The 65,454-nt window shown below is 41.4% G+C and overlaps 1 protein-coding gene across 2 annotated transcripts; it reads right to left on the reverse strand.

Moving 5' to 3' along the window:
- Window positions 1-22,081: 22,081 nt before the first annotated feature.
- On the reverse strand, window positions 22,082-56,148 carry SEPSECS (Sep (O-phosphoserine) tRNA:Sec (selenocysteine) tRNA synthase). 2 transcript variants are annotated; one of them, XM_081123071.1, is made up of 11 exons: window positions 55,886-56,148; window positions 55,007-55,161; window positions 52,801-52,919; window positions 52,088-52,246; window positions 49,362-49,515; window positions 45,315-45,417; window positions 40,777-40,906; window positions 40,559-40,650; window positions 29,399-29,492; window positions 27,622-27,712; window positions 22,082-26,250 (listed from the first exon to the last, which is right to left on the reverse strand). In XM_081123071.1, the coding sequence occupies exons 1-11, from the start codon at window positions 55,997-55,999 to the stop codon at window positions 25,947-25,949; spliced, it is 1,515 nt and encodes a 504-aa protein (XP_080979197.1). In that variant the 5' UTR covers window positions 56,000-56,148; the 3' UTR covers window positions 22,082-25,946. The 2 variants fall into 2 exon arrangements, with proteins under 2 accessions (XP_080979197.1, XP_080979196.1); XM_081123070.1 differs by having other exon boundaries at window positions 52,801-52,942; window positions 55,886-56,081.
- Between the last annotated feature and the right edge of the window lie 9,306 nt (window positions 56,149-65,454).

Consider the following 65,454-nt stretch of genomic DNA (forward strand, 5'->3'; position numbering starts at 1 on the left):
CGTGAGCAACTCTCCTGGTTTGCCCAGGACTGAGGAGTTTCCTGGGACACAGGACTCTCGGTGCTGAAACCTGGAAGCCCTAGACAAGCAGGACAAGTTAGTCACCTTATTCTCACCTTAGACTCTGTCCCTGACCTCACCAAAGTCACACTGGGAACCTTCCCCAGCCTCACCACCCGGCCCTGGAATAGCGTGCACTTCAAGCCCTTCAGTTTGGAGTTCTTGCCTGAAGTGGAGATCGGCAATGTTTCCAAACCAACTGTAAACACTGTCCATTTGCTGAGTGCTTTACAGTTTGCAAAATGTTCTCACATACTTCAACATGTTTAGCCTTTAGAGCAATTTCAATGCTAAGGAAATTAAAAGATAGCAGTATTAGCAATGCTTTAGGCTGTAAGGGACAGAAAACATAACTAGAGTGGCTTAAGCAAAAAGATTGTATGTTTTCCCAAAACAAGGAGTCCAGAGGAAGGCAGCTACTGGGTTTGATTCAGCAGCACAAGGATGTCAAGATGGTTGTCTGCTACTCTCCTGGTATTACCTTGTGGTTGTAACATGGCTGCCACAGCTCCGGGCATCTAACTGTACTCTAGGCAGGAAGAAGGGGAAAAGAGCAACACCAGCAGAATTCTGCTTATGTTTCTTTGGCCAGAACAGTGTCACATGGCCTCTCCCAGCTGCATGGCCATTAGAGAAATTAAGTATTTAGCTTTCTAGCCTCTATAGTAGAGAAAAGTAGGGGATAAAAGGTTTGGGAATGGTGTTGAATGAGTCACGTACAGTACCTGCCACAATAAAAAAAAGGGGGGGGGGCATTTACTAGAGGCTAGAATGACAGGATATCACTGCCCAGTGGTTCCCTAACTTGCACATCAGAATCACCTGAAGATCTTTTGAAATGATGATGCCAGGCCCTCCCCTGGACCACTTCAATCAACACCTCAGGGCATCTATCCTAGCATTTATCTTTAAAAGCTCCCCAGTAGGTTAAGGTGTGAGCTACTCTGTCCAATATGGTAGCCCTAAGTGGTTATTGCCATTGAAATTGAAATTAATTAAAATTAAATAAAATAAAAAATTTAGTTTCTCTGTCACACTGGCCACATTTCAATTAGTCAGTGGCCACCTGGGGCAGTGGCTCTGGTGTGGGACAGCACAGACATGGAACACTCCTTCATTGCTAGGTACTGATTGGATGGCGCTGTTCCAGAGGCACCTGAGAGAGAGAGAGCTTGTTCAGAACTGCAAGCACCTCACGTCTGGCCCGATTTCAGTGGGGCGAGTCAGATGGGCCTGAGCTGGAGGAGATATAGATGAATGGTTAGGGGCGCAAACCGTGGAGTCAGCCCAGGTTTGAATCGCAGATCCCCCACTTACTGAGGACAAGTTACCTATCTTCCCTTTCTCCATGTGTAAGACAGGGCCGGTAATAGGATACCATCCCCTGGGGTTGCAGTGAGAACCCAGACCCATTCAAGTAATGTACTCAGAACAATGCCCTGGCACATGCTGCCTACTGTGTGTCAGCTGTCCATGCTATCCAGGCCTGACAGGTGGCCAAAGCCCCAGGGGAGCCCTCACGGGACACATCTGCTCTACTATCCCTCAGTCCACCTATGACTGTACCTAGGGTCCCTGGCTGGGGCCCTGATGCCGGTGTTCCCATCCACTCCTTGTTCTGAGTCTGATCTGCTGTGCTCAGCGGCTGGCCCACCGCGTGGCCCCTGACTGTAGGGTGAGGGAGAGAATGAATGAATGAATGAATGAATGCGCAAACGCTAACGTATTCCCGTGTTCATTCACTGAGTACAAGTAGGCCCACTGACTTGTAACTTGGTTCTAGACGCAGGGGCTGCAGAAGGTGTGGGGAGAGGAGAGGCATGCTGTGTGCTCCTGGACAGGTCCCTGGACCTCTCTGAGCATGTGGCACCTGATCTATAGACTCAGGAACTAGAGCCACTGCAGACTACAGCTTCTGAAGGGCATGAAATCTCTGAAACAGGGTTTTCCCTCTTTGGGGAAAATTACAGCTCCCTAACTAGGTTGGCTGTCCACTGGCCTTCCTCCAGGGTTTCTGATCTCCCCAAGGTGAAATGAGATTCCCTTCCCAGCTCCCGGGGCTGCCACCCCAGGTCCCCTCCATCTGTCCAGGCTGTGTTAACAGGAATGGGATCCTGGGTTTGGAAGATGTCATTTACTGCACCAGAAATGAATAAGATGCCCCCTCCCTGACACAGGAGGGTTCTCAGAAAGTGGGGGGCACAGCCCCTCAAACAGCCCACCTCCCAGGGAAGGAAGGGCATTTGCAGATGCAACAACCTTGAGCCTCCGCACATCTGCTCCTGGGGTGTGCATTGCACAGCGCGGCAGACACGATGGGTCCCAGTCATTAACTGGCTGTCAGGTTCTTCAGATGATGGAGCTAAAAATAGCGCGCTATAGATAGAACTTCTCCCACGCAGGCAGGCGCAGGCTGCAAATGGAAGTGGGGAGAAGGCTGTGCCGCTCTCTCTCCCCTAAAGGGAGGTTCGTGCCCATCTCCAGGCCCCCGCCGCTCGCTCGGGCCAGGTCCTGTTCCTCCAGCAGCATCCCTCCTTCCTGACCCGCAGATGTGCCCAAATGTTCCAAATTGGCACTCAGTGGGGGGTTGATTTATATGCCGCACCCTGGATAAAAGTGATAAGGCCCCAAACACTCCAAGGAGACTCCGCAGATGAAACCCTGCGCTGGCTCGCTCAGGAGGCTAGCTATTTATAGAATCCAAATATCAGCATTTTCCACCCATTTACACAAAGCAATTTCAGCCTTTTCAGATGAGAAAAGAGCAGCCCGGGCCGTCATTCATTCCAGTGCTGGAATCACATTTGGGGCCAGGAAGCCCTGATTTTATAGGAAACCTCAAGGCAGGCTGGGATTAAAGATCAATGGCGACATAAAATGTAGGCTGTCATATTTTCGCTGCGAACATGTCCTGGTAATAAAAAATGTTGCTTTAGTAAATAAACTCGGGGAGATGCATTGCTGGCTGCTGTTTATCCCCCAGGCCTCACTCTCAGCACTTGGAGCAAAGGACTGAGAGGAAAGGGAAGCACAGCCATACGTGAGAGTCCACAGCTGAGCCGCCAGCTGCCCACGAGCCCCTGACAGTCTCACCTTCAGAGCCAGCGCTGCTGTGCTGGGTATTTCTCTGCAGAGATGCTCACTTTACTGCATCTCTAAGAAAAGTGTGAAATGCATTTCCAAATAATGACAGACTGGCAACGGAGCAGGCTGGCTAGCAGAGCTAAGGGACAGATAGACTTGAGGTCAAGTAGTAGGGCCCCTGCCACCCCCTAGCTGTGTGAATCTAGGAGGTTACCTAATCTGGCTAAAGCTCTGTTTCTGCACTTTTAAATGGGGGCATGTTTGTGTCTGTCTCTCTCTCTCTCTTTCTTTTTCTCTCTCTCTGGGCAAAGTTCCTGTGCATTCGGACCATCTTCTCCAAATGAATCTGGCATTTCTGACTCCATGCCCTGATTGGGCCAAACCAAGCAGAGTAGGGAGCTGGCAGAGGGCTGCCTTTTTTCCAGGTCCCATCTCCTCATTCGTTGCTCCCTTCCCAGCTCACCTTTCTCCTAGACCAGCGGTTCTCAAAATTCAGTGAGTCATCAAAATCTCCAGGACAGCTCATTAAACCCCAGAGTGCTGAGGACCGCCTCCAGAGTTTGCAATTCAGGACGGGGCTCGGGCCTGAGAAGTCACATCCCCGACAAGTTCCCAGATGACGCCAAGGGATGCTGATCGGGGGCCACACTTTGAGAACCAATGGTCTAGAAAAACTGACAGGAAAAGTAAGGGCCTGGGGAGTTCTGATGTCACTCATCACATCTTGTAGAGTCTCAGAGCGTAAGTTCTTTAGGTCTTGCTGAGCCTGGAATTTGAAACACACAAATAAATACATAATTACAAATTGAGATGAGTGCTATGTAGGAAAACTCAATGTATATTAAGAGAGCCTACAGGGCACCTTGTTCAGGATCCAGGGCTGCTCTGAGGACGCAGCAGAAGCTGACAATGTAGAGGATTCTCAGGTCTTTTGAGTGAGAACACAGAATTAGCTGGACAGGGGTCAGCACACAGCACTGCAGGAAAGGGGCCCGCCCAAGCCTCCCAGCCGCACTGCCAAGGGGAGGCAGGGAGAGCAAGGGAGAGGCTATAGTGAGCAGGAGCTTCCAAACCGAAGCAGCCCCTACCACCTGTGGTCCGGGTAAGACTCACTGAGAAGAGGTCAGAGCCCAGGCGCAGGCCTTTCTTCTCACATCCATCCCTGCCCCTTGCCCCTCCCCACAGCCCTCCCGCCTGCCCAGCACCCTCACGTCCTGCTGCGGGGTGCCCTGCCTTCCTCCACTGGTGTCTTCCTTGCGCGTTTTTTCGGCTGTGGATTGCTGCGTGGTAAACCCCAACATTTAGCTCTCGTGATTCCGTGCGTTGGTTGGTTGGTTCTTTAGCTGGACTCACCTGGGCTCCCTGATGCACTCATACTCAGCTGGCGGGTGGGCTGGGCAGCGGGCTGTCTGGTTTGGGTGTCACTCTCCATGTGGTCTTCCCTCACAGGTTCTTTGTCCCATGGTGGTCTCGGGGCAGTTCCAAGAAGATGAGGTGGGAGCCACAAGGCCTCCTGAGGCCTGGGCTCTAGAGTATGCCTGTTGTGGCTTCTGCCACATTCACTGGTTGAAGGAAACTGGAAGGCAGGGGAGAGGGAGAAGGAGCTTGTTCCTTCCAATTTTCTTCCTGTTCCATCTGCGTAGCTTCGGCAAGAGCCTGCAACCGGGCGGCCGCAGCTTGGTCCAGTCTTTTCTACCCTTCCAGATGTAGCCCGGATGCCAGTTCTGCAGAGCTCCCCCTCCATGCTAATTTCCAATAACTCCCACCTCTTCCTACTCCCCTTAGTTCTACCTATTTTATACCTGAGTGTTCCTTTTTTGCCTTTTCAATACCCTGTTCAATTTCCTGTATTAAACAATCTCTGTTAAAAGTAGCTGATGTCCTTTCTGCTTTGCTGACTAAGCCCTGAGTCACACTATGTCCATCAGCTAAAATATGCTCTGCTGCAAGTGTCAGACACCCTGCTATTTAACGTTGGATTAAACCATAAGGACATTTATGGTTTCCTCAAGAAAAAGTCTGGAGGTTGATAGTCTGAGGCCTGACTTAGCTTCTCAATAATGTTGCAAAGACTTGGGTTCTAGTCTCCTACTCTGTCATCTGTGGGGAGTTGTCTTTCCATCTTCTCTGACTTCTCCTGAGCCTCATCCCACCTCCTCTGCTTGGAAAGGGTTTTTTTCAGTTTTATGTGAGAGCCAGTGGCATGTGCCTCCTGCTCCTTTCCCAGGTGTGTGACACATCGATGGGAAGGGGAGGCATTTTACTGTGTTCTATGTTTATTCCCTCATCTCCAGCAGCCAGCACCATGCTTGGCACATAGCAGGCACTTATACTGAATATTTGTTGAACTAATAATTATTATTATTATATTATATATACATACATTATGTTGTATATATGCAATATTATATTTTGCACATAATATGTGTTATGTATATTATACTAGTTATAGTAAATTAGCCTACTCTATTCCAGGCACAGTTCTATGCTCTTTGCATATTAACTCATTCCATCTTCCCAACAGCCCTGATGGTTGTCCAAGGGCATGCAGTTTGTAGAAGAAAAAGCTAGAGATCTAGCGCTGGAGACTGGGTCTTTTAAAGTGCATTCTAAGGACAGGGTATTTGCCAGTTGAGCTCAGTAAATCCAGGAGGACTTCTTGAAGGTGGGGGTAGATTCCGTGGCATTTAAAGGACAGGAAGAATGTTTTCTCGGCAGGAGCAAGAAGGGGTAGGAAGTTCACAGGCAAAGCCGTTGGCCCTGTTTCTGTTCCTCACTCATCTGGCCTTAAGTCAGCGAACTTGAAAGAGCAACTGCTTTATTTGGTTCCAGGGAAAGATGGCCCCCAGCGAACATTATGCTGATACGCTGACTGTACCAGCCATCACGGCGCCCCGGTCTCGGCATATCAGACCTTTCGTAAGAGTTCACGGTCAGTTATCAAGGTGCATTACTCTGCGCGTCGGCATTCAGTGAATTGCAGAAGCGCCATCCACTGTAGCTAACGGGCTCCTTCTCCGTCTGCATAATTCTCAACGCTGTCAGTCGGCGTGACATGTGTGCACCGGGCCTCTCACTGCCATCTGGCAGCCTCTCTGAAAGCACAGCTCCCCCTGCACCCCCCACCCCTTCCTCCAGCAGGAGTTGGGTCGCGAGCCAAGACTGTCGGGAAAGCGCGATCGGGACGTATGGACGCCCCGGCGATGACAGCCATGATTTAGCTGCGTCAATTGCTTTCTGACATTTCCATAGCTCTTCCTGGCTTTACCTCTGCAGCCGGCCAGTGGAGAGCTGCAGGAGGCAACAAGCAGAAATTGAATTTTCCACAGTATGCTCATTTGAGAGGCTCATTCCTCAGTTCTACAGGCAGCTACCTGGGAAGGTTCCAGCAGCTGTTACTGCCCCCATGCTCTGCCCTGGCCAACTCCCCTGGGGAGACCTGCCCCTGCCCCTACCCAGGAAGGGAATCGTGGCTCTGGGGACAGAGGGGTAAGAGTGTGCTCTTCCCTCAGGCCATAGAAGAGGTAGACAGAGCCCCCCGCTCCCCTGAGTATCCTGAGAAAGCCCAAGAGAATTTCCCGGCTTGTTGACAACACAGCCACACCGAGGCTCCCAGGGTGTCATGGTGAGAGGTTGTGGGGAGACACATTAGCACCTGCACGTGGCCAGTCCTCTAAATCCCTCAGACAAAGGATGCTCACCCACCGTGAGGTTACACAAGAACCAGGGAGGGGGGCAGAGCTCCTCCACCATCTGCTGACCCCAGGGCAATGGGCTGACATGGGGGTGCAAGTGACATGGGAGCCACAGAAGCTGGTGATGTGCTTTTATGTAACTCCCAAATCTTCTTCCTCGGACTATTCCACTCTGACACCTGTGAGGTGGGTGTCACCTCGAGTGATGGCTCCTGAGCTTGGGTGCATAAAGGAATTTTCTGGTAGCTGTGTCAAGACCTGCGCAGCCTCTAGGGGTTCTGCCTCCATAGCTTTGAGATGAACTCGGGGAAATGCATTTTGAACAAGCACTCTGCAGGCTCCTCTTATAGGTGGCTCTCCGCTGTAGTTTAAGACGTGTGGTTGCCACACACACAGTCCCTTCCTTCCACACTGAAGCTCTCCTCCAAGGCGACGGCAAGGATGCCAACTCTGGGATGTCCCCTGAGTCCTCCTGTCCACCCCTAGACCTCCTGGCTTCTCCCAGGACACATCCTCTGCGATCCACCACGTGGGACAACCCTCACTTTCCTGCCTCTCTCCCTCCCACAGCATTGCTTGTTTCCCCCCCAAGGTAGGTGCCCCCCCCACACCAAGTCACACGCTGCCATATTCCTCTTCCTGTCCGACGGTGCCCAGCATGCTGATGAGCTTTATACATATTCTTGAGCAACGACACTGCATGTATAGTAACACTAACCTCGCTCCAGACCCTCGGCCAGCTATTAGTGAGGAGAAGCAATAAGATAGACAAATCATTTTAACCTAAAATGATAAATGGTGCTTAAAGTATAAAGCATTGAGCCCATTAAATTGGGAAAGGTTAAAAAAAGTGAAACCCCAGCTTTGGCAGAGGTTAGGAGGAGCTCTGACAATGAGTATGGCACCGTCTAGGGGCAATCTGGCAATATGTGACTAAAATAAAATGTCTCTTCCCTTTGATCTTAAAATTCTAGTTCTGGGATCTTTCCCTGAGGAGAACAGCATGAAGATACAAAAGTGTTTGCTCAGGTCATTCCCCAAACACCAGCTAAGAACCTGGTCTGCACAGGACTGGGAGCTAGGGACTGGGCATTGTGACTCCGAGGGGCAGGAGGGTGTCAGAGTGTGGAAGGTCCCAGGAGAATCACCTCGGAGGGGCCTCTTGGAGCAAAAGGCGGCAGCAACCTAAACCCGCATCCATGTGGATGGTGGAGACTACGTATTGATACAGCCATGCCACACAATCCTAAGCAGTCATTTTAAATGTTTCTGTGACATTGTTGAATAAAAAATGCAAATTGGGAAATGGAAAAAGTCTCACTCTGTTGAGTGACACACAGGTGTCAACATGAGTGTATACGTGAGAAAGGCCTGGAAGACGCCACTGTCCAAAGTCAGGATGTTCCGGGAGCTGCTTCTGGTCGGTGGAGTTGCACAGCCTTCTTTCTCCCGTCTGTATTTACACTTCCTATGAGAGCATGTACACAAATGCAAATATTATCTCTGTAAACAGAATGAAGGAATGCATGAAGAAAAAGCGAAATGGCATCAAAGTTCAACCAGGGAACTAACTACTAACTGCCTGGGACGGCAAAACCGTCTTTGCAGAAGGCCTGGCACTCCCTCACACTGCCCTGGGAGGGCCGGAGCTCCTGGAGGGCAGGGACAGGGGCTGGCGCTTGGTAGGCGCCCCTGGCAGCTTATGCATCTGCATGGTTGCTGCCCTCCTGACACTCACCTCGGGGAGACTCACGGTCCCCTCTAATCTGACAACCACTGGGCTCCGTGACCTCCCTGCGCCTCTTCCAACTCAGAAGTTCTAAGAGGCTGCAGCGGCCATCAGACAAGTGAAAGCCACCCCGGCCCCACATCAGGCTGGCAGCGGGCCCGCTGGCCCTGGCCCTGGCTTGTCGTTTCTTATCTACCGAGGCTCCGTCGCACTGGCCACGGATGAGGCACAGCTGAGGCAGTTAAACGCCCCCAGCCACCGTGTGTGCTGTCAGCAGTGTGCGTCCCCTGCCCAAGACCCCCTTTCCCCCAAAATACCCTTCCAAGCTCGACTCACGGCTAATAAACCCACACCCGGACTGATCTCACAGCTGTTCTGCAGACATGGTGCCAGCCCCTCATCCGAGCCAAGCTGTTTGACTTGCAGTAAATCGGGGTGATTTTTCATCTGGGGCTTGTCGTTGGTTTCCGAAACTGTTCTCATTAAGCGAAAGCTTTTTTTTTAAAAGATTTTATTTTGTTTAGAGCAGTTTGAGGTATACGATAAAACTGAGAGGAAGGCACAGAGATTTCCCACATACCCTCTACCCCCACATGCAGAGCCCCCCGCATTAGCAGCCTCACTCACCGGACTGGTACATGTTCACCAAGGATAAACCTACGTTGACACATGGTCACCTGAAGTCCCTTGTTTACCTTAGGGCTCACTCTTGGTGTTGTACACTCGGTGGCTTTGGACAAATGTATAATGACATGTATCCATCATCATAATATCATCTAGGCACTTTCACTGCCATAATAACCCTCTGTGCTCTGCCTACTCATGTCCCCCAGCCCGCCCCAGCACCCACAGATCTCTTCACTGTCTCCATCGTGTCAGAAAAGGCTTTTAGCAGACACAGTAACACATCCTGGCGGCATCATGAGTCTGGCGTGGTGGTAGGTTTTCTCCTACCACCAGACATATTGGCAAAAGAGGCCCCCTCTACCTGCTGACATAGTTTGGTTCTTCGTGGCCACATGATTTGCTCATGAGGCAGAAAAGGGGATGACAGTGAACAGTCCCCTCCCCGCCACTCCACCCTGGCTTCCTTTCATCAAATTGAACCACAGCTTCAGACAGCGTGCCCCAGATGTAAGAAGGAGACTGGAAATTAAACACCAGTTGATCAACTCAGTACTAGGCAGTTGGGGAAAGAGGAGAAGGGTAGTTATTTGGAACAGAGTATCTGACAGTCCATGAGGGCAAGAGCTGCTGACACTTTAAGGCCAGCACTGGCACAAGCCCTAGAGCCAGAAGCCACAGTGGTGGTGATAAGTGGTGGGAGAAGTAACAATTACAATGACAAACATTGTGGAGAGGTTGGCCCTTTACCAGTGTGCTTCCAGGTATAGTCCCATTAACCTCAGTTGAAGTTGAAAAGGTTTTTCCTTAGATGCATGGTGCCTAAGGGCCATGTAGGATCCATCCATTTTTATTCATACATGTATTCACAAACACAGAGCTCTTACTTTTTTCTAGGTACTCTGCTAGGTAATTGTACTAGCCAGGGTTCTCCAGAGAAAGAGAACTGATACGATGTATGTATATAAAGGGAGAGATTTATTGTAAGGAATTCACTAATGTGATTAGGGAGGCTGACAAGTCCAAAATCTGAACGGTGGGCCAGCAGGCTGCAGACCCAGGAAGAGTTAATGTTGCAGGTCAAGCCTGAAAGCTGTCTGCTGGCAGAATTCCCTCTTGCTCAGGGGAGGCAAGTTTTTTGTTCTATTCAGGTCTTCAACTGATTGGATGAGGCCCACCTACCCTGTAAAGGACAATCTGCTTTACTCAGTATCACCTGATTTGAATGTTAATCTCATCCAAAAACACCTCAGAAAAACATCCAGAATAATATTTGACCAAATATCTGGGCACCACGTCCTAGGCAAATTGACACAGCAAATTAACTATGATAACAATGCAGGGACTGGGGGAATAAACCTGGCCCTCAAGAAGATCACAGGCTAGTGGTAGAAACCATAGTGTGGATCAGAATAGTAGCGCAACCTAGGAAGTGATGAGTGCAATCCAACAGGCAAATAGTGCTGGGAATCTGGATGCATTTCTCTTGGCCTTGGGGAGGAGGTGACGGCGCAAGGGTCTCGTGAAAGGCTTTCTGGAGGAGAAGAATTTGAAGTGGGATCTTGAAAGATCAATAGAACTTGGATGGGTGCAGATAAAGGCGGAAAAGCATGACACTAGGCAGATGGAAGAGCATGAGCAAAGAGAGAGAGATTAGAATCTGTTCAGGGAGCAGCCAGGACTGTATTGTAGCTGTGTAAAGAATTAGCAAGCAGCCCGGCCGGGCGTGGCTCAGCGGTTGAGCGCTGACCTAGGATCCAGGAGGTCGGAGTTCGATTCCCGGTCAGGGCACATGCCCAGTTGCGGGCTCGATCCCCAGTCAAGGGCGTGCAGGAGGCAGACGATTAGTGACTCTCTGATCGTTGATGTTTCTATCTCTCTCCCTCTCCTTTCCTCTCTCTGAAATCAATAAAGATATATTTAAAAAAAAAGAAAAAAAAGAATTAGCAAGCAATACACCAACCAACAGAGTAGACAAGGGGCATGGTACCCTGGTTCTTTCTTGCCCTATTCCACCTTTCAGCTTGCTGTAGTCTGACTTATTTCTATGCAGTTACAGTTGACGCTGAGTGAGGCAGGTTGCAGGAGGCAGGCATCTACTGTGTTTGCCCAGCGTTGGCTAAACCCCATCCATGGTTTCTCTCGGGGAAACCCCTCCCTCTCCAGTTCCAGCCCATGCTCTCCAGTTTGCTCTCCACCACTGACTCCGGTGGACCATGTGACCCAGTCGTGAGCCAACCAGAGCCTCACACTCTCACTGGTAGAGTCAAGGATGGATGTGTGACACCACAGGGGCCAATTACACCCTGTGAGCTGGATTTTCACTTTTTCACTCTAGCCTTCAACATGAGAGGTGCTAGAAGGAGAGCTAATGTCCCCGTGGAGTCTGAGACTGAAACCCACACATCCCTGGGCAGAGCAGAGGAAGGAGAAAGGATGGGGCCTGGTACCTTCAAACACAGCCCACGGAACACCGAGGAGGCTGCACTGAGACAGAATTCCAGCCCAAGATCCACAAGCACCTGGTGACCATTGCAACCCTGAGGATAGCAACAACCACAACCATTTACCGGGCGCTCACTGTGAGTCCGGCACTCACATATTTTGTCTCTCCTAGTCCTTTCCACCTGCAAAGGTAGCTTCAATTTTCCTCCACTTTACAGCTGAGAAACAACCTCAAAGACATGAAGAAGCTTCTTCGAGGACCCCCTCAAGGGGCAGCAGTAAAATCAAGCTTTGAATCCAGATCTCCCTGATGTTGAACCCCAAGCTCTCGCTACCCCAGTGGTTCAGAAACACCTGGGAAGATGCTAAGAAGCTAGAGATTTGGGTCACTTGGTCTGGAGTGGGACCCAGCATTGATTTTTTTTTTTAATTTAAAATATATCTTTATTGATTTCAGAGAGAGGAAGGGAGAGGGAGAGAGAAACATCGATGATGAGAGTCCTCTTTGATCAGCTGCCTCCTGCAGGCCCCCGACTGGGGATGGAGCCCACAGCCCTGCATGTGCCCTGATAGGGAATCAAACCGCTGTCTCCTGGATCCCAGGTCAATGCTCAACGGCTGAGCCACGCCTGGCTGGCAGCATTGATATTTTTTAAAGCTCCCCTGACACTCCTAATGGGTAGGCAGGATGGAGAGCCAGAGATCGTGTAGAACACAGTGCTTATTTCTCTCAGGCGGCGTCAGCCACTGGCACAAAACCATGTGAGTCCACACTCCGGGCAGCTCAGGGCAACCCTAACTTTGACTAGACCCCGCATTTGGATTACTCGGTCCAGCCCGCCCCTGGCTGACAGAGCTGCCGTCTGATCCAGAGGGGGGTGGGCTAGGTGCAAAGAGGAGAAGGCTCCCCTTTCCATTTGGCCTGTCATTTTTAGAAGACAAGGTTTCTGGTACTGGGAAGTAACCAAATGCAGCTGCAGTCGGAGACTCGGGGGGGGGGACGGTGGCTCCTGGCTTGTCACCGCCGTGATCCACGTTCTGGTCACTCCGTGCAAGCACACGCGTCCCTCCCGGTGCTGTGCAGGGACCGGGTGTACCAGCTGGTCCCGCCGCACACGGGGCACAGTGCAGTGGGGCCAGGGACCGGCTGAGACAGGGCCGGAGCCAGCAGCCGCGTCTGGTTTTTTCATCTGTTTTTTTAGCAGTTGGAGCAATGGGGGATAGGGGGGATCGGGTACTTGCTTTCCGAGGTTGGCCAAATCATTCAGAAGTTCCCTTCTGAACATTCTTCCTTGTTTTAAAGAAAAATGCCTGGACTGCAATTTTGTTTTTATGGCCTCTCCCTTGAGATCAGCTTTTATTTCAAAAATAAAACCCCAGCACAAAGAGTAGGGAAGCTTGTGAACCTTTGAGGATGGCTGGAGAGCGCAGACTTTTGTTAAAATGCTTCCACAGCTCCAGTATATCAGGAAAACACCTCTTTGCTTGTTCTGAAAAATCTCGTTTCCTTCTGACCTTGTGACTCGCTCGTGTCTAGCACAGCGCCTGGCACGTAGTTGGTAATAAGCAAAAAATATATATATATATATATTTGAAAGAACAACAGCAGAAAAGGATGCCTGTTGACCAAGTGGCTTCCTTTTCCATGGGCCAGATTCTGCAGGGACTTCAGTATTAATGAACCGTGAAATGAGCACCAAACTGTTTGAATTTTGATGAAACATTTCACCATTGGGAGAAAATATAAGAATAAATGCAAATAAAAAACTGTCCTACATTTGTTGTTGGTTTTAAGGTGCTTCTACAAAAAATAAACCCAAAACCTTTAACACTATATTCAGAGGTCTGGAGACCGGGGCCAGAATAATAGTTCCCGTGCAGGGAAGGCTGCTGTCTGTCTCTAAAAGGCAACAGAGAGATGTTTGGGCCCAGGACTCCGCTCTTAACACCTTCCCCTCCAACAGGCCGGTATTCAACATTCTTTGGCTACAACCGATGAATATGGCACAGACTTACATGTGCTATATAGCCAGACTGTGTTTCTCCCTCTTGTCCAACAGGCTATTGGGAGTGTCTCTGATAAATATCTTGAAAGGTCAAGGTCCACCAGGTCTTTAGCATTTTCCAAGTTTATATTAACCCATCACCAAAAGACATGACATGGGTTTGGCATGAATTGTTCGTAGTGGACCCATGATAGTCCTGGGTGGTCACTCCTTTCTTCTACATGTGTGCCCAGACTGTCTAATAATTCTGTAAGGGATCATCATGACCAGCCTCCTGTACACAAACACATTGATATTTCTGCAGCAAAATGGAGGAATGATTATACAAAGTAGGATCAATGAAGACTAGAAAGAGCCTTGCACAGCTTGTCAAGTCAGATTGTTTTAAACTTTTAGGTTTCAGAGGTTTGGGGTTTTGGGACAACGATAGCAGAGCCCAGCTCTGTAATGGAGCAAAGTCAGGCTGAGATTGAATCTCTGCTCATGCCTCCCATTTCTAAGCAGGGAAATGCTCAGGGCAAAGGGCCCTTCCTCTGCCATTGTGTTGTAAGGTCACAGCCAGGAGGAGTTTGGAGAGGGGTTTCCCAAGAAACTGTTGGGGACAAAGCGTTTGTTCAATGTATAAAAAGTGCTTTGTTCTCAGTCAAAGCAAGTGGAAGAATGAGAGGCAAGAGGGAAGACTTCTTACTGAAAATCAAACCCTTCCTTTAGCTCCAGATTCCTCCCCACCTTTCCCCCTAATAAACCACATTTTCCATTGTTCCCCTTTTCTGGGAAATAGTTCTCCAGTCATCTTCCCAGCTGCCCAGAGCCTAGCTGTCCCAAGCTGCAGATGGCCTGGGCAGTGTCTGGGTGGAACAGCCATGGGCGCCCAGGGCACCTCCTGAGACCCTTCCTATGTTTACTGATCCATGAACCATCCCTTGACACTTCTTGGAGCCATGTGTACCATCCTAATTGCTATGTCACTGTCACCCAGAGGAATATCTGGCACATGGTGGGGACTTGCATCAGTGTAGATTGGATTTGGCTGTATGCAACACATGAACTCATGACAACAGTGGTTTAAAAAGTAGCAGTGTTTCTGCCTCTCGTAAAAAATGTTTGGAGGTGTGCAGCCCAGGAAAGTTTCGTGGAGCTGCCGTCAGAGACCCGAACTATTTCTAGCACCTCCACCGCAATACGCATGTCCACCTCATGGTCCAAGATAGATGCTTGAGCTCCAGCCATCATATCTGAATCCAGCATTAGGAACAAAGAAGCACAAAAATATGTATTGCTTCTCTTTAAGGAAACTTTCTAGCAATCCCACACAATAACTCTACTCCCATCTCATTGGCCTGACCTTACTAGGTGGCTACACCTAACTCCAAGGCAAGCCGGGAAATTTAATCCATTGAAAGGGGGCCATTATTCCATTAAAGTTGGGGAGAAACTGGCCTTCTCTGGCCAGTGCTCAGTAAATCTTTGTTAGACAGATAAACGGTCCAACAGCCGCAGTCCTTTTCAACCGTGCCCTGGGGAGTCCCACTGACCTGAAGGCCAGTGGACCTGTAATCTGTGCCAGCCCTGCCTGTACTAGGCTGTGACTGCTGCTGAGTGAGTGGGAGTCTGAAGGTAGGAGGCTGGCTCAGGGAAGCAGAGCAGCCACAGTTCAGTCCCTGGCTTCCCCCCTCCATCCCATACAGAAGGCCCCCACATCACTGCCAGAGCTGTCCCTGCGCCCGGAAGGGTGACTGACCAACAGTAAGGCTGTCTGACAGAGCGGGGACGGCCAAGGACAGAGATGCACTTCACCCCAGGATGTCATCTGCTTCATCAGTGATGGTCCACCTCATCCACCACCTCAGGATGCGAAATGTCACCTTGCAGCCATGGTCAGTGGGAGTGTCAGCAGTCCTCTGGGCAGGTGCAGAGTCCAGCTGACGAATGGGGAACTTCAGGCCAGAGAGGCAGACACCCCAACCGGCCTCTTGGGTCCCAAGGGCCCTGCTCTCTCCTCTGGACCAAATCCCTGCCCCCACCCCCAACCCCCACCCCCGGCTCAAAGGTGTAGAATCATCCAAGAAGGTTGGTCTATAGAGGGTTCCAAAAACAGGTGCCAAGTCACAAGCTTCTGCTTCTGAAAGGGGAGAGCAGGGAGCCAGATTTGGGCAAATCTAGGCCAGGCTCATACATGCTAAGTGGACAGATCAGGACTTTTTCCTGAATTTAGTTCCTCAGCAGCCTTCTGTGCTCACAGGCAGCTCCCACCTGCCTCCAGCCCAGCCTCCTCTGGTGATGCCAGAGCCCACAGACCGTGACCCCAGGCCTGGGCTGAACCCTCTGGGTGGCAGGAGGGGAGTTTCCAAAGTCCACAGTCTCTTAGTCCTCAGGTATAAAAGGTGCATTTCTGGCTAATAGACAACCTTCTGCCCCCCCTTCCCCCCCCCCCAATTAAACCCAACACTGGTCTCTTCAGAACCTGAGCTTGGAGGGAGTTCTTCACATGCTCTGGAATTGTGCTCCCAACATGCTAAACACTAGACAACCATTACCCTATTCATCTTCTCCTCGGTCCTACGAGGTAGAGACTATTATCCCCATTTTACAGATGAGGAAACTAAGGCCAGCAAGTGGACACCCCTTATCCTGAGTTCCTGTGAGCTGGCCAAACATGCAGCCTGTTTTCATTTTGTTTGGGCCTTTCAGTCACTGACAAGTTATAATTTTTTAAAGACTTATCTTTGGTTTGAAAAAAAACCAAAACGTAATCCTGTCCCATAGGTATGTCTAGATTTCCCTTCAACACACAATTTTTCATTAGCACCAGGTGCAGAAAAGGCTGAGGTTGTTTTAAAGGGATCAGAGTCTCCTTTCTGTGTGTTTTATGAGGACACACCATTCGCCAAACTTAGCAATCATCAAATCATGACACCTCCCAGCTACTGAGGGCCAACTGGATAACAAACATTATGCCAGACGCTGTGCAGACATTGCATTCCCTCCTCGAGCCCCTGAAGGAAGAAATCGCCATTACTCTCCTGTCTTTCAGACACTGAGGCTCACCTAGGTAACCTGCCCCAAGTTACACACTTAATAAATGGCAACCAGCTCTAAAAGAGGGTCAGCACATAACAGCCTATGAGCAAGATCCAACCAGCCTCCTGTTTTTGGAGGGCCCATGAACTAAGAATAGTTTTTACACTTTTAAATGATTGGGGGGGGAAACATCAAAAGGAAACGAACAGTTCACAACTCATGAAAGTTACATGAAATTCAAATGTCAGTGTCCATAAATAACGTGTTATTGGAACACAGCCACGTCCATTCATCTACATACTGTCTGTGGCTGCTTTCGAGTAGCTGCAAAAGAGGCCGAATGGTCTGCAAAGCCTAAAATATTTACTACCTGGCCCTTTACCAAAAAATAAATAAAATAAAACAAAAAAATAAGCTTACCCATCCCTGCCCCAAAGTGTAGGATCTTAATACTTATTCCAAAGTTTCCAAGAAAGCTCCAAGGCCGGCATCAGAGCCCTGAGCGCCTGGGTTTCTGATCCTTCCCCTGGAATGGGGCCAGATAAGCCATCTAAATCACCCAACTTCTCTGAGGCTTAACTGCAAAGTAGGAATCATCATCACGCCCTGCCTGGCTCCAAAGACTGTCAGCAGATGAAAACGAGATAATGTATGTGAAAGCATTTTGTAATCCGGAAAGCACTCTATAGAAACGGGAAGGATTACTGCATGGCTGGATTCAGAGAAAGAAGGCTGGGATAAGGGAAACGAGCCAACTGGGGCAGGGGGCAGTTCTGCCTTGCTTTTCCATGATTCATTAATAAAACAGACCAAACCTGCTAGACATGGCCTTTGTCGTAAGCCCCAGGCCCCCCCCCCCCCGCTCATGTAGCAGTTTCTTTGGCCCTGAAGACTAGAATCACCCCTTAAGTATTCAAACTTGGGGCCAGGACCACTGTCCCAGAGAAATGGCTCACAGCCTTCCCAGGCTTGGCCTACTTCCCAAGGTGTGGTCCCTGCAACACCACCTGTGTCCCTGGGGAACCTTAAGGTGCTAGGAGGACTTCCCTTCCCCAGACATGCCCAGATTCATTTCTATCTTCATTCGGAACTTGTTAAAACAAATATGTCTGGAATAGGCTGACATTAAACCCTATTGGTTATTTCTATAGTGTGAACAAGTTAGTTGTCCATTTGTTCAACAAATATAGGGTGTCACACTTTGAATAATTATAAAGGCAGTGTTTCTCAAAATACATTTCATTTTCAAAATCGAGCTCTCAGCTGTTACGGTGTGTACACATTTTTCTGGGACACCCTGTAGTTACTAAAGTCCTCCGGTGTGCTGAGGAAAATGTAAGTAGATCAATGGTTCCTCAAAAGGAGGCAATCCGAGGGACAGGCAGGGGAGGCAGGGGGGTGCCATCGAATCTGGTGCCATCCCAACTGTGTAGAACCAACCCCATTTCTCAAGGTGTCTAAAAAAGTGAAAGATGCAGAGCAAGGCGCAGGGAGTCCCAGGAGGTGTGGTTAGGTTTGGAATAGTTTTGCAACAGGGAGCGTCAAGGGTGTGAGGCGCATCTTGAGTGTGAAGGGGTATCTGGAACTGCTGGCTGGTTCCTCTGGGCAGGGTCCACTGCCACAGTAACTCTCCCTCCCCCCTTACTGGAGACCTGCTGCCCTGGGGGCTCTCAACACAAAAGTCAATCTGGAATCTGACAGCAGCGCTGCTCTCCTAGGCCCCTGCCCCGCCCAAGTCCCCCCCGCTGGCACCGTGCAGGCCTGACACTCAGCCGATCTTTGAAAAGTGAGACAAACAAAACTGTGTGCAGAATTGGATGTTTATTTCCACCATCTGCGTGGCAATACAAGTTCATGTTATAATGGCATCCGCTCTCCATCAGTATTAGGGAACCATTTAAACATCCACAGCCATTTACTGATTATAAACACACACTAAAAAAAAAGGCGGCAAGTGGCATGTGGCCCCGCACCTGCTGCCTTTGTGTGCATCAGTCAATTTCATGCCTAGGAAACGCTGGGCTCCATGGGGATGGCTATAGAAGCAGTTTGGTTGGTTGTGGGGTTTTCTTTTTTTTTCCTGGGGAACAGCATAAACCAAGTTGGCTCAAAAATACACTTAATGCAAATAGATGGGAATAAATGGAAAATAGACAATGATCATAAAGTCAGACAAAAAATGCTGAATTTCCTAATGTGAAAAGGTCCATTTACTTATAATTAGTAGATGAAAACTGGAGTATTTTTATCGGCCTTCAAGAAAAATTAGCAGGGGTTGCTGTGCAAAAGGTTCCTATCTCCCACCCCTGACCCCTCAACACCGCACCCCACCCCACCCCAACCCCCTGGAAGGTTTGAGTCACTGGCAATGACAAATAGGGGATAAATTGGATGCAGTGAGAGCAGGCATGGGAAGCTGAAGGAACAATGAGAAATGGATGCATCTTACAGGGAAACAAAGAAAGTTTACCTAAAAGGTGTGAAATGTTTTCTGGACCAACTTTTTACCTTGCCAGGGGTTTCTCAACCTGCTTCAGATCAGCCCTTGCCTTGTCATTGGTCCATTGGTGGCTCCAGGCTCTAATCTGAAATTAGCCATGTGACTTTGGGTAGTCATTTTCAGAGCCACCAGTTTCCTTACTGGAGACAGCTTCAAAGGGGGAGTTCCATTAGACCAAGTATCCTAGGAGCTCTGGATGGCACATTTCCAGTTCACTTCTCCAAGGAGAGGTTTGTTTTTGCTTTGTGTGTTTTTTTCTGACAGCATTCTAACTATAAGTACTTTCTGCCTCTATGACCAAATGTTTTGGAGGGGGGAGTGTGGAATAACACTCAGCTTTTTAATAAGTCAAAAGGATGGAAAGTACACCATAGGGAATATAGTCAATAATATTGTAATAACTGTGTATGGTGACAGATGGTTACTAGACTTCTCGTGATGATTACTTCTTAAGGTATATAAATGTCTAATGTTGTACACCTGAAACTGATATAATATTGTATGTCGACTCTAACTTAAAATTTTTTAAAGCTAAAAAAAAGAGAACAAAGGTTTATGGGGGAGTAAGGCCCTATAAAAAGGGGGTAAGCAGGCTGGGGCAGGGGGAGCCATCAGTCTGTGATGCAGACCCCACAAAGTTCAGCCAGCCCCCAGGGGAGCCCTGAAGCAAAGATTGCCTGTTAGAGGAGTCGCATGGGGTGGAGAGAGCCAGGCCCCTATAGCACCACCTTGCTCTGAAACCAAAGAACTTGACTGTGGCTCAAACACCGAGTTTTGAGCCAACCTTGAAGGAGCTAACAGCAGGGAGGCTGTCAGCTAAGCACACTCCCCGCAGCGGGTAGCAGGTCTTTTCTAGAAGGAAGAGCAGAGCCACATGGAATAGAATATTTAGAGCTCTGTTCTAAAAGCAATGGAAACCACTGAATAGTTTCAGACAAGATGGGATTTCACAGTTACGTGAATATTTAATAATGCCTATTGAACATTCACACAACAAAGAGTCGAGTGTCGGTCATGTGCCAGGTGTCTAGATGCCTGGGACGTGAGTGGACAGAACTAAGATCCTGCTCTGGTGAAGCGTATGCTCTACAGAAGAGAGAGACAAACAATAGGACACAGAAATACGTGAATTACACAAGGTGCTGGACTTTTGCTCCTCAGTGTGGTCCATAGGCCAACAGTATCACACAGGGGTTTGCTAGAAATGCTGGCCTCACTCCAGACCTACTCAACTCAAATCTGCATTTTACTAAGAACCCCACGTGATTCTTATGCACAGTAGAATTGAGGACAATGTTAAAGTGGGGGAGATAACTACAGTATTTAAAAGTATAGTCTTAGCAGACCTCGTTGAAAAGGGAAACTTGGATTAAAAACATGAAGGAGGTGAGGGAGCCAGCCAAGCATCTGGGTTGAGACATTTGCAGGCAGAGGGAACAGCTGCAGTCAAGGCTCTAAGGCAGAGAAGTGCCTGCAGCGTTTGAAAGCAAGGTGGGGATTGGGAGCTACTGCAGTAACCCAGACAAGAAACATTGGTAGTTCAGACCTGGTTGGTGGCAGAGCGGGAGCTGAGCAGTGGTTTGATTCTGGATAAGTTTTTAAGGTATATCCAACATGATTTCTTGATGGATTGATGTAGAATGTGAAGGAGAAGTTGAGGATGAGTCCAAGGTTTTTGGCCTAAGCAGATGATAGAACAGAAGTATGATAAACTCAAATGGGGAAGGCTGTGGGTGGAACAGGTTTTTAGGGGGGAGACCAAGGGATCGTGTAGAAGTTGAGATGTCTACTAAGACATCCAGGAATGATCAGGCAGTTTCACACAAGTGTGGAATTCAGGACGGAGGTCTGCTCAATGTAAGTTTGGGAGCCATGATCAGTCGTTCCACTGTAGTCATCTAAAAACAGGGCTAAATATAATGAACTACTGCCATGCTTGCAGATCTGATTACACCAAAAACTTTGGTCAGATAATGCAACCGATGTGGAAGTCATTGAGGCACAAACCTTTTCTGTACATCCCTCCTGGGCTGCGGCCTGACATTTCAGGTACATAAAATAGTTAATGCACTTTAAATATGGTTTTCTTTAGAATATTCTCAAATATAAATGCAAAACAAAAGGTAACTCATAGAAACCAAAATTGAAAAACTGAAAATAAAAAAAGATGGTCATCTAAAACCAACTTTAATTTCCATTGGAGAATAGACAAAACTCATTGATGACTCCCTCTCAAAAAAATTCTCCTGAAAGTTCTACTAAACTAGACAGTGACTATATTTTGATTAAAATCTAGCACCCCTTGGTACAGTACAGCTGTGTGCAGAGCATTATAGCAGTTATTAACAGTAAGTGCTATGTTTCAGGCACTGAGTTAATCATTTTACACATACTATCATCTCATTTAGTCCTCAATCCTATAAGGCTGTACCAATTTCACTTACAATGAGACCAAGATTCAGAGAGATGAAGTGTGTGAGCTCACACGGTTATACTAAGCACCAGTGCAGAAATCTAACTCCAAATGCAATGAGAACTACCTGCAAAATTCAAATAGCACAATTTAGAAATAATATCTGCTGAAGATTTTAATCTACTTTATTTTCAAATAAAAGACAAAGTGGTTTTTTTAAGAAAAGATTAACTTCTAAGCATCCAACCTTCTAGTTAATAGATCCTTTACGAAAAGTCTGCTGGAATGTCATCTCCTTACTCTTTAAAAAAAGAAACTTTACCATACCCCACCCCCCATGACTCATGATTTTCATTACAAGTATGACTTTTCTTGTTGATAATCTAGACAAGGTGATAGTGACTGAATAAAAAATGGACAAGTGATTTTGTGTTAGTTATCTGTACTTGTAGGTTTTATCTGTAGAAATTAGGTAAAATAATATAATGTACTGTCAATGATTTATTAAAAATTTATTTCATGTAATAAATTATATAATTCCTTTTTATCTTTACACTGTCTACAGCAAAAAATATTTTTGGAAACATCTTTCTCTTTGGGTAAAACAAATAGGTCAGCTGGCTGATGTCGGCTTCAATTCTAATGGCTAAAACCCCCCACAATTATACAGTTAAACATAGCGTTTCTTCACATTTGCCTAAAAGTTCAAGTTGATACCACTTGATGAAAACATTACAGTATAAACACTTTCATCTTGCCCAAGGCCTTAGACTGAACTGTAGAATACTAGGTGAGAAATCATAAAGGCATATTTGTTAAGTCTTGAACGCATCATCTCACATGTGTCTAGACGGTAACGGCCAAAAGCAGCATGAAAGTAATACAGGAAAAGGCACAGAAGGATGCGGGGGGGAATCTCAGTCCTGTACGTTATGAGTGGCCAAAAAGACATATAATCAACACAATGTGTCAGGCAAGGGAAAAACAGCTTACAGGAGGGCTTTAGGGTTTTTTTTACTGTTAACAGCAAATTCAATTGTTCTTATCAGATTATTCAGAGGGTATCACATTTCTGAAATGACCAAACTTCTGTGTACATAAACTGAATTAATTTTTAGTTACAAAATAAGGTTGGCCTCATGAAATGCACAAGATAACAAAACCACTTAAGGGTTTGGCAGAAATCAGTACATCTTAGCAAGTGGGAGAAGAAAATCCAACTTTTAAATGCACCAAATGGATGTGTATTCAAAAAAATTTCTCTGAGTGTAACATGAATGAGACTCATTAGCGTTTGTTGGTGTTGTCAATTGTTGGCTAGCTTCCTCCATGAAAAAACACAAGACTTTAACTCTTACAATGAGCTACTACTTCAATATTAGAGTAACATCACTGGTTTAAAAAATTACCTTTAATTTAAATTTTGCCGAAACCTATCTAACGCATATAGTCTAAAATAAAAGCACATCTTATAGCTTAGGCCTCATTAAAGTTCTCATTATGGGGTGGTTAAAGCAAAAGAGCCACAGAAGAGTCTTGTGTTGGGGCAAAATATGGAAAAATCTTAATTTATATTTAAATTTACCATTCTGTATATCAAACGCCTATTGGTTGAACAAAACTGTATTCAATAATTCATATTCTATAATTTCACTCAACTAATACACCAAGCTAACTAGAAAGATTTATGGTTGAACAGAGTTCCTAAGGCTGGTATCACATATCATTCCCTGACAGAGTGAGAATTCATCAGCTGGGAACATAAGAGCCAAATTGAGAGTTGGGTTTAAAATACCTTTCCCTTCTGCGTGTATAAGGAACACATTGTGTACTGACCTAAAGAATATTTTGTTATTCAATTTTCTTTTCTGGGCAGACTATTACAGCCCAATAACTTTAAAAACCAAACTCCAAAATTCTACCTTACAGCCTGAGAAGAGCAGCTGGATCATAAGGACAGAAGAGGTCATCTTAATCAATAACTGGGACATGTACCATCCTTTGCCCCTCTGCCACAGTTCTAGGGTAACTAAGGCCAACTGTCAGGGTCACCAATCAGTACCAGCAACTTAAAATAAACAATTGTCTGTACACACTTTTTTATACTTACATGCGGAAAGGGGAGAGAGCAACACAGAAAACAACCTTGGGGTGGGGCAAAGGGAAGCCAGTATAAACAGAACCTACAACATCCCTTCAAAAACTCTTAGGAATTCTATGATCTCAAGGTCATACTTAAACCAGCAGGAATAGAACTGGAATTCCAAAACCCCTGAAAAGAAAGTGCTAATAATAAAAACTATGGCTGATTTTATGCACCAGGAATGAAATGTTATAGCATATCTATCATTCATATGTGGGTTCATGTAATTTATCTTCAATTAGAATGATTATCTATTCAGCAGCTGAAGCCCAAGAACTGCTGATACACTGCAGATGAGACATTTGCTAGTCTCTCGGCTTTGGCCTTTCTTTAATGATGATCACACAATACAGGTCACTGGATCTATAAACCAGTTCTGGCTTACATGGAGAGCAAGTGCGCTGCCAGCATTTACACTGGCAATGCCACTTCATTCCCTTTCATAGACTCTAGGGGTTCTGTGGAGACTATTCAGCTTTATTGGTTCTACAATTCAGTCCCAAATTCACATAGAAAACATTACACAACTTTTTAATCCAGGATTTACTCCTTTAAAATGACTTATTAAAGCTATTTTTAAAAAACAGCTATTAAAATATTTGAACTCCAAAGATATAATAATTTAAGAGCAACTTTTATATTTATAATTAAGTACTTTATCTCAACAGTCTTGACTTCCAAGGCTGTTAAGCCAGTGTCTAAAGTATTCTAACTTACACATTAGTGGGAGTGGATCTGTCTGAGCTCGTGTTTAACAGTTCACACTGCTAAATCAATAGAGAGAAAAAATACAACCCAGAAACCAATGCAGCCTTCTCTACTGTAGTGTTTTCAAAAGTATGTTCACAATGGATGTCTGTAAGTCTTCAGATAATGAAACGTTCAAACTGGTTTCAAAGGAACTCTTACAGCCTTTGACATGCCAATAGGCAGGTCTGCAAAGTCCCTGAATTATCTGTCCACAGGATCTTTTATTCCCATGAGCACCTCTTAGGAACAACACTCCACGGAGCAGGTCTTGAGAAACACAGCTTCACCATTTGGTATATTCAGAAGCTTCACTAACTCCTCAGACTATGAGACATCAGCCTATTTCTTAAAATTAACAACAAAAATGACTGTTACAGCCAACAGGTCTGGAATTTCAGAATCAGAAAATGAGCATGTGGGCAGGGAGGGGGGAATACACCTCTTTAGCATACTACATCATTTTCACCTCCCTAGCAAAATATGTTCAAAATACCCACGGTTAACCACTCTTGCTGATGGCTGTGCACAACACCTGAGCAAACTAACCAATACATGAAGGCTGCTTAAAGCAAAAACAGTGGAATAAAGTTTTCACTTGCCCAACTGGAAAGATGCACAAGGCCATATAAAACAATTTATAATTACATATTTAGGACTGGTAACCCTGGTTATTACCTAGGAAGGAGTCCGTACCACATAGAGAGATTAACACTATAGAGCTATCTTCTCTGAAGCACTGCTAAGTAATTGAAGTTGTTGTGGAAACCTATTCGCTTGAGTTCATTTACCTTGGAGCAGTGTTTCAACCTCAGCACTACTGAGATTTAAGGCTGGATAATTCTTTGTTTGGGGAAGTTGTCTTGTCTACTGTAGGATGTTAGAAGTCAATACCATCCCACCAGTCATAACAATCAAAAATGTACCAGATGTTGCTTAGATAGAAGCAAATCATCCCCAGTTGAAAGCCACTGATGTTGGGAGAAAATGAAAGCTCTCCCCTGCTTCCCTGGGGAATGTCCATTTTACAGGCACTGTGACTTGCACACATCAACAAACACCTAGTAATTAGTAGCATTAGAAATCTTTCTAAATTCTGTGTGATCAGAAACATAAGTCATTTGTAAATGGTAGAGAAGGGTTGGGAAAAAGCAGTCTAACATTTCAAAGAGTATGGTGGTAATTTTACTGTCCTTCTATTAGTAAGAATTATCTGAATCATAATGCTTAATTGACAAATATTCTCACAATTAGAAAAATGCTAATTGTGTATTATAACCTGTTAAGGATCATAATGATTGAGGCTGTGTAAGAAGAAAAAATGTTAACAATCATAAATGGCTAAATCAGGCCATATTCTATTCCCTGACCACACATTGTCCATGACATTCTCAATTCAAAAGTCTCAAGTCCTCTCTTTAAACTTGTACTGTTGCCTCATCATTTCTTTCAAATTATCAAGAAGAAAGCCTTCACATGTCATGAAGAAGAATCCTGATATGTGTCAAGAATTACATTCTCTAGTTTTAAGCCCATTTCTTCAGTATCCACATCTTCAGTGTTGTCATCGTCAGCTCCAGATACATTGTTCTCTCTATTTTGTTCTTTTCTTACTGTCTTTAAACACTTGTCCAGTCTCTTTATGAACAAGTCCACATCCTGTATCTTCATTCCGATGGCTGATGCAGCATTGAGGTAAGCACAAGGGTAATCATTTGTATGTGACATGAAGCCTCGGAAAGTGTAGCCACTCACAGTTTGCACAGACCCAAGAGGCACAACTCTAAAATGGAAAAAATTTACCAATTTAGTATGTCTGGTGATATCAGAATATATCACCCATAAACAAAAGGTATCTGCATTACTAAGCCTTACATCTACTTATTAAAAAGTTTATAAAAGACCATAACTCAGGGTCTATGAAAAAAGACTGTCAGCCTTTAAGTAAAAAGTATACAATACACTCAATTTTACATGGAAAAGTGATTACCATTTAATTTTCTTCTATTAAAGAGGTACAAACTTTAGGAATTGCAAACACCTGTACATCTTCTTCAAAGAGGTCAAAAGAAAATTATTTGGTTTTGTACCAAAAATGGACTCTGACTTCACATATATGAACCTGAATGGCATGGTGAAACTAGTAAGTCAAAACCACTGATTAATTGCCATGTGTCACCTCAAATAATCAACAAACTAAAATTACACCCATCTGATCAGTGCTATGCAATAAGGGTTTTAAAGCCAGGATGCAAGAGAAATTATGTAACTGCTTATAAGGGATGTTGGTCAGCAATCAGTAATATTCATCAATGGCACATGCATTTTTTCAGCTTCATTTCACTGGCATACTTGATATAAGCAGATTTCTAGGTGTCCTTTTTTATTTTCAAAGAAGACAATTAAGATCAACTTAAACATAAAGAGAGATAGTAGCAACACTAAAAGCAAGGCCAAGAAAACCATTCTAGAAGTGTCAAACTATGCTGTTATACACAAACAGTTCATCAAGGTAAAAGCTGAATTCATCTAAGATTTTTTCTTTTAGAAAGTTGTCCTTTGATGTGAAATCTCTAACCTCTGGTAGAGAAAAAATAATAGAAGAATGTAAACAGGAATACTTAGAACAAGATACTTCTTTTCAAGTCATTTTTCTCTGCCATCATCAAATTAAAAAATAAAATTAATTTTTAAACCATGTACATAAAAGACCAAAAAGTACATTTTCAAAGGTGGTACTTAAACAAGAATTGCATAACCTTTTCAGTTTAGGAAATGGGCTTTTCCTTAAAAAACACTTTTGCTTAAATTTAATAATGAAGATATCATTTCTAACACCATTAAGTGCATCACTGAAGATTATCTAACAAGGAAATAAAGATAAACATTTGTACAGAGAGGTAATGAACTTTTGTTTCTGTATATCTATTAAAACAAACAAGACTCATAGCTTTTTGTGGCTATTTCAAGTGTAGGCAGCCCACAGTGGGCATATAACAGATTTGAAGACTCTACTTCATCACCATTTACTCCACAATGAATTCTCAGGGGTAGTTCAGCATATACTTAGGGGTCTATTGTTAAAGAAGGTACTTTATTAGCCAAATAGCTTTAAAAAGCCAAAGAAATCCAAGCCTCTTTTAAACATACATACCTGGCTCCAGAAACCTGTCTGGTAAAAAGCATCGAGCCAAGCTGAGTGACAGCTTTGCCATGGTGTTCATCTAGTGTCTTAAGTGTCACAGCTGAAAAAGAAAAAAGCATCCCAGTGAGCCCTGGTTCACCAGCACAAAAATCACTCAAAAAACAACATTTAATAATGGAGACATTACTTTTCTTTGTGTTAGAATACACATAACATGAAATTTACCATCTTAACCATTTTTAAAATGTATGTTCAGTGGCATTAAATACATTCACATTGTTGTGCAATCATCACCACCATCCATCCATCCCTATAATTCTTACCATCTTGTAAAATTGAAACTGTGTACCTGTTAAAAAAATAACTCCCAATTCTCCACTCCCCAAGCCCCTGGCAACCACCATTATACTTCCTGTCCCTATGATTTCTGACTGCTCTAAGTACCTCCTATAAATTAAATCACTCAGTATTTGTCTTTTGTAACTGGCTTACTTCACAGAGACATTACTTTTTATTCATTGTCAAGTGGCATGATTTTACTTGAATGCACTTAATAAATTACAGTAAAGATCTGTTTGCATATCAGACAAAAATACATTAATATAAATGAACATACTCAGAATTGGACACAATTTCCATATTACCTCTCTAAAGAGTGAATTTTCCAATTAAACAGATGGAACTATGACATGATCACATAGTAGTTTATTCAAATTCAACCATGTTTTAAGAACTTGTAAAATGAGAATGTGGGATATATTTCAGCATATATATAAGACTAAGTAAGATCAACTTCTGTATATGGAAATGAAAATTATATTAGTAAGGTTATGTAAACTGGGTCTATTCATACCACCAAACACCAATACTAGGTACCATTTCCCGAGGATGGACTTACCATACTAGATAGTTTACAAATATAATCTCAACCATTCTTTAACAATTTTGCAGGTGAGGGATCATTATCTCTATTTTATAGATAAGGGAAAGTTAGAATTGGGATTCAAATCATACCATATCACCTTCCATAACATCTACATAGATTATAAGCCAGCAAAGGATTGATTGGAATGGGTTTTATGATACATTGAGAGCCAAACAGTTCTCCGTGGAAGCCCATTCCTGAAAAAGGTTTCAGTTACAAATGACTGTTTCCTAACTTTCCTCAGATACACATGAAATGTGAAGCATATTATACTGTACATATTCACAAATTAAAAGGGGTAAGTATGAAGATTAAAAGATACTTAAATGCATCAAAGTCAACATTCATATTATCCTGTTTGGCAGTTCTTGTCTACGTGACAAAAATCACAGTCTCTACACAAACAAAGGGAATTATCATAAATGCAGAATCTCTAACATAGAGACCCTTGAGAAAACAAACAATAATAGCATTAAAAACAACGTAAGAATGGCTTTAACTTCTAATATTATGGTGTTTTATTAACTGGTAGAGAATTTTAAGTATTTATAGAGTCCTTACTAGTGACTAAATGCTTTTCAATAGAAGCAGGAGTTAAAGTATTATTTTCTGTTTATTGGTTATAATACTTAATATTGATTTGGATTCTTTCAGCATATAGTTTTTTACCTTAGAAATATATTAAAGCATTTCTAAAGGAAGGCTAACTAAACCTTTTCAATTTAAAAATTAATACTGTAATAAACTTAGAAATACCATTATAACCAGAAGGAATTCATACTTATTCTAGAAATACCAGCTTCCTGCTGGGGACGGTTCAGAAGTGCTGATTATTTTTTTTTTATAAGGAAAAAAAATTACCTAAAGATATGGGATTGTGAGGTGTATGCAGCAGTCTTTCATCGTAGGCTTCTGACAGCTTCTTTAGTTGGATGGACAAATATGAAAACATTTCCTGCAATAACAAAATGCTACACTTAAAGAAAATAAAATAGGTATTGCAACTTGCCAAATTTAATAAGACAAAATCTGACTGGTGTAAAGTCTGTAATGTAAATTAAATTAAACTCATTCATGTGCCCTAGGAGCAATTCTTTCCTTTGCTGCATTATAGTGAGATTCAAAGCTTCTGCAATTATCAGAAACCACAGGATTTAGGTAAAGAAAGCGATGAACCAGCACATTTCCTACTTTGGGGCTATTACGTATCTATCACAAATCCATCTTCTTTTCAGAACCTCCAGGGCTACTGCTCTTGTCCAAGCAGCTGTCAACCTCTGCCCTGGACCACAACAATACATTCTAAATGATTTCTTTGCCTCCTTTCTCTCCCCTCTATAATCTGTTCTACACACAGAGGTCAGAGTGGTCTTTCAAAAGCATAAATCAGATCATGTCCCTCCCAATGACTTCCTCCTATATGTATAAAAAAACCAAACTCTTCATCTATAAGGCCCTGATGATCTGGCAGGGCCAACAAGCCCACCTCAGCACTGTCCTTACCCCCTCACTATAGCGCCAGGCATATCAGCCTCCTTTCCATCAGCTGGACAAGCCAAGCTCATTCTAGTGTCAGGACCTTGACGCCTGCTCTTCTCCCAGGTCGTTCCATGAGCGGTCCATTTTGACAGACTAAAGGGACCTTCCTTTATTACTTCCCTGTAAAAATAGCTCTCCAACTCCACCCATTCCCAGCTCTCGAACTCACTGCAACACCATTACCTATTTTGGTTCTTTCATTATACTTATCACAACCTGAAATTATCTCATTTAGTTGCTTAAATGAATACTGCCTATGACAACCTACTGGACTAGAAAAACTCTGAAAGAAGAGACTTTGTCTTCTTCACCAGTTTTTTCAACACCAAGAAAAATATGCCAGGTATTTAGCAAGTACCTAGCGGTAGTTTTAAAATGTATTTCTTTTAAATGACATAAACTTAACAATTCTCTAAACTCAATTAAAAAATATAGCAACTAAAAATTAAAAATGGTACTCTAGAACAATGTACGTCAAATAGTAGAAAATAAAATAAAATAAATTTTTAAGTGTAAAATTTCACGTGCACATGTGAGAAGTGGTAGTTTTACCAAGTTACAAATAAATATTAAGTTGGCAACTGTTTTACCTAAAATTATACTTTCTTCTCCTAGTAAGCCCTTTCGAAAGTACTGAAATGAAAATCTGCCCATGAAAGTCGGCCCCTGATGAGCCCATTTGCACTGACCTCTTCCAGCCATAGTCAAAACCTATAAACTCTAGAGATACACCTAAGAGCCAAGGGGCAACAGAGTACCCTGTTGTGGAGACAACAGGAAATGATACTTCTCCAACTTTAAAGGTCATGAAAGCTGCTTCATTTTTCTGTAAGGTAACAGTTGCAGAGTCTGATCTCACACTGGGACTCAGAATATTTTCATGTCTAAAACATACTGATGACTAACTCTATCTTTTGTTAGGTAAAGATTGAGAAGAGAAAAATTCCAAGCTTATAAAACATGAATGAGTCTACTGAAGACCACAAACATTTTTACCTTTGTTGACACAGTGTATTTTATATTCTGACCTGAAAATTTTTTTTAGCTGTTGATCTTGAATTTTTAGGATATTTTATAAGGTCAATCTCAGCATGTCAAAATTATGAAATCTTAGATAACTAAAAGAAATTGACTTTTTTTATATTTAAAAAGTTAACATCCACATTTGTCATACCTATTGAAACTACTAATACATGTGATGTCTTTTTCTTTTGTCATTTAAAAAAAGTATAGAGAAATATTTAAGGGGACAAATGTTATCACCAGAAACAGAAGAAAAAAAGTGTGGTAGGTATCTTTACTCAGATAAATAAAGATTTCTGACCCCTCCTTCTTAAACTAAAATTCCAATATTCACTTCAGAAGGTAAAATGATAGTCAAATGGAATAAAGAAATTAAGTGTTTTTCCAGCAACTATAGCAATTCATAATCTTTTACTACCACACCAGTGTTTTAAAAAAGTCACATTTTAATTTAGATATTAATTGCTGATTTTTCTTCATCTATATTATAAGCCAAAGTCTTAATCTGCATCTATCTCTCTTACTCTCATATACATCAACGTCTTATAAACAGAAATAAATCTGATAGCCCAGAAATAACTTTTACAGACTCCTACATTTTCCCCCCAATATAACACATGAAAAAACTTATATCAGAGGTGAGGAACAATTTAATCTATTATTCTATCTAGTATGGCTGCCACAATAAACACCAATGTGGTCACACTTGTATACTTGACCCTTGAACACAGGTTTGAACTTTGCAGATCCACTTATACATAATTTTTTTTCAATAAATACAGTCGGCTCTCTGTATCGCAAGTTCACATCCACGATTAAAGCAACCAAAGGTCGAAAAAAGTATTTCGATCCATGGTTTGGAATCTGTAGATATGGAGGGCCTATTGTATACATTGCTCTACGCAATTTTATATAGGGGCTTGAACATTTGCAGATTTTGATATCTATGGGGTGAAGGGGATTCCTAGAACCAATCCCCTGCAGATACCAAGGGCCCACTATAGTTAAGTTTTGGGGAAGTCAAATGTTACATATGGAATTTCAACTGCACACGGTGTTGGCACCCCTAATACCCATGTTGTTCAAGAGTCAACTGTACTTAACTTGTACTTAGCTATTTCTAGAGAGGAAATGTTTCCTTAGTAGCACCCCTAGTGGTGCTTTTAAACTTACTACTGCATACATGTTGATTAAAAAACTGAGATTTTTCCCAATGCTCAATTACTAATATTTTAATAAATTAGTTTTAACCAAGTTAGTTCTATCAATTACTTGCTAAAGCCACTAGAATTCAGTTTTAACTGCAGCTAATATTAGGATTAAAATCTTTAGACATTAATCAAAATACTAAGGTAACTAAATCTCATAATACTATGGGAGTAATCAGACAAAAAAGAAAATATCTGTGAGTCAAGTTCAAATCCATCTGCAAATATTTATAGTATCTCTACTCTGTGTAAAGGGTTATGATAGGTAATCCAATAAGCAAAGAAGCTTAAATTATCTGAAAGCACGATATACTGAATTCTACAATATTCCACATATTAAGGTCCTAAATGCTCTCCCATTAATATCACTACATTTAAAATAGATTATTTAGGAGACTACCACTATTTCCTACACTAATACTTAGCTAAGCAGTTTTTTACCTGATATATTAAAGGTACTACAGACCCTGCCTATTTTTTTGCTACAGTTAAATCTATAACTGACATTTATTATAAAATACTTCTGTAAAGGGAGAAATTTATTAGCACCCCAAGCAAATACGTATAGAAAGATCTTACTTAAAAGAAATGAAATACTATTGATTTCTATGTCATTTTTGCTGTATTTAACTTAATTTTAAAAGACTCTTCACTAGAGATAAACTGAGCTGTATACCTGACTGCTAATGTCAGCTATATTTCCAGAACAAAAATACAAAACTTTACCCCATAGTTCAAGATGTTAATGAAGGAGAAGTTGAATTATATTAAGCATTACCTTTCCTATGGCCTTTTGCAAATTGATTTGCAGTCATGAAGCCCAACATTCAGCCTATCACTCCCCATAACCCAAAAATGTGCATAATTCATCAAATTTTAATGAAAAGGTCTTATGTAATCCTGTTTTTTGAAACATACTGTTTCATGTTACAGGAGAAGATGTAAATAGAACTTCACATATTATTACAGTATGCCTCATAAGTGGGTAATACATCAAAAGGGAAACATAATAAGTAGTCTAATATTTCAATGATAACATAAAAGGATGGATGGACAGCAGGCTGTAGGTACATATCCATGCACAGATGTCCGTATTTGAAGATAATAGCACAGATGCAATGTGCTGCTCTCTAAGACTGCAGCCAGATTAAAGGATCCAGGCACACTCGGCAGTCTTTGCATCACAGGCTAAAGCACTGCTTTCAAACTCTTCTGTTGAGGCCCACGTCCAGGCCTGAAATCTCATGCTTTTGTTGAGATTCAACCACTCCACTTTTGGGGCTGCAGATCTACTAATGTTCCCAAACCCAGCTTTGCTATAGGACACTGAAGTAGATGTCTGATGTTCTTTAGAATGTAGTTGTCCTCCAAGCTTTAGTTAACAAATTCCAGCCACCAAAGCAGCTACTCTGCTGTCATTCTCTTCTGCACTTGTCCAATTCAGCAGGTATCTGCAACCACGATTACCTGCCTGCCCAGCTCAACAAAGCACTCTTCTAAAGGAAAGCTAAGCAGAATAATGGTCTTCTCCAGAAGCAAAACAGGTAAGGACAAACTCTAAAACTGATCTTTCTTTTTGCTTAGAGAAATGCAAAGAAACAGTCTCTTAAATTTAACCCCTTTTCTTAAAGGCCGATTCAGTTAAATTCATGGTCCTTTCTCCCCTCAATGAGGCAGCTGTGTTGATAGGAAGGGGCTAAGGGCAAAGGGGTTCAATCCACACACAGAGTTCCACTTTCTCTGATCCCTTCACCCTTCTAAAGAGCCGGCTTGAGAAGGAATGGCTTCAAGCCGAGCTCCTGTTTGCCTCTACAGCAAAAGGATAAAGCCTTTTCTGAAGAGATGCACTAGATGAAAGCATCTAAAAATATCACTGCGGTGAATAAGGGCACAGAATAAAAACCCTAAGTTTTCTCTACCACCCCCTTTTTTAGTGCGCAGTAACACCAATAATAGAAAAAGAAGCTCTCGGGGATGGTATATGAATAGCTCTGGCTGGAGCAAAATAGCTTTGCCTCAGCTTCTCCAGAGCTGAACCAATAAACTATCACGATTAAATTTTTACAGTTCAAAAGCAAGTCCATTTAAACAAAACAGGCCCTTACTTCTGCAACAAATCTAATAAAAATAGCTGTGCCACACATGTGCAATTATGGCTTATGGGGACATCGACAGTCTTCCATGAGAAGACTCGCCCGCTGAATGAGGTTGTTAAAGAACCATTTTAGTCACTTACAGTGACAGAGCTCTCAAATGAGCATTCTCCTACTTGACGGTCACCACTGCAGACAATCAGTATCCTAAGTAAATTCTATACAAAGAATTTTAAATAAAACCAGTTAATACAACAGAGCCTTTGGGGTTTGACATACCTCCACTAGGTAAGAATGGAGTGGTCATGAGCTCATCATTTTTATGGCTCAAAGGCCAGGCACAGAGCAGGTAAACACTCCCCCAACACTGGAAGCAGTGAGAGCAGAGTGGTCAGACAGAAAGCGGAGGCTCTAGCACCACGTTGACCTGAGTGTCAATGGCAGTTCTGGCACTAATATGTGGTCCCTGGGTGAGTACTTGACTTTTCAATTCCATCTGTACAATGGGGATAATACCTACTTCATAAACTTACTGAGTAATATGAAATAATGAATATAATAAACCTCACAGAGTTCCTGGAATACAGTACATATTCATAAAAATGTCTGTTTCCCACCGCCTACTTTTCCCTTAGCCTGAAAGAGTTTTCAGGTTAAAATAACTAACATTAGCTAACAGGACTCCTATGGAATCGTGCAAATACCCAGTAGCTATAACCCTCTTCTTGCCCTGTCCCTGTTTATTCCACTCCATCCAGATAAAAAAAACAAAACAAAGTTCTGGGTATTAGAGTTACCTCTTGACATCTGAGATGGAGTCATCCAATGCATAAATATTACTAGAACATACAATTTCTCCCATAAAATATTTACCCAGTGATAAAGAACAAAGTCCCAATGAAAAGCGAGCTGGGCTGCTTGTTGGAGCCACGCACAGGCTGAGCTACCTATTCCTGCAGGTTGCTCTCAAAGCAGATGGGTTTTCACTGAAGCTAAGCAAAATGTACACGTGCATAGGCGTCTGAGTCATCTAAAAGTAGCTGAAATTTTTAAAGTCAAACCCTAAACATCAAATGTTAGAAAGACCATGGCATAACCGAAATACTTCAATTCCAAAATGATGACAGAACACCCTGAAATCAACAGTTCCATAATTCTAATGTAAGGAAAGTACTCTGGAAGAGGAGTTTACCTGCTCGGGAAGAAGTCCTACTCCCAGAAGTACAGGACCTGTTATACACAACAGGTTATCACCATTTTAATCATTCCTCTTCACAAGTTTTCTACTATACTCATATAGGGGGATGTTTCTATAAGAACATCTAATTTAACGAAGTCAGCAGCAAAATGTTATTTGCTTTCTGACTAAATTTCCAGAAAGATACTTATTCTGTGTAAAACAAGAGATGACTATACAACACTGAACCTATGTGTTCTCAAATACACTGCATTGGTTCATTCACTAACATCTGATGAGCATCTACTATATATTCAGCAAAGGATGCCAAGAATAGAAGGATCGCCCGGCCGGGCGTGGCTCAGCGGTTGAGCGTCGACGTAGGATCCAGGTGATCGGGGTTCGAGTCCAGGTCAGGGCACATGCCCAGGTTGCAGGCTGCAGCCAATCAATGACGCTCATCATTGATGTTTCTCTCTCTCTCCCTCTCCTTTCCTCTCTCTGAAATCAATAAAGATATATTAAAAAAAAAAAAAAAAAAAAAAGGATCAATGACAAACTCCAAGGTAGACACTAGTCTCCTAGACTACCTATAATTAAGGACCAAGTTTCTTTGGGTATTTATCCAAAGAAACCCAAAACACTAAAAACTGAAAAAACATACACCCATATGTTCACTGTAGCATTATTTACAATAGCCAAGGTATGGAAGAAGCCTAAGTGTCCATCAGAAGATGAACAGATAAAGAAGTGGTGCATATACACCATGGAATATGACTCAGCCATAAAAAAGAATAAAATGTTGCACCTGCAACAGCATGGATGGACCTAGAGGGCATCATGCTGAGTAAAGTAAGTCAGAGGAAGACAAATGCCACATGATTTCACTTATGTGTGGAATTTAAAAATGAAAATAAACGAACAAGCAGAACAGAAACAGACTTATAGATTCAGAGAACATTTGATGGTTGCCAGATGGGAGGGGTACGAGGGTAGGGGTAAAAAAGGTGAAGGGATTAAGAAGTATAAATTGGTAGTTACAAAATAGTCACGGGGATGTAAAATACAGCATAAGGAATATAGTCAATAATATTGTAATAACTATGTATGGTGTCGGACGGGTACTAGATTTATCAGGATGACCACTTAGTTATATGCCTAATCACTGGAGTGTACACCTGAAACTAATACTATGTCAAGAAGTGCTAACATTATGTTTCCTCTTCAAGTTTTTGTTATTTGAAACTCCTCTGCGGGTCCCTTTTCCTCTCCCAGGCTTCTTGATGTTGGAGTGCCCCAGAGCTCAGTTCTTGGGCTTCTTTTCTGTTTAGATTCACTCTTGTGATCTCATCTAATCTCCTGGCCAATTAACTCCCCAAATTTTTACCTCCAGCCCAGTTCTATCTCTTAACACAAGACTCATATCCCACTCTCTACCTGACATCTCTATCTAGATGTCAACAGATATCCTGACTTCAATTTTGTCAGAAACTGAACTCTTGGCCTTCTACCAAAACCTACAGGCTTTACCCATCTCTGTTAATGGCTCCTCCATCCTTCCAATTGCTCAGGTCAAAAAGCTCAGAATTATTCTTGACTTCTCTTTTTCTGTCATACAAGACATCCATCAGGAACTCCAATTGGCTTAAAACAGACCTAGGATCCAACCACTTCTCATCACTTCCACTGTCACTATCTAGATTCAAGCTAACATCACTTCTTGATTACTGTAAAAGCCTCCTAATGAGGGTCCCAGCTTCTATTCTTGCCCTTTTAATTTATTCTCAACATAGCAATCAGAGTGGTCCTTCACAGTCAGTCAGGTCACGATACTCCTCTATTCAAAACCCACCAGTAACTAACCCCCTATTTCACTTAGAATATGAGGCAAAGGCCTTACTGTGGCCTGGAAAGCCCTATATGATCAGCCCACCCCCATTACCACCCTGGCCTCAGCCCCCACAACTCCTTGCTCACTTTGCTCCAGACACACTGGCCACTTTACTGCTCTTTAAACACACCATGTCTGCCCTGGGTCCTTGTACTGGCTTCCTGCCTGAAGCACTCTTCTCCATCACATGTGTATATTCCCTCAAATTTCACATCAACTCAGATTCTGTCACCTTCTCAATGAAGACTGCCCTAACCACTGTATTTAAAAAATCAATTCTGCCCTAGCCAGTTTGACTCAGTGGTTAGAGCGTCAGCCTGTGGACTGAAGGGTCTCAGTTTTGATTCTGGCCAAGGGCACATACCTTTTTGCAGGCTCGATCCCTGGCCCCGGTTGGGGCACGTGCAGGAGGCAACCAATCAATGTGTCTCTCTCACACCAATGTCTCTCTCTATCTCTCCTCCTTCTACTCTCTCTAAAAAGCAATGGAAAAAAATCCCCAGGTGAGGATAAAAATAGATAAATAAATAAAAATAAATAATCAATCCCCACCACCACCACCACATCATCATCCCCAATTTCCCTTATTTTACTCTGTTCTTCCTTTTTTCCAGAGTACCTTTCACCATTATAATTTATGTATTAAGCAACCTTTGTAATTCATGTTTTATGTTACTTGTTCATTGCTGATCTCCCCCATATGCAATGTAAGCTCCACAAGAGCAGATATCTTTTGTCTATTTTATTGACTGCTATGTCAATATAATGTGCCTGAAACATAATATATGCTCAATAAATACTTAGTAAATTAAGTATTCACTCCAGGAAACTTATCCCACACTCAATTTTACGTACTGTGAATTTCATAGAAACACTGGTCCATACTTTAGACCATTCAATTTTATGTGGGGTTGTCAATGTTCAAATGGGGGGCCAAGACAGACTGATAGGGGTAGAAATGGATATGAGGTACCATGAAATTGAAGAGACCATCATCTTAAAATTTTCACCCTTACAAAATGTCTGATTTATAAATTACCAATGTGACTTGTGCTCGATTACTAAATTACAGGCCAATTACCATGATTATAATGCCCATGGCCTAAGATATACCTATTTTATTTTAAGAAATATTTAGTCTGTAAAACCAGAAGCGGCCTGAGATATCAATTATTTCTTTCACAAATGAGGAAATAAAATCTGCAAATTTAAGTATCTTTTCCATAATGAAACAACTAGTTACGAGAGAGCAAAGACCCATTGGTATAGGATACAACTAAACTCTCATAGAGGCAGATGACAGTTTTCCTCATCTGTGAACAACGGCTTCATCTGTCCTTGGGAGAAGGTTCCTTAAAATATGTTCTGAGGTCTTCTCTTGGCTACTACAATCTATGGCCAGTTACATTTTGGAGTTTATCAAACTGGAGTTTTATTCTAATCATTTTTTCTCAGGTTTATCAAGGCATAATTTACCTATAGTAAAATTTCAAATGTCCACTTTCCATGTGTCCACTTCTATGAATTTTGAAAAACATGTAACAGTAATGAAACTACTCCCACAATTTACCACAATAGTCCCCTCCCCCAAACCAAGTCACTGGCAACCATTCATCTTTTTTCTGTCCTGATATTTTTTGCCTTTTCCAGCATGACATACAAATGAAACCATATGAAAAATATGTAGAATTTTTGAGTCTGGTTTATTTCATTTACCACAATGCATTTGAGAGTCATTATGATGTTGTGTATATTAGTAGTCTGTTCCTTTTTATTGCTGTGTATGTATGTACCACAGTTTGTTTATACACCAGATGATGGACATTTGAATTATTTCCAGGTTCTGGCAATTAAGAATAAAATCATTATAAACATTCATGTCTAGGTTTTTGTACAGGCATAAATTCTCATTTCTCTTAAGTAGTAAGGGGTGGGATGGCTAGTTTACATGGTAAGTATATATTTAACTTTATAAAAAACTGCTAAAGTGTTTTCCAAAGTTGCTGTACCATTTGCATTCCTACCAGCAATGTCTGAGTTCTACTTGCTTGAGATCTTAGCCAACAATTAACAGTTTCAGGTGTTTGTTTTGATACTAGCTATTCTAATAGACGTGTATGTAGTGGTAATCTAATTGCGGGTTTAATTTGCATTTCCCTAATGACTAATGATGTTGAGCATCTTTTCCTATATCATGTAAATCTTAAGAGAGATTCTCACAATAAAAAGTAAATCATTACTTTTCTATAGACTGAATAAGTGGGGTAGGGGAACTAGGGTAAAATAGGGCACAAAAATTATTCAACTTATTCATAAAGCTGTTGAGAGGATCTATCTGATAATATAGATAAAAATATTTAAAAATATGTAAAGTACTATTAGAAAATCCAAGACACTATAAGTGCTACTAAGTATTAGAAAAGTTATAGATACAAACAGAGCACCAGGGACCTCTAGCTCTCCCAGAAAATAAATGAATAAAACATCTTAGTCTGACTCACCCTGCCGACACTGTCTACAATTTTAGAGCTATCTTTAATTGAGCTAGTTTTTAGTGTCAGAGACAAAGCCCAGTTTTCAAGCACAAATGTCACTTTTCTTTTCATAGTCAATATAACCAATGAGTTCAACATTCCAATAATGGCAGGGGATAAACTTATTATTTTAGAATGAGAAGCTGGTCTATTTCTGACCTGATTCTTCCTTCTTTAACTGATATCTCACCTAAACAGGTCTCCAGGCTTCCAAAAACTAAAAAGAAAAGCCTTTTCCATTTGTCTTTCAAGAACCTCTATCTAAGTGATAAATGAATTGAATTTTACTGAACTAAGAATCCTTGATGTAGGAGTTTCTCAAAACAAACAAACAAAAAAGCAAAATCACCTGTCCAAGATTCCTCAGAATATCTGGATAAACAAGATGACAATGATTAATTGCAAACCACTTATGGTGGTTCCAGATCAAAGTATATCCCATAGGACTGTACTAGATACCTATAATCAAAATGATAAACCAATAGGCAAAAACACCAATGATTTGGAGTGCCATTCTAGTCCGGAGTATTATTTTACACCTAAAGGAAAGGCTTACCTTTCTTTCTTTTAATAGCTTCTTATAGCCATTTGATCCAAGTGATAATAAAGTAATAAGGACATCTAAAGAAGGTGAAGCTGAAGCTCTTCCTGAAATAAGAACAAGTTATACTCACGAGGGTAAAAAAGCTTTAGAAATTAAGATTTATTATAGTAGCTTATATACAAATGGACTTTTGTTTGTTACTTTTTCTGAAGAGCAACTAATTTATTTACCTGGATACATCTTGCTGATTTCCTGAATGAAAGAATCATTAAAGCCAGCAATTATAGCGCCACCTACTGGAACCATAAAATTTTTGTCCAAGCTCTGAACGAAGGCATCTATTCTACCAACCCGAGCCCCCTAGAATGAAATAACATGTAGCATTACATATTTGTTTCTAGAAGAAGAGACAACAATGGCTATTAACAAATAAATACCATTAACATAATGCATGAAAATAAAAAACCAAAATATTTTTATATCTTTGCAACAGTGCCAATAATACATTTTTAAGTTTTAAACTGAGTTTTTAAACACTCCTTATATGTGTAAGAGCACTTTATAGTTTACAGCCTGCTTTCACACAAAAATCACTTAATCCTCACAACAACCCTGTGAGAAAGGCAGGGTTTCAGTATCAGTTCAGGTAGGAACTATATTGAAACAGAGCTTTTCACCTTAAAATTGGGTAAGAAAGAGTGGTTTCCTCCTGTGCCTCTCATCTGTGATCTTCTATTTGGTAATAAATGTCAACAGTGGAACCTAAAACTATTAAGTAATTTTAAACACCCTCGGTAAGGGTAAGGGTGGCCACCATAATCTAATGGACTTAGCAACCCACGCTGCCAATCAATTAGTTTACATATTTAAGTGCCTCTCTTTGATTCTTGGATAATCTACTACCCGCATGAGCACTTAAAGCAGTAAATCTGCTCCTATCACCACTCAGATAACAAAAGAGAAAAAGAAAATTTTTATTTTTAACATCAACTAACGGAAATTTTTTTGTATACTCTTGGCAATGTTTCTATATTAACTCATGATTCCTAATGTTATTATCTTAGATGATCTCATTCTACTGCAGGTGAACTTCAAGTGAAAATCTAATATTCTGGTGAAAAATTGAATACTTACTTACCAGAAATATAAAACCAAATTCTAGTCCCCATCCAACACAGTCTATGACCTTCTGTCTAATGTGCTTCAATTTTCTCCTCTTAAATAGAGATACTATCTAAATTTCAGCTAAGATAGTTTTTCTTCTTTATCTGTGGCAACAGATTTTCAATCTGTATTCAGAATCTACATTCCTATTAATATTATAAACGCATTTGACCTTCAGTTTACACTTTCTCTCTACATCCGTATCTTGGAAAGAATGGCAGTAGCAGATAGCTGGCCTAATCTAAGAGACCAGATCCAAGCAACAGGTAGAAGCAGCAAAGGCTGGAGGCTATCACATGATTAGTTAAATCTTAAACTTCCCATAACTCTTCTAATTTCCTCATGAACTGTGATCAGAGAAAATCTCACCATATCACAGGAAAACAGAAGCATACAAGACTAATAGAATAAATAACTGAAAAACATGCAAAGTAGTAGCACATAAAAATAAAGTGGAACAGTTACAGTTGCCTTTTATTAACACTTTAGTACTACTGTCCAAAGCTTCCTGAGAGAAACATGGGAGGAGTGCTGAGAGAATAATCAGTGCCCCAGACTTTGCTAAACCCCTTCATCACTAAAACACAGGAAAGTATTGGAAAGGCAGCACACCCTGTGGAAAGAAAACAGGCTGGCCCTAATCTCTGGAAGGGTATATACAGACCTCATTCTCCACACTAAAATCAGAAGCTATCAAAGAGCAGGAAAAAACACTCGAAGGGTGGGAGCGCTAAAGTAGAACTGGAAACAGAAGCATGTTCTATGAAGTAAAGGTTTTTGCCACTTATCAGTTCATCCATTTACTCATTTATTCACAGAACAAATATGTGGGCACTCATCACCTGCCAAACATCGTTCTAGATTCTGGGGATAGCAGCAGTGAATAATACTTACAGCTGACCCTTGAACAAAGAGGGGATTAGGGGTACTGGGCGCCTGCAGTCAAAAATCCACTCATAACTTAAGTTGGTCCTCTACATACGCGGATTCCCAACTGCCTGGTTCCAGAAGAGGATCCTGGATCACTCCATCTACTCTGACACCCCTCCCCCGCCAAAATATCAGAGCGTTAACCAATACCTGTCTTACTTATTGTTTACCGTCTGCTTCTGCTCCGTGAGGATAGGGTTTTGCTGTATTTACTACTACATTCCTAACACCTATCCCTAACACCTATCCTGGTGCCTGTGGAAACCCTGTATATATCTGTTGAATGACCTGACAATTACATCTGTGAATGAGTAGTATAAGACCTATTTCTCTCAAATTCTTAACAAGCTAAGTTGCTGCTTCCTACACCTTGGATCTTTACAATCCATTCTGACTCTAAAGTAATTAATTCTATGTATTTTTGTAATTCTACTATATCCCCTGCCATTAAGCTGTCCTAACATCCACATTCCATGAGTCTCCTAAATTAGTCAGTTCAGTACATAAATGGAAGTATAGGCTCTTCAAAGCTAACTTCCTGGGGACTACATGTGCATATCGAAGGTTCTATATGTGCAGCTTTAAGTCATTTTAGGGCATTGCCCTTTAAAAAAAGAGAATCCTGACACATTTTAGTTATAGCTCTTGCTTCACTGGTTGCCTCATTATTACAATACCAACTTCCTAAGGAAGTATTTGCAGTTTTATTACTTTGTCTTTTAGAGCAAAATATGGGGCTTTGGAGTCACAGTGAACTGTATGCACCATTTTGTAGCTTCAGATTTTGGTCAAGTCACTTAATCCTATTGAGTTTGTTTCTTTATTTGTTGACTAGAAACAATAAGAAGCACACCTTAAATTGTTACGGTTAAGTTAATAAACTTTAAAAGTCTAGCAGGCTGCCTGGCACATAGTGGGTACTGACTAAATGGTATATATTACTAATAAGAACTACTGGGAAGAATTAAAGCTAACTAATTTTTTAAGAATGTCATGAAACAGTGACCAGCACTCAATAAGACCCAAGTACTTATTTGATTTAAAGGAACTGTGCCACCACCTCCACTTGTGAGGAGCACTTTGTGGGGAAAATGGAATGTTTGTGTACTGCCTTTTTAAAAATTGTGAATAAATGACAATTTTAGAAGGTAATACAGTATCTGCAACAACAAAATAGCTACATTTAAAAAAATTCAGCCCGGACAGGCATGGTTCAGTGGTTGAGCGTCGACCTAGGATCCAGGCAATCGGGGTTCGATTCCTGGTTAGGGCACATGCCCCGGTTGTGGGCTCGATCAATGACTCTCTCATCATTGATGTTTCTCTCTCTCTCTCTCCCTCTCCTTTCCTCTCTCTGAAATCAATAAAGATATATTTTTAAAAAATAAAATAATTCATTCACCAATCTTATAGTATTTTCTGGTTAAAATTTTAGTAAAACCACCTCATGAATGAAGAGAGGTGATGACAGAGTAGGGTATTCCTGATTCACAACTACAAAGGAACCTTTCATATCACAGCCTGGAGCTCATTTTCTTTTAGTCTTAATCTCTTCAAGTACGAAAACAGATTTCTAGTATTCAAAAATGTGTGCGAGCACCAAAACACAGCACTCCCAGGTTAAGTAAACAACACTGGAGTAAATGTAAGGGAACTATTAAAATGCTGGAAAGGAAGAGGGAGGTGTTATTTTAGACAGGGTGTCCGATAAGGTCTCAACCTAAAGAAAAGTGAGGTAGGAAGCCATGCAACTCTCTAGAAGAGCAATCCCGGGAGGGGATGAGCAAGAGCAAAAGTCTGGTGGCGTGTGCACATGTGGCGTGACGGAGGAACAGAAAGAAGGCAGGTGCGACGAGACAATGGGTACAAGGAGAGTAGCAGGAATGCAATCAGAGAAGGTGCAGAGGCCTGAATACACGAAGTGGCTGTGGCCCTTATTCTGAGTGGGACAGGAAACCCAAGCATAGTTTCAAAATAAGAATCTAAAACAGATGACCGGGATCTAGTTGATGTTTATAAAAATAAAATAAGTCACAAAATATTTTAAAACTTGCCTACTCCATAGTTATATGCTAGAATGTTTATAAATAAAGTCATTTCCAGTCTAGGACAAGAAGGTAAAGTGATTTCCCTGAATACAGAACAAATCATCGATATAGTTTTAAAAGTATTATAATCCGTATATTAGAAAAATGAGAATCCTGGTAATACAACATTCTTAGAAAGTTAAAAACTAAGCTCCTAACGTATTTCTTTTTTTTTTAAATATATCTTTATTGATTTCAGAGAGAGGAAAGGAGAGGGAGAGAGATAGATAGAAACATCAATGATGAGAGAGTCATTGATCGAGCCCACAACCCGGGCATGTGCCCTGACTGGGAATCGAACCCCGATCACCTGGATCCTAGGTCGATGCTCAACCGCTGAGCCACACCCGGCCAGGCTCCTAACATATTTCTATGTTGGTTCTGACTAAAGCTATTAATCCAATTACCACCATGCTACCAAAAAATGACTTTTACTGAGTGAATATTGGATGTAAATTTCTATTGCTTCATAAAGTAGAGGGTGCCAGATAACTGTTTTTACTATATTAGATTACAAGAAAAACAAAGTAATAATCCTATATGTTAAAATCCATTTTTTCTTGATATACATTTTTAAACTCTCTTACCTGCTGAATGAGGTGCATACACTTCGAAGACTGCAATCCATAAGCATTGTTGACTATATGTGGAATGTCATAATTAGCACAAAGTACAGCCAGTTCTTCTAATCTATAAACATAAATATGCAAAAGACACACTCATACTATGCTTTTATAAATTACAGTGTGAAAATTAACTTAATAGTTATTGTTAATGTACACAAGGAAAAAAATGACAAAACTGAAATTTCTACAGCAGTATTTTAGCATATAATTAGGCATTTTGGCAAGACATAGCAGGCACTTTAGGATAAACTTCAAAAAGCTTTAAATTTATAATGTTACCAATAAATGAGAAAATGTGTATTTATAAAAATCTGTATAGATGGTAGTTTTTAAGTCACTTTAAAATTTCCTATGTAAAAAGAAAGAAGCAGGTTATTAATAATGACCCCTTATAATGTGGTATGCTCATGTTTAAATGCTTTGGATTGTTTATCATACTAAAAATATCTGCAGCCCTGGCTGGGTGGCTCAGTTGGTTAAACCATTGTCCCACACACCGAAAAGCTGCAGTTCTATTCCCAGTCAGGGCACATACCCAGGTTTTGGGTTCAATTCCATGTAGGGGTGGGTACCATAGGCAACTGATCGATGTTACTCTCTCACACTGATGTTTCTCTCTCCCCCCACCTCACCCTTCCTCTCTAAAATCAATTATAAAAAAAAAATTGGTGAGAACATATCTTGAAATCTTAAGAAATCTCATATTAAACAACTTATAATGTAAAAAATATATATTCAAATAGACTTCAATGTATTAATAAGTACAGAATATTAAAATATTTCAGTACCAAAATAACAGTTTCCAACAACTTGGATACTAAAGAATCTGTTTTTAAATTCACTCTTACTTTTTCACTTGACACTCCTTATATTAAGACAATCTGACATGGAATGTAAAGTACTACAGGGAAAATATAGACAATAATATTATAATAACTAAATATGGTGCGAGACGGGTACTGGAAATATCAGGGGAAACACCTTGTAAAGCATATGGTTGTCTAACCATTATGCTCTACCCCTGGAACTAATACAAAATAATACTGAGTGTAAACTCTAACTGAAAAGTAAAATTTAAATTAAAAAAAAGAAACATAAAATAAAAACAAAAGCCCGGCCAGGCTTGGCTCAGTGGTTGAGCGTTGACCTGGGATCCAGGCAATCGGGGTTCGATTCCTGGTCAGGGCACATGCCCTGGTTGCAGGCTAGCCGATCAGTGACTCTCATCATTGATGTTTCTATCTCTGTCTCTCCCTTTCCTTTCCTCTCTCTGAAATCAATAAAGATATATTTAAAAAAAATAAAAATAAAAATAAAAACAAAAAAACACAATTTGAGAGCCTAACTTTATGCAAAGTAAGGTAATTAAATTTCAACTGGAGTACAATAAATGATATTCATTTACAAAATCAAATAGTGACTGGGGTCATCTTTAACAAAAATGTCTTCACACTATAAAACTAAGACTAAATCCTATGGTTTAATAAAATTAATTTTTTAAAAATATTCTTTCTAGCTTGGGCCAGTGTGGGTCAGTGAATAGAACATCGACCTGCACACGGAAGGGTCATGGGTTTGACACCTGGTCAAGGACACATGCCTGGGTTTAGGGTTCACTCCCCACCCCTGATCAGGGCAAGCATGGGAGACAACCAGTAGATGTGTCTCTCTCACACTGATGTTTCTCTCTCTCTCTCTTTTCCTCCCTCTCTTTCTCTCTCCCCCTCCCTCTCTTCCACTCTCTGAAAAGCAATGGAAAAAATATCTTCATGTGAGGATTAACAAAAAAATATATATATATATTCTTTCTACAATATAAAGCATTTGGAAGCAAAGCATTTTTATACAATAAAAGTTCCTTCCCACAGGATGTATTTCAAATATATATTACATAGTTTTATTATCTATTTATGCATAATTCATTTTCTTTTTATAGTAGATGTGCATTAAATATGTTTTTAAACTACAAATAGAAATAACTTTGTTCTGTTCATCTGTCAGAAGTTTTCAATTTACTTTCTTAGAGTTTTATGACTTAAAAACTCATTCTACCATTCATTTTCATAAATCTCACAAATCACAGAAAACCTTACTTAAACTAACCAGATGTTAACAAAATAGACCTTCTGAGACACACACAGTATTTTCTTCATAAAAGTCACTTTCAGATGTTTATGTTCTAACGAAAGCATTCCTTAATAATAAACTTGAGAGTAAGGCACCATAATAACAAAAGCACTTTTTTTAAAAAAAAATCACTTGTCAGTAGTTTTAAATATTCTAAATTGATCAAATCTGCTAACATTTAGAGTGTATAAAGGTATTTAGTGAAAGGCAAAGAGATGCTGAAAAAATATTTTCCATGTGAATCAAAATGTATTCTAACTTAGAGGCCAATTTAAGTTGTTTATCAATTAAATACACAATACCCTTCCTTTTTCTAACATTTCCTTTGGCTGATTTTGCCCCACAATGCTCTCTGCCCAATTAATGAACTAATAAAGACGATATCTACCCATTCAAAGTAAGACTACAAAAGAATAAAGCTTAATATAAAGAGATGAAAATATACTTCTAAACTTAATAAAATGAGAAATTCAAACATATTACTAATAACGATGTCTCACCATTTTCCTGAAGTTCACTCTTATAAGAAACATTCATCATATATTACCACTAAAATGAGAATTTTACTGATAAAAAACTTCATGATACATGCAAAATACTTAATACCGCACCAGGCAGACTGTACATCCAAAAAGAGTCAAGATGAGACAAAAACAATACTATCTTCAGGGATAAATAATCTAACAAATATCCATATGCTGTTTTTGGAAATGTGATTTATTTCTATCACATTAAAATTTTTCTAGATAGCAAAACCATCAATGAAGAAATAATACAGATGTATAATATTTCAATGTAAATTTAAAATATGATTGGTAGGTAATAAATAAAGCATATAAAATATGGGGGGGCAAAACTAGGTTTACAGTTGCGAGTATGTGAAACACAGAGTTTATTCTTGTATTATTATTTTTTAATTATATTATTTTCAATATAATCTTAAAACAGGATTCATAGACTCATGATTAAAGCAAGGTAAATTTTCATGAGCATGGTTCTAAAATTGTCTCTTAAAGTCCATGTATAAGATAGTAAAAGCTAATATGTATTGATTACTGCCAAATTAGATTCCATGGAAACCAAAGTATAACTTGATGCTACAAAAATAGTACAAACTCAATATAATTTTAACAAATTACTAGCACTTCCATCTAAAATGTTAAAATGAAACAAAGACTTGCTGTCAAAACTAGAAATCTGTACTCCTATAACTAAGCCTATTACATTTTCAGAATAAAAATCTGTGGCCATCCTTTAGAAAAGTAAACATTTGCTTTTTTTCTTTTTGCTTTTATTTTCTTAAACATTTGCATTTTTCTCAGAATACAAAGACAATTACTGTGTACACCTAAGTGTACATCTGGATTAATCTTCCAATTAAAAAATATTCAAAGGGCAGTAAATAATTCTAAAATTTTCCATTTAAAATCGGTTACTACTGATAGTTCCTACATAGGAAAACTAACTGTAAGATCAAAAAAGTGGAGATAGCAATAAAACAAGTAAACCCAATATTTAGCTTAGAAACTTCTATTAAATAATGAGGGGAAATATGCTAAAAGGTCAGAAACAGAAAAAAGAGCAAGAAAACAAATGTTCTGCATCTACTTGGGTGATAAAGGAATCTTCACTTGATGCTAATTGTTTTTCCTTTTATATCAAATTTTTATTTTTTCAAGAGAGGATGCTTATTTCTCCATGAGGTCAATCTATTCTCTTAGAACAGTCCATTCATATTTACTGTCAAATAAAGCATCTTATTTAAGCATCTGTGAGTTACTTAAGCTTTAAGTTACTTAAGCATCTTTGAGAATTAGTATGTGTGCACTTTATTTAAAAGACTGGTGAACACCTAAACGACAACATTCACAAATCACTTACCTATCAGGTACCCTTGGAGCAAAACAGGATGTAGTAGAATGAACACACAGCACGTTATCGGGCCCAAGTTCCTGGATTTTCTCTTCCACTACTTTCAGGTCCGTGCGCAGCTCGTCACCTTCTAAAATGTTCTCTATCACCACAGGCTCAAAACCTAACCAAGCCAAGCAGAAATGAAAATGTTAGCGTAAAATAAAATAAGAGAAGGTCCTGGAACTCTAGGAAGCAGCATTATTCCACACAAGAACTCTAAATACTTATTTTGGTTGATGAACCCTCCTCTAGCAATAAAGACCTGGCTCAATTCTGGAATGAATCAAAGGCAGGTCAAAATAATGTGGAGGACCACTAGACCACAATTAGCACCACAAATCTATTTAGCACTTTGATATGACAAGAAAGACTAATTCTGGGAAGTAAGATGAACAAATGTTAAACAGATACCTATAAAAGTAGTAACAGTCATTAATGACAAAAAGGGTCACTTAGTCCAGTTCAATATCAGTCCACAGAAAAGTAAAGCTACACATTCTCTGGCAATGCTAAAGTTTTATTTTTAAGTTCACTTTATTTCAGACATGAGCAAATAATAACTCAAGTATTGAAACAAATCACAATCATCAACTTAATGTTTTACCTCTAAAGAAAAGGGTAATGAATTTTAGTAGCCTAGGGATCACTGCTCATCTCACAGCTTACAAGGGCCTTCTGTAACCTAAATATAAAATTGTTTTTCAATTTTCAATTGAATTAGTACACTTAACTAGCATGTGATCCAAGGTCCACCAAAATAATAACTATGTAAACTAGGTAAACATTTAGGTATCCATAAACATAAAAAGTTGCATAAGGTATACACTAAATAATATACAAAGCTCTTAAATAACTAAGTACTCTGTAATACTAGTAAATACTTAGGGTAAAAATAAAACCTAACGGTTTAAGTCTCAGAAGTTGGATAGAAAATGCCTGGGAAATTTTGCACATAAAGTTATTATGTAGTCACATCTTCAGTCTTCCCAAATACCAAACCTAGCAACAAGCTAGTTTCATGGATTTAAAAGCCTAAGGGATTTAGAAACCATTTAGCTCAACTCACTCATTTCAAAGATAAGGCAGTCAAAGTTCAGGAAGATTAAGTGGCTTCCCCAAGGTCACACAGCAAGTTATAGCAAAGTTAAGAGCAAGTAGTTTTCTTTAGTGTTTTAGAATCCACATCAAGTTGTCTGAATTCTATCTACAGAAATATAAAACCTTTGCCACTATATAATCATAATTTCAAATATGTGGTTCAGAGATGTATTACAGGATTTTAAAATCTATACCTTCACAGCTATTAAAACAAACATATACAACTTAAATAAGTAGCTTCCTGAGGATGGCTAACTTTCTACTATTTCTCAAACTCTCTAGACTCAACCCTACTTTGGCTTTCAAACAATTAAAATACAGGCGTGTTCTTTAAGAATACAATGGCCTTGCTTCCTTAGAAGCTATCTCGAAAAAGAATAAACTATAGATCATAGTCCAAATCATGACACCTGCTAGAAAAATGTTTCCAGTTTTTCAGAAAGGCAATCTTTTCCAAATTCCAAAAATTTATCTATCAATTCTTTGGTTAATAGAATGCAAATTAACAGACATGACAAATTTATACCACGTAAAATAAATCAGTATGTTTTTAAAAGTCTATCAGTTTCTGCTATATGTCCTTATTATAAATCCTTTTACATGAATTTCCTTAGGATTATTTATGCAGTTTAATTACAGCCCAATTTCATACAACAGACTGAAGCCATTCAAAAATAACCTTAAATTCTCAAATTCGACTTGAATTAAGCAAACCAAATACTAAAATACCAATGTAAAGTTTTGTCTCAGCTATACTTAATGACACCTGTTATCCTTGCACTTTGATTCATGGTAACAATTTATGTGTACTCCATTCGTGTACATACAACAAACACGTCTAAACTCCCTTCATACTCCAGGGATTATTGTTGGGCATTTTCTATGTCATCCCATTTCATTCTCAAAACAATCTAGTGAAATAGCTAATCATAATCCTATTTTAAAGACCAGGGACATATGATCCAGGAATTCCACTTTTGCATATATACCCAAAAGAATTCAAAGCATGGACTCAAGCAGGTATTTGTACACCCATGTTCACAGCAATGTTATTCACAGTACTCAAAAGAGAAGCAACCCATGTGTCCATCAACAAGTTAATTAACAAAATGTAGGATACACACACATACACACACAGAGGAAATGGAATTACTCAGTCTTAAAAAAGGAAAGAAATTCTGACACATACTATACCATGGATTAAATCCCAAAGACATAGTAAAATAAACCAGTCACAAAGGACGAATGCTCTAGAGTAGTCAACTGCGTAGAGAAAGAAAGTAGGATGATTGCTAGGGAACAGGAGTAGCAGGGAGGGGGCAGCTACTGTCCAACGGGCAGAATTTCAGTTTAAGAGGGTGAAAAAGTTCTGGAGACAATGGTGATGATGGATGCACAACAATGTGAATGTACTTAATGTCATGGAAATGTACATTTAAAAATGGTTAAAATGGTAAATTTTATGTATATTTTATCACAATAAAAAGAAGAAATAGGAACAGGTTTAGGTTTTTTTCATTTATCTATATTTACATAAAAAGTTTGAAATGTCTGTGATATTGAAGACATTATATGCACCACTTCTCTTCTTTTACCTGCAGTGATCATGGATTTAAAACAGGACTTCTGGTCTATTCGTGGCCATATAATATACTTTGCCTTTGGTCTTTTGTGTCGTAATGTCAAGAAACACAGAGTTAAACTCATACCAGTTGCCATAGGCACTACAAAGCAATTGGCCACTGTATGGACACCTAGGAATAAGAAGTAAAACAGAAATTAGTTATTCCACTGAAAAACCAGCATTCTTCTTGAAGAAATGATACACTTCTAGCAAATAATGAGCTGTACATTTAGTGCTGCTTATTCTGTACTCATTCTCAGGAAGCTCACAGCCAAATTCATCCATTATGACCCTTATTTCCTATCTTACTCTAAAGGGTTTTTCTTATATACATAGGTCTTTTCAAAAGCCGTTTATATCCTTTTTGAAACTAGGCACAGGTGTGTGTGGCTCGTCAGCCAAAAGTATTATGATTAACAGTATGGGCCCGGGCGTGGCTCAGCGGTTGAGCGTCAACCTAGCATCCAGGCGATCAGGGTTCAATCCCGGTCAGGGCACATGCTCGGGTGGCAGGCTCGATCCCCAGTTGGGGGCGTGCAGGAGGCAGCCCATCAATGACTCTCTCATCATTGATGTTTCTATCTCTCTCTCTCCCTCTCTCTGAAATCAATAAAGATATATTTTTTTAAAAAAGAGCATGCTTGTATTAAAAAACAAAAAACAAAAACAAAAAACAGTACATACCAGCCATCTTTATGATGTCCAGGACCAAAGAATTGGTAATTTTGTTCAAAAGGCTAGAACCTGCAGCTTTTGGTTGCACAGCAGAAATATCACCCGATCGTCCAATTCCATGAATGAACCTAAGCAAAAAATGGGCCAACAACTGGACAAAAATATTCAGTGTTCTAAGTAATCCACTGTATAACTATACAAATACAGTAACAAAAAAATGCCAGAAGCAATACTTGACTATTATAGATATATTTCACAAACTATAAGTAATATGAAACTATCCTATTAAATTGAAACAAATTCATCAATTATGCTGTGATATCTAGTCTCCAAAGATGGCCACCATTAATTCCTTTTCTCCTATGCCCATATGGTACTGCCACACCAAGAGATGGAGTTTAATTCCCTCCACTTGAATCTGGCCTGGTCTTAGTGACTTGCTTGGCCAGAATGAATGTAGCAGAAGTGACGGTCTAGAACTTCTGAGTTAGAGCATAAGAAGTCTTAAAGCTTTCTACCAAGCCTCTAGAAGGGTTGTTCTTGAGGGACTCCCTCTTATAATCCAGATGCCATACTGGGAGAAGCCAAAGCCATGTAGAGAAGCCATCTGAGCTCCCAGCAATCTAAGTGCGTCAACTTGGATAAACTGCCCAGTTGAACTTTCAGATGACTAAACTCTCAGCCAAGGTCTGACTACAACTACATGAGAAACCCAAAGCAATCATCACCTTTCTGAGGACAGTTTATCACAGAACTATGAGATGATAAATGATTGTTTTAAGTCAGTAAGTTTTAGAGTAGTTTGTTGTGCAACAGTAGAAAAGCAAAATATATGCAACATTAAATTCTCTCCTTTCTTTCCTCTTCCCCTAACCAGAGCAGGGGGCTGAGTTCCAATGTGGATGCATTGATATTTCAAATATTGCTTAATCTAGTCTTTGAAAATTCATATGCAAATCCACTCATTTTATATTAGATGTTATGCACTATTTTAAAATATCTCTGAATATGCTTCAAAATCAAAAATCTATTTGTAATTTATAGTTAAAAAGATTGGAAATTCTGCACACTGGAATTATCACAGAACACTAAATTATCACAGAATAATCTGATGAATATTGTTGCACTTCATTACCACTGAAATCTCACATACAAAGCATTTTTTCCAGATAACATCAACTGTTATCAGCCCATTTTTAACATAAATTTTTCACACAAGTTATACATTATCACTGCTTTTAACTGCAGTAGATTTTTTAACTGACACACGTAAAGTGGCATATAACAACATATTAGTTTCAGGTATACAAAATAATGATTCAATATTGGTATATATTGTAAAATGATCACAAGTATAGTTTTATATCTATCACCACACATAGTAATAAATTCTTCTTTCTTGTGATAAGAACTTTTAAGATCTACTCTTGGCAATTTCCAAATATACAATACAGTATTATTAATTATAGGCACCATGCTGTACATTACATCCCATGACTTACTTATTTTATAACTTGAAGTTTGTACCTTTTGATTGAACTAGAAGTTTGGTGGTTTTGATTGAAATAAAATTTTACAATGGAATGAAATATTTCATCATGATTTAAAGTCATGGAAGACAGGAGTTTTTAAAAGTTTACCTGTATTTCACAGGAAGGTTGGAGAATAAAGAAATGATTATATTTGGAACCACTATCAATGAAATGGTTATCAGAATTGATGAAAAGTTTTGAAAAAATACAAAAGAGTGACTTAATAATCTAAAATTAAATTTAATATACACTTTTCCTGGATCTCTTGCAACAAAGCAAGGTGTTTATAAAATGGGAGTGAGTTTAGATGCAGATGAACAATGATTTAAAGTTCTAGCTATACAGCATTCTCTAAAAAAACTTGCAACTATAGAAAAGGAACACAGAAAACTATAAATAACCTTAACATATTTTAAACTCTTACAAATAATAGGTTTATTAGGTTAACTGTTCTGTTAGCCAGTATTGTTAAATCACCCAGAACCTGGCAAGAACTTTTACCCTGTCTTGAAAAGCACCTACTCAGATTAAATTGTTGCATCTAGTTTACATGCCCATTTGAGTATGGAAGAAGTATGTTCCAGACAGACATTTTATAATCTGATGACTATTGTCACCATTGTTTTTAACCAAAAAAAGGGGGGGGGGAATAAATGCTTTCACATGCTATTTGAGAAAAATACCTGTAATGACGCCGAGCAACTAACGCTGAGGCCACTCGCCCTTCCCTTTCTCCCACGCCACAATTGCCCAGGAAATTGTTGCTGTCCATGATTGCGAGCTCATGGAGAAAGAGTTCAAGTGTACTTTCATCCCAACCATCCTCTGGACATTTGCCCTTAAGACAAACAAAAAACACATAATTAGATAATTCTATTTAAGCTGGTTTTGTCTTTTTTTAGAACACACTTCGATGAAGTTTAAAACTTTTTAATGTGTTATTTGGGCAGGTTCCTTGCTGTCTAAAACTCAGCACTATGAAGAAACCTCAACTGGGAAAAACGTTTATGTTACATGTATTACAGCGACCTACACGTTGCGAGAAGGGGTAAATGAACACAAGATATACTCGGGAGTAAAGTCGCAGTAACTGAAAAACCAGTAAAACCTTATCTTCAACGAAGACGCTTCCAACCAGCGTGTTAACACTAGAGGTGCTCACACTTGAGCGAACTCAGAATGCGGTGACCTGCGACACTCCGAGGCAGCACGTGGTTCGAGTCAGTACCCCGTGGTTCACAAACGTGTGTTCCCCGAGTTCTCGGGGAAAAGTGAAAGATGGGAGGAGCGACCTTGGCCCTTTCCGCAAACAAAAAAGGAAACCAACTGGGGCCTCCACTCCCTTCCGCACCCCGAGGTTACACAAGTTGGGGCTCAAAACCTCGAGCCCACACTCCCCCTAGCAACAGTCTCTGGACTCTGCGGGCTCTGGCGAGGTTGAGAAGGGGCTGCGCGCAGCAAGCCGACACCGTGCACGCCAGGCGGCCACGGGCTCCGGGGACGGGTCTCGGCCCACGCGGGACGGCGACGCGGGGCGGAGCCAGGGGGCGCGGCGGCTGTACCTTCTCCAGAAGCAGCCGTATGAGGTGCTCGTGCGTGCGGCGGGCCTCACAGCCCTGCCGCACGTACGCCGGCGACACCAGCCTCTCGCCGGCCGAGAAACTCTCCTGGTTCATGCCAGTGGTAGTAACTGCGGCGGGAGCCCGGGAGACCGCGACGGACACACGGCACCTCCAGGACGCCGCTCGCCGCCCGGACGGTACGGCGAGCCCTCGGGTCCAAAGTCTGCATCTCGCTCTCGCGCATGCGCGAACCGCCGCGGACGGCGCGCCGGGCGCTGGAGAATTTGAGCATGCGCGGTGGTGTCGGCGGGCTTCCGCGGGGACTGGAGGTGAGCCCCGCCTCGCGGCCGCTGGTCGGACTGGTTAAGCCCTAGTGTCGCTGAAGGAGGGACTTGGCAGGCGTGCGAAAGGGCTGAGGCAGTAAGTGAAGAGCCGCTGCGTGGGGTCTGAAGGAAAAATGCGCCGAGTTCCTGGGTGCTCCAGCCCCGTCGCCCGGTGAGACTGGCGCGCGGCCTGTGCTTCAGCCTGCCTTAGACCGCGCTTCTGGTGCCGGAGCTGCTCATCCCACCTCCGGCCGTCTCACAACCCCTGACAAAATGGCAATTCTCCACTTCTTTGCACTGCAGAATTTTTAACCCTATCACCCACCACCTTGTAGGACAGACATTTGTCATTATACACACACGTAAACTTCCTAAAGGCAGGGCCTTGGTTTTTACCGCCATCGCCCCCACCCAAGCTCCTAGAATAGTGCCCAGGATATAGTAGCGGCTAATTTTTTAAAATTTGCATTAATGATTTACAGTGACCATTCAACAGCCTCGTAGTGCCAGGTGCCAGAGATACAGAAATGAAAAGGCGGAATCCCTGCCTTCGGTTTCCTTCCAATCTTCGTTTTGGGTGAATCTACAGTAATTCCTGGCCTTGCTCTTGTGCAGGGGTGTGCTGCAGCCCATTTGCACTGGTTCACACTCGCAAGAGGCGATTGTTAAATGTTCAGTAATTTTGTGAGCTGGTTTTTAAATATAGCTGCTCTTTAAAAATAAATTAGACAAGTTTGCAATTAAGTTAACTTTATTGAAAGCAAAATTAAATACTCAAACTCATCACTTCCTAATTATTTTACTATTTTCTGCGCTTTTGCCATTATTTCCATCCGTTGTATACATGAATAATGGAAATAGGATATAATGGTGTGCTGCTTACATCTCTATCCAAGTTCCTTTTTGGTGGCATCCTGTTGGTAGCTTGAAATTGGTCGTGGTGGGAGTATTTACACCATGGAAATAAGCAACCACTAAAAATCAAGCCTTTACCTCCCTACCTCTGCCCCACCAGGAGTCAGTGGTTTAACATGTACCAACTCACCACCATTTCTGCTGTATGCTCCCAGGGCATCCTGCCATTTATCAACCATGGTACTTGTGGAATTGCATTTCAGTTAACTTTCTGTCTTCCTTAATTAGACTCTGAGCTCCTGGTTTACAGAGCTATGTTTCAAATCTATGTTCAAAGCACACACTGAACACATAATAGATGTTCAACAAATATTTGTTGAATGATGTAGACAATTTGAGAACTGTGTAAAACTACACAGAAAGATAAACTGTAAAAATAATGAGGATTTCGCTTTTTTTTTTTTTTAATAAGCATTGGCCTTCAAACTTTGGAAAAGTTGGGCTCTTATTCCTAAAATGCAACTATTTTTACAACTTTTCCTTTGGAAAAGCCTTCACAGCTGCTTTGTTGATCACATGCAGGATATGCAGAAAGCCCAAGATCCATCTTATTACTGAATGCACACACTAGGTGTTGAGCCAGCAGATTCTCTCACATTATCCACATTCTTTCACATTAGTCTTTATTTGGAAAAATGTTTGTTTCCAAAAACGGAATGCAGCAACACATGCCATCATTGAAGGATTTAAAAAACGCAGGCTGTGGAGACAATTTCAAAAGAAGTTTTCCAAAATTATTGTCATCCATTCAGTCATCCAATGAAAAATTTTAAGTACCTACTATTTCTAACAGCTAAGGCAACATCAGAATAATTTTATGGTCCAACATTTGTAGTTCTGAATTTTGCTTGTGTCGCTAGTTGTATGGCCTTAGATACATTACTCGCAGTCCCTGAGCTTTGCTTTCCTCGTCTGTAAAATAGGGACATGGAGGAGATAGTTATGATGTTTAATAAAATCTAACTGCTCAGTGACATCTTCACCTTGACAGACTCATTATACAAATGGACAAGGGTCAGCCCTAGCTGGTTTGGGTCAATGGTTAGAGCGTCAGCCCGCAGACTGAAGGATCCCAGATTCTATTACAGCCAAGGGCACGTTACCTTGGTTGCAGGAGCAATCCCCACCCATGTCAGGGCACGTGCAGGAGGCAACAATTGATGTGTCTCTCTCACATCAATGTTCCTCTCTGTCTCTCTCCCTTCCACTCCCTCTGAAAAAGCAATGAAAAAAATATCCTCAGGTGATGATTAAAAAAAAAAAAAAAAAAATTACAAATGGACAAGGGCCAGATGAGAACCCCAACACACAGCATCAGCCTCAAGTAGCCCAGGAAGCCAAACCAAACCCCTGCACTAACCTGCCCAGAACAGTTAGAACACTTTCAATAACTGGCAGTTTCCCTATTTTTCACCTGCTTCCAACTCAGAACAAACCAGAGAAAGCCAAGTATGCTCCCCACACCAATGACATAAGATGCTCGTTTCTTTAGCCAACCTATCTTCCTGTCCAACCAGAGCACCCCCAAACTTTCCCTCATTATTTTACCATAAAGCTTTTCCACTCCCCTGACTGCCTTTGAGTCTTCCAAATGCAAGTGATGGTGATGAACTCCCTTGCTCTAGCAAGCTCTGAAAATCTAATTATTTGGGTGGTCTTTGTTTATTTCCACAGTTTTCCTGAAGACTCCACTGAGACATAGTCTGCACTCTCCATCACCGTAGACCCCAGCCTTGGACCAGATGAGGTACCCACAGAGAGCCCCTTGTACCTTGCTTGTCAGGTCTGTTTATCACTTGTTTATCACTTGTCAAGTCTGTGTCCTCGTGGTATGTCAGTGCTGGATATGAACTCTGCTGTCTTTGCATTGAGTTCCTCAGCTGTTTATTCTAAAATTGGTACCCAGGTTTTGTTATTGGTTCCCATTTGTTAGGCATCTTTGGTGGAATCAGGCTATTCCTTTTCATCCTTGTTGGCTCCCTTTTGTACTTCTGTTTTGTACTGTGCTTCCTAAAAGTGTTGTTTGTAATAAGCAGAACCACAGGGTAGAACACAGGCACAGGCGCTATAAGCCTGTTGTTGGAGCGGCCTTACAGACCAATGAGTTTGCAGTTCTCTCCAGACTGGCATCCATTTGGACAAATTTTGTTGGGCGGTAACCAATAAAACTAGGTGAGATTCCTTCCGTCTTGATTTTTTTGTTGTTTTCTTTTTTGTCCTGAGAGTTTGCCTTAAATTTAAGAGAGAGTTTACTCTAATTTGCCACCTGCCATGGGGCACAGATTGTCAGGTCTGTGTCAGAGGGGTCAGCCATCAGGTGGGGGGCCCGAGACACTAAGAGCATAAGCATCGCCCCATTGCCAGTTCTCCTGGGGCCCTCTAAACTTAAATCCTCTCCTCCTTCAGGAAAAACTGATGCTGCTTATATGTGTTCTCATTACAATCCTAATTCTGGTGCCTCCCTATATCCAATATCCCTCTTCCCCTTTATCTTTCTGATCTCTCTTTCCTCACCTTCATCAACTACTCCATTCTCTTCCTCTTGACCAGAACCCCTACCTTTCCTCAACAACTCTGCTATGACCACAAATACTAGCTGCCTATAAAAATCCATCCCTCCAACGAGCCAGATATGCAGGCAACTGTAGAATTTAAACTTTGGACCCAAGATGAATTAAGGGCTGTAATTCAGGATCCTCCCTACTCTCCAACAAAACCAGCAACTATTCCTAGAAGAATTAAAAATTCTTTTGGGTGCATATGATTCCGAGCTACCTAACCTATATCAACTTGAGCACATGTTGGTCAGAACCTCAAATGCTAAATCTTGGATGGCTGATTGAAATGGCCCAAAAAGGGATCTATAGGATCTCTCTTTCCACAATAAACCTAGGATTTTTTTTTTAAAAAACTGAAAAATAGGGCAAAGTCTCCTAAAAGTAGTCTCCCCAGATATTAACCAATAAAAATGGATTGGGCCATAGTTCAAGCATGCTAGGAAATTTTCATGATAGGCTAGAAAGTACCTCCCGGCAACATACAGCAGTTAATGAAGGTGCAGGAGTAAACAGCTCTTTCGTCTCATTCTGTCAGTGGAATTAAACCTGAAACTAGAAGCCTAATTCAAAAATAGAAATTGGAATGACCCCTTTGTCTGAACTAAAACACCTGTCAGAACATTTTGAGAGGGGTTTAGGATAAAAGTGAGATAGAATCCAAAATAAACTATGATCTGGAAACAGCTAGGTGGCCCACTTCCCAAGCCACCATTTGTGACAAGGACAGTGTAGATAGTGTAAACAGAGGGAACACTGGAAAAAAGAATGTCCCATTTTACAAAAACCAAGACAAAGAAAATCAATTCCGATCAATGTGGGTGCTCTGGAGAAGGAAAAAGCTCCCAATATCCTGATTTCTACCCTTAAACATTCAAGTTCAACAAATATAGATGGTCAACCTCATGAATCCTGGTAGGTAAGCGTGCTATTCTTACTACGTGAAACCCTTCTACATCTTTGCTCAACTTCTTCTTTCAAATCACCCACATATTTTTCCTAACTCCCAGCCCTTAACTATAACACTTGGGCCCTTGAATGAAAAACATTTCTTCCTGCCCTGGCCAGTTTGTTCAGTGGTTAGAGCATCAGGTTCACTTCCCAATGCTCCCGAGGGCATGTACCTCGGTGGCAGGCTGAATCCCTGGTCCCAGTCCAGGTGCGTGCGGGAGGCAACCAATCTATGTGTCTCTCTCATATCGATGTTCTCTTTCTCTGTCTCTACCCCTCCCTTCCACTCTCTAAACACTCAATGGAAGAAATATCCTTGGGCAAGTATTAACAGAACAAAACAAAACAAAACAAAAAACATTTCTTCCTGCTCTGTGACATGACCCCTGCAAATTTAATAACAAGAGACTTACTCTGCAAATGGAATTGTAATATTAAATGCTCAACAGAGGAACTATTTCTTAAGGTTCCAGAGAACTTTTCTACCCATAATCAAGTTGTGTGTGCCCTGGATATACCTTTGCCTTCCCCATTATATTCGATACAGACCCAGATCATGGTTTTAACATGGTACCTGACATTCTATGACCTTCAAACTCCACTGACACTGAAAACATAATTGGGGCAGAACCCAGTGAGTAGATAGATCCTACCAAACTATTACCCAAACATCTCCAATATCCCTTGAAGTCAGAAGCAAAGGAAGGGTGCAAAGCTATAGTTGAAGGCCTTTTATCCAAAGGTCTTCTCAGACTCTGCACTAGCTCTTGTAACACTTCAGTCTTGAAAGGAAAGAAACCAAATTGGGTAAGGGTATCGATTTTGTCAAGACCTCAACAATCAACAAAATTCTTGGCATCAATTCTACCTGAAGCTACTTACTTCACTGTACTGGACCTTTGCTTGCCTTTTTTAATATGTCAGTCAGGATACCACATAGCTTTCAGTCACCATGTGTCCTTAGTTTCCTTGGTTTATAACAATTTCTCAGTTTTTTCTTGTTTTCCATGACTGTGACAGTTTTGAGGAGTACTGGTCAGGTATTTTCTAGAATGTTTCACCATTGATCTTGCTAATCCTCTCTTTGTTCCCTATTTCCCTAATTTCCAGTCTTATCTTTATTATTTCTTTCCTTCTATTTTCTTTGGGTTTATTTTCTATTCTTTTACGAACTCTTGAGATAAAACCTTAGCCCAGAAAGGTTTAGGCTTTTTTCTTTTCTGCTATATGCTCTTTTAATCCACACGCCCAGTATTAGCAAAACCAATTGTGGTTTCTGTGAAAAAACTAAAGGTGAGGTGAGAGGAAGAATCCAGGTCCAGAGGCCAGGACTGCAAGAAGGAAGTGGGTTGGGGGAATGTAGCTATGCAGCAAGTGCCCAGGGAGGGAGAGAAGAGGCCAAATTTTCAATGGGGGTTTTGAAATGAAATTTCTAGAGGAAATCTCCATCCTCCACGTCCCTATGAAATATTTAATAAAATCATTTTTTCTTGTTAACCCACTACAGGATTATTAGATCTATTTTGGGGATGCCTCGAAGCACTAAATCCTGCCATAAAGGTGGGTGTAGAGTGAAGGCAGATCAAAAGCACCTGCTCCTCTGACTTACATTAACATGAGATAACTCAGCCTGTATTCCGGGTGCTGCTCTGAGGACTTTACCTGCAGTAGCTCATCCAATCCTCCCAGCCACCCTGTGGGGTAGGTATGATTTTCTCATCCCATTTTACAAGAGAAAAGGCTAAGCCCAGAGAAGCCAGGTGAGATTGCACCATTAGACAAGAGAAATAGCCAGTATTCACACCAGGCTGTCTGGCTCTGGAGGCTGTGCTCTTAACCACTTCCCCCTACTGTCAGAGCCAAAAGGCATTGTGTCCTCTAGGCCTCAGGCAGGTATTTATGCAGCCTCATAGTTCTGTCCACTGGGATGTGGGTGGAGTAACAAGAATATAGTCAGAAATGCAGAGAGGACGGGTTGCCAAAAGTATATTATTAAGTCAAGTCAGAAGGCCCATTATATCCCCTGGGCAGAAAAGATCGCCACCATACTGGTACCAGGATTCCTTGATGCCGAAAACCCAGAAGTCATCACAGACACCTCTGTTCTCCCACCACTCAGATCTCATCTATCAGCAATCTTGTCGGGCCAGACCCCACTCCTTTCTCTCCACCTCCCCCCCCACCGCCTAGTCCAGGCCTCTGTCATCTCCCGGTTGCAGAGGAACCTCAGTGGCCTGCCTGCTTCCACTTTTGCTTATCTCCCATCCCCGTCCAGTTCCCACTCAGCAGAGAGAATTATCTTTCAAGTATTCATCAAATCACATCCTTCCCCTGCTTGGAATCCTTCAGTACTTTCCCATCACACTGAGCTTACAATCCAGACTCTTTACCTTGACTTACAGGGCCCTGTAAGGTCTGGCTCTCATTGATACTGAGCACTATCCTCCCTCGAGCTGGTGGGCTCCTACCCCATTGACCTCCTTGCAGACCATGAGTACACCAAATTTTTATTTTCCCACCTCCCAGCTGTGCTTGCTGCCTTAAGTGATCTGCCCTTTTTCATCTTGCATGGCTGGCTCCTCCTTATCATTCATTGTAAATGTCACCTCCTCTGAGAAGCCTTCCCTGACCACCTTATCGAAGTAGGAACCTAGTTTGAAGTAAAAAAAATATATTTTCAAATTCTTTTATGAGTTGATTACTTGTGTAAGCAACTGGATTAGAAGCCTCTGGAAGACAGGAACTCTGACTTTTTACCTACTCTTCCTAGCACCTACGCATGTGCCTGGCACAAGTCATGCATTCAGAAACATTTTTGAGTGAATAAATGATAATAATGGGTCCCAATGATGACTTATCATTTGATGGTAGCTGAAGAAACCCAGATGTGGAGAGAGGAGAGAGAGAGCAGGGACCAGGGATGAATAGGTGACACCTCACATGATTAGGGTACTTTAAATTGAGGACGTGTTTTCCAGTGTCAGGTGCAAATAGACAAATAATGACCACATCCCTTTGTCATTCCATTCACATGTGTTCTAAAATGTTTGGGGTAGGCGAAATGACAAGTCTCTTAAGAAGCATGGCAGGATCTGGCTGTCATCAACCTCATTAATGAGGCCGCTCAAGCAATTTGAAGCAAAATAACTTCCGCACCAAGGCCAAGCTTCAAAGAGCAGTTGGAAGGAGGAAGTGAGGGAGCAGTAGAATCAGTAACTAGGTTGTTCAGAGAAGTCTCCTGTGATTAGAAAGAGGGAAAAAAATGTGGTAATTACATTTTGCTGAGACTCAGAGAATTCAGAAAGCATGGTCTTGCCTTCATCTTCTCTATTTCAGATGGAGAGAGATGAAATAAAAGTAGATGTGGATGTAGCAGAAAGTAATTTCAGACCTTCCCTGGGATGAGTAAAGCAATTCTCTCTCCAGGGGAAGGACAGGTAGGTAGAGAAAGCTTCCTCCAAGCAGTAAGGCTGGGGAGACAGTTACAAAGTTACAATACCCAGTTAAAAGCAGGAGCCAGAGAAAAGCTGCAGGAGACTTGTCAGGAGTCTGTGAACTGGCCCAGAGCCTGGGCTTGCTGACATTTCAAAGAGAGCGAGGAGGAGTTTCAGAGGCCTTGGACTTAGAGCCATCACAGGTGGCAGAGCAGTGGTAACAGGAAGTGGTCAAGTAGTGGTGGGAATCAGGCCAGTGGAGTTCAGAGCCTGCCTCCTCTTCCTTCTGTGTAAATTTGTGCCAATTACCCAATCTCTGTAGGTCCCAGCTCACTCCACTGTGAAAGGGGCATAGTAATAGCGAGGAGGAGGCAGTGCCAGATGTAAAAGGGTCAGTGCAGTAGGTGCCACAGAGGGAGCACTCAGCAAATGCGAGAGAGAGACCGTGATCTCTGCTGTTGCAGCCAGTCCTTGCCATGGTGGTGAGCAAGCCATTAGACCCTGGGTGTGAAAAGTGTAGACTGGCTGGGTCAGCTTCCTTCTCTGGGTATTACCAGAGGCCAGACAACTACAAACTACATTTTCCAGACTCCCTCCCAACTCGCAGTTCTTAATTCTGGAAGCTGATTAAGTTTGGCCAATTAGATGTACTTGCATGAGACTTGGAAGTTGGAGAACACGTCCTGCTTCTTTTGACTGTGTGTTATCATTGGCAAACTACGAAGTAGAGACATGAGACATGAAAGGTCTTTTCAGCCTTTCAGAATTCAGTCTCCAGCCTTCTGGGTGTCCAGAGGCAGTGTGGCTTCCCAGTACCAGAAACACAGCCTCAGCAGTGGGTTCTTGATATCAGTAGCCCTAGTGGCAGCCTCAGAGGTGATAGCTCCCCCTGCTGGGTCAGTTCTGAAGTATTCTCAGAGTCATTTCTATAAATCAGTCTAGATCCCACACCCCTAGACTTCCCAGTGGTTTTGTAAACACATTGCTGCTCACATCAAGTCCCTTCCACAGTCATATCTGCTTCCTGCACTCAATCCTGACTGCTGCACCAGGTGTTTACATTTCTTTCCTTCACAGTCTCTGTTGTGTACCGTATATTTTACAAGTGAAAAAAATGTTAATGCATTATTTGCTTTGCTTGGTAATAATACTTTTCCTGCATTATCCACACCTACAGAAAGACTGACCAATTATGTTATATCTGTATAACTAAGCCTAAGGCATTGTCATCCCCTGGTGACAGCTGCCCAAACTGCAACTATGATGCTAGGAAGTGAGTAATCAGAGTCAGAATAGAGCAAACTTCACAACCCCAAACCAGGAGAGCGAAGCCCAATCAATATTGATGTTCTCATGGAATATTGAAAATGGAGACATTGAGAGAAGAGAAT

The sequence above is a fragment of the Miniopterus schreibersii genome, assembly GCF_964146895.1.
Source record: "Miniopterus schreibersii genome assembly, chromosome: 1".
Lineage (NCBI taxonomy): Eukaryota > Metazoa > Chordata > Mammalia > Chiroptera > Miniopteridae > Miniopterus > Miniopterus schreibersii.

What these genes read in the sequence shown, in the direction of transcription:
- SEPSECS (XM_081123071.1), bottom strand. Translation starts at nt 55,999, where the DNA reads ATGAACCAGGAGAGTTTCTCGGCCGGCGAGAGGCTGGTGTCGCCGGCG. An exon ending in GGACATCATAAAGATGGCTG is followed by an intron (nt 52,247 to 52,800) that starts GTATGTACTGTT and finishes TCTTATTCCTAG; the next exon opens with GTGTCCATACAGTGGCCAAT. An exon ending in AATCAGCAAGATGTATCCAG is followed by an intron (nt 40,651 to 40,776) that starts GTAAATAAATTA and finishes TTCTTATTTCAG; the next exon opens with GAAGAGCTTCAGCTTCACCT.